This window comes from Canis lupus, chromosome 3 (assembly GCF_011100685.1).
Source record: "Canis lupus familiaris isolate Mischka breed German Shepherd chromosome 3, alternate assembly UU_Cfam_GSD_1.0, whole genome shotgun sequence".
Taxonomy (NCBI): domain Eukaryota; kingdom Metazoa; phylum Chordata; class Mammalia; order Carnivora; family Canidae; genus Canis; species Canis lupus.
The window spans coordinates 61,138,219-61,208,441 of record NC_049224.1 but is presented as its reverse complement, the minus strand read 5'-3'; the positions used below and the strand labels follow the sequence as shown (position 1 = coordinate 61,208,441).

Genomic DNA, 70,223 nt, shown 5'->3' with positions numbered 1-70,223 from the left:
CTGTGCGATCTCAGAGGTGGAGATGCTAACGACCGTGTGGACTGAATTTCTGTCCTTGTGCTGCTCAAGGTTCTTGTCAAGCTGAGGCTAAGAGCTGCTGCGGCAGAGTGGGGGGTGGGGGGGAATGAGGAGAATGGGGCAAACGGGGCAGGCAATGAATATTTAAAGCTCTGGGATTCCTGGGTGCAGACTTTCGTTCCCAGTGTGCTTCTTGCTGTGCTCCTCCCTGTAAAGCACACGGCTCGGCCCCGATGCCCTGACAGCGCAGCTCCAACTGGGCCCGGCCCCGGGGAAGCATGCGAGGTGGTAAAGGACCCAGGCCACGTGCTCCCTTGGGACCTGCCCCCGGGCACCAGGCTCCTTTCCACTTACTTTCCAGTGGCCACCACTGGTTGGAATGCTGGGTTCTCTCCCCCCCTGCACGTCTGACACCACGACCCCCAACCTTTGTTGTCGAGGTCCCCCAAAGAGCAGCATGCACAGACCCTCCCCCCAAAAGACACAAATGGGGGGCAGGTGGGGTCCTCATCCTTTGGCTTCTCAATCCACCGCACCCTCTGCTCCTGGTCCCCTGCACTCCCAAGGGGGGTGCTCACAGGGCCGCTGCCTCTGCCTCCTCAGCCCAGACCCCTATCTGTCCCCTGAAGGTGTCCACCGTCTCGGCTTCCTGGGCCTCGGAGAGCACTCTGTCACGTTCACATTTGCCATCTATGCCGATGCTGGAGACATGGATGTGCCAGGGCGCTTACAAAGGATACCTCCTTGGGCGGGACCTGGCTGGTGGGGGAGGCTGGGGGTTTACACTGGAAATCTCTCTCCTCTGCTCACTTTGCTGTTAACCTCAACTGCTCTAGAACATTCTGCCCAGGTACCTGACAACGCTCAGCTGGTACCAGCACGACCCTGAGCTTTCACAAGTGTTCCCCTTGACTTTAGCATTTTCCTCCCACGGCCACATTGCGGGGAAGGTGGCAGAGGCCAGGGGCCACTCCTTACCCCTGACCCCCACCACTGACCCTAGGGGCATCTGCAGTGCGGCACCAGGGCAGAGGTGACAGGCAGGAGGGCCAAGCTGCCCAGCCCTCCCGGGCCAGGCCTTGGTCCTGCAGACACAGCGGGATGAGGGTGGATGTAGGTGGTGGGCCTGGGACCCACACCGTGGACGTGTCAGGGCAAGGAGGAGCCCGACCCCCACTGCTGGCTTCTCCCCAGCTGCTGCCCTGTGATCCTAAATGCAGGGAGAGAACGGGCCCCCCGTGACAGGCTCACCGGCCGCGCCTTCTGGGCCGACAGCCGCTCTGTCCTGCTTAACACGGACGGGGTTGCTCATCCAGCACGCTGGCCTAGCCGAGCATTTCCCGCCTTCCACTGTGAGAGGAAGGGGCAATTAGAATGAAGAAATCAAATTCACAAGCAGAATTGCTTCCTTGGGTTTGACTCCCACCCTGGCCTGTCTCCTTCACAGCGTGTCTGGGGACCTGGGCTCATTCCCAGCCCAGGTAGGACACGGTGGGGCTCTGAGCAGAACCAAGGGTCAGCAAACAAGCCCTCGTGGAAGTGGGTTCTTGGTTCAGGAACAGTTGACCTGACCGAGCTCCTCCCCGGCCGGGCACAGCCCTGCTGCAGGTCCGGGTTCTCGGGTCCCTCTAGAAGCGTGTGTGCAGGGCCGACCACGGGTCTCCAGGCCGTAGCTGCTCGGATCATCCGGTTTCAGCACCGTGGTTCCAGGAGCTTGGATCCGAAGACCCCAGTACACAGCGCCATCTGCACGAAGCTGCGGCCCCCTGGGGCTCTGGGACTCTAGTTCCCACCATCCGCTTCCACCATGAGCTCTCTGATGGGGAGACGGTCCTCCGCGCACCCGCACCCCTTCCTGGGACCCAGTGCAAGTGTCCCAGAACAGTACCCAGATCTGAGTACAGGTTTTCTGGAATAAGGGGGAGCGTGGGCTCCTCACTGCACTGAGCCGCAGTGGGGACAGGCTCACCCCTTCCCTTGCCCCCGGAGGCGAGCCTCTGCGGCTGAGGGAGCCCCTTTGCAGAGCCGCATGTACGCCCTGGGACCTGGAGCTGACAGGCTGTGTGCCTTCCAGACCAGAGAAGAGCAGCTGCTGTTTCCAAGGAAACTTCTGCGCTTCTCCAGACATCAATGGGCCATTCTTCATCATCCTGTCTCCTCCCCAGGCTCACCGAGGACAGAGGCAGCGACACAGGAAGCGGGTGAGCATATTTCTGGAGGCTGGACTGCCCGCCTTCGACCCGACAGGGGTGCTTATTAGAGGGCGCTGCATCCTGACACAGCAGCCACGACTTGCCTTGGCGCTGTGCTGGCCAGGCTGCCTGGTCCCAGAGACCCTGCAGGAGCCAAGCCTCCTCCAAAGGTTGAATTTGCAATTCACAATTTACTAGCAAGGCAGAGAGTGTGACCCAGAAGGTAGCCTCCCCTCTGTGGGCTCTGTCACTTCCTCGCTGTGTGTCTCCAGGCAAGTTTCTGAACATCTCTGGGCCTCTGCTCCTCATCTGTGAAATTGGGATGATCACAGTGTCTACCTCAGAGGGTTGGTTTCCAGGCCAAATAAGTTAATGGATGTACACACCTGCCCCTGGTTTAGGACAAATTCTCAATAAACAGGAGCTGGCTACTGAGTGAGACATTCACTACCCATGGGAGGGGTGAGACATGGGGAGGCTTCCAGAGAACTCAGCAGGTGCACAGCACACGGGCAGGTGTGGTAAGTACCCCATGAAGGAGGGACACCTGCCCTCCTGGGAAGACACCTGCTCTCCATCTCCTCCCCCATCCCCATCCCTGAGTCGTGCTTCAGGCTCAGGCTTGACCAGCCTCCAGGGGCTCCAGGTGCCCTTGAGGAGGCACCAAACCTCTCCCCACAGGCGTCCCTGCATCCCCAGCTCCTTCACCGAGGAAAATGGAGACGATCTCATTTCTTAAGATATTTGCTTTCTCAAAAACCTCCAAAAGTATAATTTTGGGGGAAGGAATTTCACAGATCAAACATCTCATAGGCCTTTAGAGACTTCTCTTCAAGTAATGAGAAGCAGTTAGGAGCCTGGAGCAGAGGCCAAGGACCATCATCTGAGGAAGCCCGGCACCACCATCCCTGTGCCCCAGGGAGTTACGAGGGTCAGGTCTCCTGTCCTTCAGTCAGTGGTGGTGTCATCCCAAAGCCCTGGACCCCACGCACAGCAAAGCTGCTCTGATCAAAGCCAGTGGGGCTTTAAGACGCCCAAATCCTAATAAAATCTGCCCCACTCTTGGCCATGCAGACTGGGTGTCTGGAAACAAACCACCAACAGAGATGTGGGCTCAGGTTGTGCCTTCTGGGTTCAGATCCTGGCCCAGACTCCCAGGCGACTCCTCACACCCCGTGCTGGGGACATCAGGCCCTGCAGAGGACTCAGCATCAGACAGTACTTGAAGAACTCAGTAGGATGAGGAATCCGATGTTCAGACTGTGGTCTCTGGCCGTGTCCACACCTGGGGGTCTCATGGCTCAGACCTGTGGGTAACCACACCCATCATTTACCTGCTCTGGGCTAGGCTTTGCTTGGTGTGCTGTCATGGAGGGTGGCGAGGACCTGCAGCGCTCCTCGGGGAGGGGCCATCCCCTAGGATGTGGCCACCAGGACCTCTCAGCTGCAGGTGCCAGGACTAGACACAGCCTGAGATTCTGAAGGCTGGTGTCACTGGGTTCTGGGGACGGGACAGACCCAGGGAAGCTGGAGCTCAAGACTTAGAGACTAAGCAGCGGCTGCCCTTCTGTCCCAGCACTGGATGCTGTTCACTGCAGGACATGGCTGAGTGTCACTGTGTCTTCCCAGCTCAGCAGCCCCGTGGCTCTGGAGGATTCTGTTTGCACTCGGGCCAGTGACTGTTGAGGGGGAGGAGTTGTCACATGCCCAAGTGGGAACCGTGGGAGTGTGGGGCTCAGACCCCCAGAGGAAAGGAAAGACATGGGGAGAGGAGAAGAAAGAGAGGAGAGGCCACAAGCAAGACATGCCCGGGCGAGAGGGGATTTGGGGCCACTCTCAGAGCCTAAGCCACATTGGGTATGGGGGTGCACACAGAAGCCTCTGTGGTGTCCTCCATCAGAGGCCGGGGACTTCACCCAACGGTTCCGTGACACTTGACTGAATCCCCCTCACTCAGCTGAAGCAAAGTAGAAGGAGCACAGAGGATGATGTGCCCAGGTGCTTGGGGGAGCAACCCCAATTTACCAGAACCTCAGGCCCCGGGCGCCCCAGAGCTCACAGGAGCCATGGGCCAGGATTGGTGCCCTTGGGGACCCTCGGTCCCTGAGCATATGGGGCCCAGCGTGGGCAGGCCAGGCAGACCCCAGGCAGCTGGGAGGGGGAAGCAGATGGGCTGGGAGTTTGGGGGCAAGGGGGCGAGGCTGGTACAGGGACACCGTAGGCTCATCCCATGAGTGGCAGGCCGAGCAGTCGGCTTTGGCGTTGGGATGGACTTTGGGGTGTGGGGATGCGGTGGCAATGCTGCCAATGTTCACAGCCAGCCTGGTGACCCCACCCAGACCCGCCTCTCCTGGAGCCTGGTTTGGCTTGGAAGCGTAAGGACTCGTGGAGGTTTAGCAGGTCAGGATACTTAAACACTGTTGAGGGCTGGCCCCACCAGTGTGAGGCGCCTACTCTTCGCCACAGCCCTGGGATTCCCAGGAGACTCCCCATGACCACTGGGCAAACGAGTTTGCTTCTTCCTTTGCTCCAATCACATCACGCAGAAGTGCTCCTTCCCGACCATGACCTGTGATACCCACATTTTCCTGTGGCTTCCCATGACATCACTCTATGACATCACCACTCCTCTCTCAACGCTTCTGGGTTATAACACCCTTTCTGGGACACCTGGGTGGTGCAGCAGTTGAGCGTCTGCCTTCGGCTCAGTGTTATCCTGGGGTCCTGGGATCGAGTCCCTCATCGGGTTCCCCGCAGGGAGCCTGCTTCTCCCTCTGCCTGTGTCTCTGCCTCTCTCTCTCTGTGTGTCTCATGAATAAATAAATAAAATCTAAAAAAAATTAATAATAATAAACAAAAAAATACCCTTTCTGCAGGGTGGACCAGGGGCTCTGCAGGCCTGTCCCTCAGTGCCATCCTGGGCCTTCCCCCTCTCCAAAAATCCAGCACTGATTTGAGCTTCCACTTCTTGGGTGGCCAGCAGGGCTGCCCTGCTGGGGCTGGGGTGTGAGAGCAGTGCTGACCCTTGATAAAGCCACTCACCATGTTTCTTTGGAAGTGCAGAGACACAAACCAATTATACTGCTTCCTCCAAGGAGCCCTCCCAGATTCTCCAGGCAGGAGAGACATGCCCTGGCAGCTCCCACAGTACCTTCTGTGGTCCCTTAACTGGTAATCATGTGCCACTTGACGCTTCCCCACTGGGCTGAGAACTCCTCTAGGGTGGGGTCCCAGACTGTGGCCCAGGTGGGCTCTGCTCCCTTGAGCTTCGGCAAAGAGACCTCTCCCCATCCCAGTCCTCGGGCTCCTAATGTCCCAGGAGCTTGGCCAGCCTGACAGGGAAAGTGGGAGGAGACGTGCCCTCTGGATGGCATAGAAGGTCCTCACCAGGGAGCCCCACTTGCTCCTTAGCCCCTGCTTGGTGGTGCTCTTTGCCGTGAGAGCCCGTGATCCTGCATGCCTCTTGTGCGTGTGGACATCTTGTCTGAAAGCCCAGTGGCCACAGTGCAGAACTGTCAAATTCCAGCCGGGGGGCATGTTCCCCAAAGAGCCTTTCCGTGGGAGCTGGAGCGGTCTCCCCGTTTTCCCCAGCGCTGTAAGGATCAAAGGTGAAATGGGTGGTGGCCGCCATTAGTGACGGGGACAGAAGCTAATTCTGCTCATCACTAACCACCCTGCCTGTGAATCGTGTGACCCACCACTTGTGAACTTTGACCCCCACCAAGGATCAACACGGGCTGACACAGTGAGCACTAGCTCCCCGGGCAGTACACAGAGCACGGCGTGGGCATCTCACATCTGAGTCCCAGCCCAGGTCTGTGGGCCCAGGGTGGTTGCCTGCCTCCTGGTGACCTGGTCACCTCTACCAGGTCATTGAGAGAATGGACCCCTTCAGTGACTTTCAAACCTGCTTCAGGCACAGAAGTTGTTTCTCAAAATCCTCTGCAGTCATGATGTGGTCCAGGAGCTCAGAGCGCCGGGCCTGCCCTGCAGGGCAATCTCGGTTCCACCGAGCAGAGCCGGAGCCCGGCCTGAGGCCCCGCGGCCCAGCTTCAGCAGGAGCGTGCCTGGGAGCTGCCTGCCTGCTGCTGAGGGGGTCTGACGCCCGCCCACCTCGGAAGCCGCCCGCAGCTTAGACGCAACCGGCCGGCACTGGGTGTCAGGTGACACTGCGGCCAGCAGGCCCGGCTTTCCTCGACTGTGCTCCTCTCCTGTGGCTGCCATAACAGGTGTCACAAACTCAGCAGCTCTGGCGCTGCACATTTATCACGTCGCGGTTCCCCGTGGGCTCGGCCTCTAGACTCCGGGTGCAGCACCAGCTCCTCCCCGGTCTCCAGCCTGCTGGTCTACCCTGAAGATGTCAGCCTTGCCAGGCCCACGATCATGTGAGCCAATCCCTCAAAATAACTCTCCCTGCCCCTGTCCGTACACGGCTCCCGCTGGTCTGTTATATATGCGGCTGTGGCACCGAGGCCCCACGTCCTTGCGGACTGTCAGCCCGGCTCACTCGGCCTCTTAAGGCTGTGCCTGAACTCGGCACGTTGCCCGTCCACCTTCCCTCCAACAATGGCAGGCTTGATGGCTGGTTGATGGCAGGCTTTGTTCACAGGCCACCGTCGGGCCTGGCAGTGGGGTCAGGTCCCAGTAGGAGGGGAGCAATAGGAGCATGTGTTCCTCATGGAAAACCAAGGTGCTCTGCCCAGAAGGATGAGGGTTCCGGGTGGGTGCTGGCAGGGACAGGGACTCACACCAGCAGGATGATCCTGGGGCTTGAAGAAGGGGCTGCCTTCAGTGAGTGGACAGTGAGGCAGCCCTGGGATAGTCCCACGGGACTCAGGACCACCCAGGCCGGAAGGGCTGAGCAGAGAGCACTGCTGGGCCCTGGAGAGAAGGCTGTGGTTGTAGCTGAGGGACAGGGCAGCCCCATAGAAGCCACCGCCTCCTCCTCTCCATCCCATCCTCCTCTCTCTGGGAGCCTTCCTGTTGTCCAGATGCAACAAGAAGCCTGAGGACAGGGCCCCCTGGCAGCAGGCACCAGGCCGGAGGGCAGGTGGTGGGAAGGGTCTGCAGGGGCAGAGAACAGCCCTCACGCAGCCGAGCCCCTGCTCCCCAAGCGGCAGCTTAACGAGAACTGTTCACAGCCCGTGCGAAAGAAGCCATAAAACACGCCTGCAAGACACAAAGAGACCCAAAATAGGGAGGTCAGGACATTCCAGCATCATCAAGATGTCAGTTCTTTCTAATTTAAGGTATAAGTTTAATGTGATCCTAATAAAAATTCCAGTGAACATTTTTCTATGGAGCTAGCATTGATACTAAAGTTCATATGGAAAAATAAACATGCCAGAATAGCCAAGGAGAAGGGGAAGTGCTGTGTCGGGGCGGGGGTGTGTTTGACTGGCCCCAGCAGAGGATAAACTGCAGCAGGAGTGGCCTGGAGCTCGGGGTGGGGCTGGCCCAGTAGAGGGGGGCCTCCGAGAGGTAGCCCCAGGGCAGAGGAGGCGCCTCGGTCTCCAGCAGCAGCTGTGATCTTCCAAATAAAACCGTGCTGGGACAAGTACATAATCGTTTGGAAAAAGATAAAATGAGATCCATTTCTCACATGAAGATAAGAATAAACTCACAAAATCAGAGATTAAGTGCATAAGGTTTAAATATACAAATCCCGGAAGCAAACGAAGGTGAATCTTTCTACAAGCAGAGTGTAGGGAAGGGATTTCTGAACGTGAGTAAAAAGCCAGATCCAATGAAAGAAAGTCTCAACAAATTTGTCTGCAAAAACACAGCATTTGCAGTGGAAAAAGATAGGCAAAATTAAAAGATGAATAAACTAGGAGAAAATATTTGGAACTTGCTTTGTAAATAAAAGGGTAATACCTCTAACATGCAAAGAACTTTTAAAAGGTGAGAAAGAAAAACACAAAAATCATATAGAAACGTGAACAAAGTGCATGAGAAACGATTCCCAGAAAAGGGAATGTGAATGGTCCTTGGAAGCATGACGAGGGGTCCAACTTCACTCCTGCAAGAGATGCACAGTGAGGTCACTCGAGGTCTCGCGTCCCACCTGCTCACACTGCAGGAGGACCTGCGGGGGGACAGAGCATGGCAGGCACCGTGGTGGGGACCCAGAGTGGTAGCCTGCGGAAGAACGACTTCTAACAGATGGACAGGTGTTTGCCCCTCTGACCTGGAGATCCCACCTCCAGGGATTTACCTGGAAGATACACCTCCAGCAACATAAAATATTCGCTACCACATTGCTTGTCATTGCCAAACAGTGAGAGCTGTGTGTGCAAGTTGGCACCAGACTCAAAGGCAACAAAATAAAAAACAAACAGGCAGGACTGTCTCAGAGTAGAAGGCTCCTGAACAGCACAGGAAATCAACAAAATGAAAAGACAAGCTATGGATGCAGAAAAAACACTTGCAAATCATATATGTGATTACAGGTTAATGTCCAAGATATGTAAAGAACTCACACAGCTCATTAGCCAGGAGGGAAGGAAGGAAGGAAGGAAGGAAGGAAGGAAGGAAGGAAGGAAGGAAGGAAGGAAGGAAGGAAGGAAGGAAGGATCAATCCTTACAAAATGGATGGAGGAGCATGTGAGGGTGCTCTGGCTGTGGCATCTGTCACCCCTGTGATCGCCAGCGTTGATTCAACTGATCCAGCTGGCTTGGGGATGTCCCCGTCCTCCCTCACCGCTCCATGTGTGTCTCCCGTGAAGCTGCGTGCTTGGCCAGAGAGGATGACCTTCCCCGGTAGAGGACCATCCTTTGGTCAAGGATATACCAGTAGCTCCACTCCCCTGCTCTCAAGCTCTCAAGCTCCATTTGTAGGAGAGTGTATGATAGTCAAGCTTCCAAGACTCCAGACACATCCCAATGAGGCACTACATGTAGCAGTCCACCTTCCAAAAAAAAAAAAAAGAAAAAAAGAAAGAAAGAAAGAAAGAAAGAAAGAAAGAAAGAAAGAAAGAAAGAAAAGAAGGAAAGAAAGAAAAAAGGAGAGAGGAGTGAAACAGACATTTTTCTAAAGAAAACATACAGATGGCTAACAGACATGTGGAAAGATGCTCATCATCCATCATCACCGGGGAGAAGCACACCAAAACCACAGTGAGACACCACCTCACCGGTCAAGATGGTGATTGACAACAAGACAAGAGCAGGTGCTGGGCAGGAGTGGAGAGGGGACCCTCGCACACTGCTGGTGGGGTGGAAAATGGTGCAGCCACTCTGCAGAACAGGATGGAGGCTCTTGCAAACAAAGAAGATAGGATTTCTCTGTGATCCAGCAGTCGCACCGCTTGGTACATCTCCAAAGGGAATGAAAACAGGATGTCCCAGCGGGACCTGCGCCCCACGCTCGCTGCAGCAGGGTTCACAGCAGGTGGGACGTGGAAGCAACCTGAGTGGGCTGTTCGCACAACATAAACGGAGCAGGGGGCATTCTACTGAGTGACATAAGCCAAGGGGAGAGTGACTAGTCCTGCATGCTATCACTTATATGTGGAAACCGAAACAAAGCCAAACTCCTAGAAACAGGGCTTAGAAGGGCGGTGGCCGGTGCTGGCGGGCAGCAGTTGGCCAAAGGGCACGGACTTTCACCTGTAAGACGAATGAGGTCTGAGGACCTTGCTTGAAGAGTGACAACTGAGGGTGATGCCACCGTGTTGTAAAATTGAAATTTGCTAAGAAAGTAGAACTTAAATCTCACCCAAAAAAGAGATAAATACTAGATAAATATGTGAGGGGCCAGATGTGTTGGTTAAGTCAATGGGCAATCTTTCCACGGTGTGTCGGTGCATCAGATCATCACGATGTCCTCTTAAAATGTCTTATAGTTTGATTTGTCAGCAGACCTTGGCAAAGCTGAAGACCTGCTGCAAGCACCTGCATGTGGGGGAAGCAGCAGGCAAACTGCACACACGTGGGTGGGCACCACCGGGACAGCGCCGAGGCTGGGCTCCCAGAGTGGTGGGGTCTTGACTATATTTCACATAAAGAACAGACAGGGAAAAGAACTAGTGCAAATTCCTGTGGGGCTCAGTACTGATCTGTGTACCATCTGTCCTGCACACCGTCTGAGGGGAGGGGTGGGGAAAAGTGAACACACATTCAGAATAATGTTTTTCTCTCACAGTGAAATGGGCAAAGCAACTCTGAAGACACTGTGGGTATATTACAGGATTACAGTGAGATGACCTGTCCATGTTGTTGGAAGAAGGGATGCAAGCACAGCCCAGGCAGGGCAGGAAGAGCCCCTGTGGAGAGGGACCATGTGAAGTCATGATCTGAGATGTGCACATGTGAGGCTTTGTGTGTGTCTGTGTGTAGCACATACATGCGTGTGCATGTACACAGTCCCTGTGATCTGCTGAGGGCCTGAGGACCCTGTGCTGTGACTCTGGGCTCCAAGAGCTTAGTTTCTAATACATTTCCCACTGAAAGGAACCTGGGCTTCTTGGAGAAATGGTTGATATTAGGACTGGGCAGGAAAAGCACAAAATGAGGCTAGAACATCTTATTATACCAGAAAGTAAAGAAGTGCTAAAAAAAAATGTGGTGTGTCACAAAGACTCAGGGGCCAGCTTGATGAGGCTTCCCTAGCCAGAGTTCAGTGTGATCTGAGCACCAGAATAGTGAAGTGCAGCAGTGGGTTGTAGATGCTGCTGCTGATGGTGGGGGATGGATAGGTGGGTGAGCATGTAGATGGTACATTGTTAGATGGATACATACTTACATACATACATGGATAGAAAGATGGATGGCAGATGGGTAAATAGATGGAGGGATGGTGGATGAATGCATGGATGATGGAGAAATGGATGGTTGGATGGCAGAGGAATGGTGTCTGGAGGGTTGGATGGATGGATCAATGGTGGATGGATGGTGGGTGGATGGATGGATGGATGGTTGGATGAATGGGTGGTGGATGAATGGGTGAATGACAGATGGTAGATGGATGGATGGTGGATGGATGTTTGGATGGATGCGTGGATTGATGGTGGATGGATGGATGGATGGATGGTTCAATGGATGGATGGATGGATGGTGGATGAATGGTGAATGGTAGATGGATAAGTGGTGGATGAAAGGATGGAGGGATTGATGGATGGTGGATGGACAGATGGGTGGTTAGCAGAGGAGATGAGAGAGATGTGGCTACAGTAGGGTGATAGAAGCCAACTGATTAAAATGGAGGAAGTGCTGGGTTTGAAAAATCAACATTTTGTGGCTAACGATGGGATCAGCAAGAGTCATTAAAGGAGCTACATCTCGGGGGAAATTTTGGTGAGAAGCAGACTATTTCCGTGGTCTTAATGTGTCTCCCTACTAGACTGTTCATCAGTTGCAAGGAAATGAAGGGTAATTACATAGCAGACAACTCAGACAATTCCTTGACCAGCTCATCAAAAATAACACAACCAGTGAGAGGCCTCTCGTGCTCTGGAGGAGGAACCTGGAGAGAGATACATCATGTGTGTCATAGCAGCTGAGAATGTATACACCGAGTCCAATCATGAGGAAACATCAGAAAACCCAAAACAAGTACTGTTCTACTAAGAAAAGCAGTGTATTCTTCAAAAATGTCAGTGACATAAAAGACAAAAAAAAAAAAAAAAAAAAAAAGAAAGAAAAGAAAAAGAGAAAAAAAAAAGTCTATGGGAATGCTCCAGATGAAAGAAAGCCAAAGAGGCAAGACAAACAGATGATCACCTGACCCGAGTGTGGTCCTGGGCTGAAGAGGGAGGCTGTAAAGGGTGCCGTCAGGGCAGCTGGCAGACCGGGATTGCGAGGGCTGGACTGCAGACAGGGCCACCTTTCTGTGGCTCTGCAAGACCATAGCCCTGTCTCCAAGGGTGAGAGGCCATGATGCTTGCAGCTTGGTCTGAGATAGTTCAGAGAAATCACACCCCTCCATGTGGAGGGGGACAGGGGGAGGGAGGGAGGAAGAGGAGGAGGGAGACGAGGACGGAGACGAGGAGGGAGGGGAGAGAGAGAGAGAGAACAAATGATAAATGGGGTAAAATGTTAGCAATAATTGAATGCAGGTAAAAGGTATATGGTGTTCTCTGTACTATTTTTATTCCTGTAACTTTTCTGCAGTTTGAAATTATTTCCAAATGACATGTTAAAAGAAAAAAAAGGCAACCACCTGCTTTCCTGCCGCGTGTAAGTGAGGTTCTCGGATTTACACGCGTGTAAATCTCTGCTATTTGTAGCCAGCCCTCGCCCCCTGCCCAGCAGCCCTTCAGGAACCCTTCAGATAAATGATACCAGAACACCCCAGCATAAGAATAATACAATGTGTGTAGCAAAACAGTCATCATCTGCTATAATAACGGACCCCTGTGCGCACAGCACTTAGTTTATGGAGCATTTACCAGATCCTATTTGATGTGCACAGCGGTCCTGACATACCTGCAGAACGGGTAAGAGTCGTGTTATATAAATCACGCCTTAATAAAGTTGTCAAACAGTTATAAAAGGTGGGGGTGGTTAAGCTATTTATTTGGCTGGGCTGTGGTAAAGATGCCATGGGATCTGGCAGTTATAGGTTTGGGGATTCTAGAACAATTTCTGAAGCTGTGGTCCTTCAGAATCAGCCAGGGGCCTGGCCCTTTGTGGGATCCTGGGCTGGAGCTCGGAGCACACAGCTGGCATCGGAGAGGTGCTGTGCCCCGGTCGTGTCCACTATTGCCAGATTCCCCATGAGGAAGTGGGGTCGGGGCAGAGATCCCTCCCAGCTGGGTGCCACCCCGTAGGGCTCAGACCCATGGCATCCCTGGTGGAGGCTGTCACCGGGGGAGGGGACGGAGACCCGGCAGTGACATGGCAGAGACAGGATCCCATCCCCACCCTGTAGGACCCCAAATCCTGCTCAGAGGCACCACCAGGCCTGCCTTCACAATAGATGAAGGGCACGTATCTGCCCTTCATTTGCACCATGACCTTGCACCTTGCACCAGCAATGATGTTTTTTAGCAGAGAACCCCAGTTTTGGAAGACTTACATGTACCAAATGGTACTTTCTAGGTGATAAGCAACCATAGTCAAAATGAATGTGTTTTCCTTTTAAAAAGTGTAACCGAGGACAGAGGCGCAGTCCAATGCAGAGGGCCCCTTGTCTGTGGAAATGGGTACAGCAGAGAGGGGGCTCCCCGCCCCCTGTCACTCAATGCACATTCATGACAGTAAACCATTTGTAGACGTGCCCCTGGGTGGCTACCGAAAGTCAGCCCTTGGGGAGGACATGCACGTGCGCACGCAAGCACGTGCCCATGCACACACACACACACACACACACACACACACACACACTCTGACCCCATCGGGGTTGGGGGTGGGGGAGCTACCTGACAGGCAGCATCTGAACAGCACCTGGGGAGCAGTGAAGTCTCTGCGAACCCAGCCACACCACAGCTCTGGGCCTGCAGTGGGCCCTGGGCACGCTGCTGGTGACAGATGGGGTTTCCACTGGAGCTTTGGATACTGGGTCCCAGCCCCTGACCATCGCCTGGACACCAGGCAGGGGTCCTGCAGGCCACACCTGTCCATACACAGCAACAAATGCAGAAGCGCAAAGGAAGGTGGCATTACAAAGCCTCCAGACAGATGTGTGATGTGTGCTCCTTGCCACCATGTGCCACCAGGAGTCCCAGTTTCCTGGCACTGATGGTGGGCCCACAGCCTGGCGGGGCTCCTTCTGTGTGTCAGGCTCTGTGCCAGATGCCGGACATGCTCCAGTCCTGTGGCTGCTTCCAGCAGCCTGAGGAGGGACCGCCATGGTTTGAAGGTTTCTGTACCCCTAAATTCACATGTTGAAATCCTGGTTCCCAGTGCGACGGTGTTAGGAGGTGGCCCTTTAGGAGGTGCTTGGGTCATGAGGGTGGAGCTTCTGGATGGGCCAGTGCCTTATAATAGAGTCCGCAGAGAGCCCCCCAGACCTTCCATCTTGTGAGGACTCAGGGAGAAGATGCTAGTACCAGGAAGAGGGTCCTCACCAGAACCTGACCTCAGCATGAGGACACCTTGATGTTGGACCCCAATTCTCCAGAACTGTGAGTGCCAAGTGTCTGCAGCCAGAATGGACTGCGGTACCATGACCAAACGCAGGCACAGACGACCCACAAGGGCACGGGGAGTTCAAGTGGCTGCTCAAGGTCACATGGAGGCTACACCACCCAGAGCCGGGGCCACGGCCATAATTGCCTGGGCAGCCGGGATGTAGAAGGCTATTTGCCTGCCTCCCTCGGGGCTTGGGTTGTAGAAAGAGCCGGCAGGTCCAGCCTGACCCTTGGGGTTCCTGTCCCGCCTCTGGCTCTGATTGGGTGGCTGCATTGTTTTGTGCCGCAGTTTCTTCCATACAGAGGGGGCGACAGGGACCATCTTGAGGGGTGGCTGTGAAAATGAGATCATGCAGTTGAAAGGTCTGGGCCTCAGGGGGTTCCCCAAAACATGACTTCCCCAGAAGCCCACATGATGGTCCCAGCAGGAAGCAAAGGTTCCCCAGCTCCTGTGCCCTGCTAATTGAATAAATATTCATCTGTGTTGAGTATGGGAGTACAGTGGTTTCCATGGATACCCACTCCTAATGGCTTAATTAGACAAGGGCTTGGGTTTTCCAAGGCCTGCACGCACCCCAGCGCTGATGTGAGCACCCCCACCCCACAGGGCCAGTCCCTGCTGACTTCTCCCTGGAAACAGCAGAAAGAGGGTGGCCTGTGGGTCCTGGGCTGGAGTAGGAGCTCACAAATACAAATTGGTTCCCCCCATATGTGGCTTTGGTGACATCTGCGCTGAGCCCAAACCCAGCCCCGAGTCCCTGGGACCTAGCACCTGCCGGGTGCTGGACGCCATCTGCCCTGGCTGGTTTCCACCGTGCCCTCCCCACCGTTTGTCACATGCTCGGAGTGTGGGGTCCAGAACCCAGGCCCCCTGTGGCCACTGGTCAGGATGAGGAGGCTGCAGGAAAGCACAGGTGCATCGCCAGGAAGGTGGGCCTGGGGGAACACCTGGTCTGAACAGCCCATGAGTCTGCCCACCTGTGCTCAGGAAGCGGGTGTGGGCCACACCCCTCTGACCTCTAAACCTCACCCGAGTACTTGCCCTTGGCAGCATCCAACCGGAGAGGTGCTGGGAATGGTGTGCCCCCAGGGAGCTGGAGGGCAGGGGCCAAGGAGGCAGACCTGTGCTGAGTGGCCCACAGACCTTGTGGCCCTTGACCTGAGCCTGCGCTGGACCTGGAGATACCTGGGCCTCTGTTTGCCCCTCGGGGAATGAGAGGTTCAGGCTCTCTGGGGAACCTCCGGAGTATATGGGGCACACTGGCCGGGGAGCTCCGCCCAGCTGCAGGTGAGGCCTGGGGCAGCTGGCTGGGCAGGCAGCAAGGGCTAGGCTGGAAACCTGGATGCTCCCCAAGGTGGAGCACAGATGTGAGGAGAGAGCAGGCCCATCCTTGACCCCTCCCGACAGGCTGGCCCCTCGGGGTGCTGGTCTTCTTCCTAGATTCCAGTGCGTGTACTGTTTTCACTTAGACAGCATGGGGCTGGGACCCAGGATGCCCCGGTGCGCACACAGCCCCCGAGGGGAATGCTCCTCTGCAGAATTTCTAACAAAACTGAAGCAGCAATGAAGGGCTGTCGGGACAGCCTCAGAATCTGAGTAGGCAGTCAGGTGGGGTTCACCGCCTTGGTCTCAGCTAATCCTCAAGGTGCCCTACGGCGGGCTTGCTCAGCCAGGCCACCGGTGCACACAGGTGCAGGTGCAGGTATGGTGCCCGATAGGGTGGGGGTGAGAGCCGACCCTCTGTCGCTGGGAAGCCTGAAAGTGCCTTCAGTAGCCATATCCCGTCCCTCAGATTTGCCAGGAGCTTCCCTCGCCTCAGCTAGTGCAGGGTCAGGAAGCAGATGGTGCACTTGCAGGGTCATGGGAGGAGGTGATTGTGTGTGCAGGGGTGGGGGACGATGGGGGCCCATAGGGAGACCAGTGATGGGGCAGCTGGGGCAGCGCTGGGTCTGGGAATGTGCACAGAAGGTAGGGTTCTTCCCCCTGGGGCTCCTTGCTGGCTCGTTCGTCACTCACTCACTGATGCACGAATGGTCCTTCTGAAGGACTCCACTCACTGCTGAGCCTGAGATGCTGCAGGTGAAGCACCTGGTCTCTGCCCTGAGGATCCCTAAGCTCATGGAGAGGCACCCAGGAGAGAGTGAAGGGGTCTTGGCCGCCTTCAGGTGTCCTTAGGAGCCCCAGGAGGGCTTCCTGGAAGAGGCAGCTGAGCTGAATTTGATAGCTGAGGAAGAGGAGGAAGGATAGCTGTGGAGGGCAGAGCAGGAAGGGTGCACACCTGAGGAGGTATGCAAGTGGGGAGGCACAGGGGTTATTGGGGATGAGCAGAACGCTTGGTGGCTGGAAGGGAGCATGCGTAAGCCAGGAGCCAGCAGGCTTACAGGTGCCGAGCCACACAGCCAGGTGAGCTCTGGGTGGGGGCGTGGGCTCCCTCTTGCCTTGGCCACCGCAGGGAGCATCCCTCTGGGCCCTCAGAGAGGCTGGAGGTTCACCTGGCGAACAGCAGGCACACACGTCGATGGCAGGTCCAGCCTGGTCTGGCTCCAGGCAGCTCCCACCGTGCCAAGGCAGGGCGAGGATGGGACCGAGTGGCAGGGTGGCAGGGCCATCACTGGGGGAGGAGGTGACGCCCAGGTCTGCAGCCTGGGGCCGAGTGGTTCTGCACCCCTCCCGCCCCAGTCCCGGGGCCCGCCTGCAGGGGCGGGGCCGCGTCACGTCGCCCCCTCCTGGACACGGGCTCACTCTGCAGCCACGCGCAGTGAGGATGCCCGCAGGGTCCAGATGCACCTGCTTTCCCTCTTAAGCAGCCCTGGCGCTTCAGCCCCTAATCCACAGAAGTCCTGAAGCAAAGGGCAAGGCTGCCAGACTCCAGGGCCCCCCCGTGGGGTTTCCTGTTATTCTCGGCTGTTCTGGAATCGGGAAGTGAGCTTTCTCCGTGAGGAAAAGGAGGTCTTTGCTTCCTCCCGGGAGTCCTGCCTTTTTCTGCTGTGATTGAAACTGTATCTGCAAGGAGGCATCTCGTGTCTCCTCCTTCTGAGACTTGGGACCATAACACCTCCTTTTTACACAAACCTTCTGTGACAGTAGAACACGGTTTCCCAGGGCAGCTCCGACAACGTGGCAGTAAAAGTACTTTGGTTTTGAAACAGTCTGAGTGTAATCCCAGCACTGATGCTACAGGCCAGACTTCTTGTTCAGGCTCCAGGGAGGTGCCTTTATGCCCCTGTGTTCCTCCAGGACAATAGCTACGGCTATTACAGCTATTACAATCCCAGCTCACCTAGAGGACCCTGCCTCCTGGGGACTTCCAGAGCTGGGACAGTCCAAGCCAAGCCACTCAGTCAGGGTGTGGCAAAGGGCAAGGGTTATTAAGCATCAGATTAAGGCGAGAGCTGGGGGTTTAGGTGCTGGATGAAGAGAGACATGGAGACACCCTGGTGACCATGAGTGGTCAGCACAGCAAGGGGCTCGGGGTCAGATTCCAGCTGTGCCTTAACCTGCCCCACCCCCATCCTGACTCCACCCTGACCCCCTCCCCACCCCAATCCTGACCCACATCCTGACCCTAATCCTAATATCAAACTGACACCAGACCTAGTCTTGATCCAAACCATTTCTCAAATATTGACTCTAACACCCAAATTTACCACAACCCTCTCCAGCACAAATTCTGTTTATATACTGAACCCAATGCAAATCCCATCTAAAATCCAGTTAATTTCTAACTCACACTGACCCTCCATCCCAAGCAAATCCTAACCCCAACCCTATTCTCAACCCCACCCAACCCCCTGCAAAGCAGAGGAGGGCTTGCTGTCTCTGGAGGTGGCTGGTGCCCTGGCATCCTGGGTAGTTTCAGGCCCTAGGTATCCGCTTGTTTGCTGATGGGTCCCCAGGCCCCAGCCCCCACAGGTACTCCGCAGGTCACCTGGCGAACAGCAGGCACACACATCGATGGCGGGTCTGTGTCCTCCCTCAGCCGCACAAACTTAGGGAGGCCTCAACCTGTCCCAAGTGAATTTGATTCTCTGCATTTGCTAGATGAGACTGAAGGTCTAGGGGGAGGCGGCAGTGCCACAGCCAGGCTGTGGCAAGGTGGGAGGGGACTTGCTCATGCTGCGCCACGCTCAGACTGTGAAGGTTGGTGACAGGGCTTGCCTAGCTGGCCCGTCTCACTGTCCCAGTGAGCCCCAGATGAAGGTGCTGACAGCTTTGCATTCCACTTTGTACAGTGAGGCTTGGGCCATCAAGCTGGGGTGGGGGTTCCAGAGGCTCAGACAGGCATTAGAGTCCCATGTTAGCTTCTGTCTTCATGTGTCCTTCTCCACGCGTCTCTTCTTATAAGGTACCAGCAGTATTGAATTAGGGTCCTCCCCCTCTGCTGGTCCAGGATGACCTCAGTGTGCCTAAGAAAACCTGCCAGGGCCCAATAAGGTCACCCTCACAGGCCCTGGCCGGTTAGCACATAGACTGCTTTTGGGGAATACAATTCAACCCATAGCAACCACACAGCTATTTTCCTGTTTTAATTAGATGCTATCAATAAGCAATTATGGTATTTCACTTGAAAATCCAGATCTTTGTCCTGCTCCAGCCTGAGAACTTGCAGGGTGGAGCGAGAGCTAGCTATCCCCCCTCATGGGGGATTCTCCACGGGCTCACTGCAGCCCAGCCCCAGCGCTCCTGCCCTGTGGACACTAGAGTTTGGGACCTCCATCTGGCCCCATGTTCTTGGCTGGGTGGTGATGCCTCCAGGGGACACCTGGCAATTTCTGAGGACATTTTTGGTCATCACAACTGGGGATAAGATGTGGGCAGGGTTGGGGGGAGTTGCTCCTAGCATTAGTCAAAAGAGTCCAGGGATGCTGCTAAACGTGCTGCAATTCACAGGCTGGCACCCATGACACAGAGGTCCCCAGCCCCAAATGTCAACAGTTCCCAGGTTGGAGACCCTCCCTGCATTTATCTTGGCAGATGGCCACCCTGTTGAAGACTACATTTCCCAGGCCTCCCTTGCAGTAGGTATGGCCATGTGACCACATTCTGACCAATGAGATGTCAGCATGTGGACTGTATGCAACTTCCCGGTGAGGATGCCCTGCGTTTGGAGGACCGTGTGTCCTCCCATCCCAGCGGGCTGAGGGCTGAGGGCTGAGGGCTGAGGGCTGAGGGCTGAGGGCTGAGCGTGGGTGCATGGCAATGGCCCCCGCTGGCCCAGCCAACCCCAAGCTGGAGGTGGGAGCTGCCTGCTGGCACCAGCACCCTCCGCCGGTCAGGCAGTCGTGCTGGTCCTGCCGACCCTCGGGGGTTCATCACTCCAGCCCCTCTAGCCACCATGTTCTGGGCTGCTTTGTTACAGCAGCAGCCCCGGTACCCTGACTCACAGTCCTAAATCTCAGGCTGGCCCCATTCCCTCCTGAGACAAATTTCTGGTTTAAATCAGAGCCTTTCTGGGAAGGCAAAACTCAAGAATGAAACATAGCAGATATTGCTGAGCCCAAGCTCACAGTGTCCAGGTTCCAACATAAACATTCCAACACTCCTGCCAGCGGCACACACTGCTGGGCCTGCCTCCCTGCCTTCCAGAAACACTCGGGGATCAGGCTCCGCATAGGAAATCTTCACAGGGGAAACTTCACAGGGTCAGGCTGAATGGGAGCATTCTTCACTTTTTTTCCCCCCAAACACATCAAGGGCTCTTCTGCATTTTCTGAAAAATCTGAAAAAAAAAAAAAGCCAAACAAAACTAAAAATATCTCTGGACTCCCTCTAGCTCTGTAGCATATGCCTGCTGTGGTCCCAGTCATAGGTCATGGGCATGACTTTGCTTTCATGTAATTAACCATTTCTGGCAGACTTGCTCCCCAAATTCTATGTGGGGCCACTGTGATCCAGGGAGCAGGGACACGGGCTTCATGATGGAGGGGGGTCCCTTAGCGAGCGCCAACATCCATGGGGGCACATGCCCCATGTCCACGCACGGTGCTCCCTGCACACTCAGGAGAGCAGGTGGGGCCCAGAACCTTGGGTTACAGTGATGGATCGATCTGTCTCACTCTTCCCCACTCTGAGCCCCACACATACTTGGTGCTCAGCAAATTAGAGGCAGCACAGTGGAGCAGATAGAACCTGGCTTGCTGAGAAGTCAGCCTTGGGGCTGTCTGGGCCTCGCCTGTCTTAACTATAAAGCAAGAATCAAAATGCCTATCTTGTGGAGGTATTCATTCATTCATTCATTCATTCATTCATTCATTCATTCCCCCAAACACCTACAGGCTCTGTATTCATTTCCTCTTTGCTAGAACAAATGATCAGACACTTAGTAGCTTACAAGAACACACATTTATTATCTTGCAGTTCTGCAGGCCAGAAGCTTAAAATGGGTGGGCAGGACTGGTTCCTCAGGGAAGATCCAGTGGAGAACCCGTTTCCTGGTTCTTTTCCAGCATCTAGAGGCTTGTGGTCTCTTCCTCCAGTCCCCCACCCGCTTCTGATATCACAACTGCTCTGTGACCCACCTTGTCTCTGTCCTTCACTTAGCAGGACCCTCGTTACTACATTTAGGGATAACATGCCAGCTCACAGTCCTCAGCTGAATCCTACCCGAAGGATCTTTTTAGTGCTTCAGGTCACATGTCCCAGTTGGGGCAGTGAGGGCACAGGTGTGTGTGTATTTTGTCTATCACAGACTGGCACAGTGATTCTGAGGAGGCAGCAGGGGTTGTGGACAGCAAATCGATCAGGGTGCAATCAGCCCCGAGCTACAGAACCTCCTCACAAAGGGCTCAGACAGCAAGGCCACTTAGCATCCCCTCTGCAGGAAGCCTGACCAAGGATGGATCTCGGGTGGGTTCACTTGGAGGCTCCAGAGCAACAGCATGAAGGACCCTGGCTCCTCCCCCTCCAGTTACCATCCCTATGTCCAGCTCCTCAGGTCCCAAGAGCTGCCCGCTGTGAGCCTTGCACCCCTGCACTTGGGTGACCAAACAAGAAGAGAGGCAGCTGGCCTTCGTGTATATTTCTTGCTCATTATCAGGGAAGTGGTACTGGCTGAGACTGGCCATGTGGCCTCTCCTCCAGCCACTGGGAAAGGGAGATGGGTCCATCGTAATAGGCTCAGCGGCATCAGGACTCTTCCTCAGTGCCGGGAAGGTGTACCCCTTTCCTAGACACATCGCTGTTCCTCCACCAAAACGAACTGGGTGCATGGGTGTATTAGTTATCAAGGTTGTATAACAAATTACACAGATGGACCAGCTTAAAATGACACACATCTATTATTACCTTACAGTTTCTATAGGCCAGGAGTCCAGGTGCAGGCTGACTGGGTCCCCTGCTCAGTGTCCAAAGGCCAAGATGAAGGTATCGGCTGAGGCTGAGATTTCTGAGGCCCATGGTCCCCTCCAGGCTCACACAATTGTCAGTGGAACCCAGTTCCCTGAGGTCATGGTCCTTGTGTTCTGGTTGCTATTTGTCAGGGACTACTCCTGGCAACTAAAGGCCATCTTAGATCCTGTCTTTGTATCCCCTCTCATGACACTGCTTCATCTTGGAGGCCAGCAGAACCTCTCTGATACTTTCAAGGGGTTCACCTGATTAGGTCAGGCCCACCAAGGATAATCTTTAATTAATTCAGAGTCATCTTATCAGGGGCCTAACTAAGACAGTGACACTCTATCATATTCACAATCAAAACAGGGGATCACTCCAGGGCTTGGGTCATTGGGGGTCATCTGAGAATCCTGCCAACCTCAGTGGCCCAGGAAGCAGTGAGTGCTAGCTGCTGGGTACATGGCATGCCCACCCAGAAGACACTCCACTGCCTTCATTTTGGACAGACTGCTACCTCCTCATCCTCCAGTCTGGGCGGAGCCCTTACTTCTTCCAGAAAGTCTTCCCCGAGCCCCCAGACAGGCCAGAAAGCCCTCTTGGGCCCTGCTACTTGCTCCCTCCATCTTCTGGCACCTCCCAGCTGGTTACTGCCTGTGCCTCGTCCCCCATGCTGGGCCTGAGTAGCACCTTGCTCTCTGTAGCCCACAGGCACTGGCCACACTTGGCATGAAGCAGGTGCCCAGGAGATGCCTGCTGAACAGATGCTGAATTTCCAGGGGGTGACATGAGGGGCCACACCTGAAATCTGCCCCAGAGCGGGAATGGGGAGGGTCTTCTGGTGGGTGGGCAGACTGGCGGACAGGGTCACTCCAGGCCTCAAATTCTCCACCTTCCGGCCTCGGCTTGGTGGTCACTCCCAGGAGACCCCTTCCGAGGCCACCCACTATGGAAGCCAGTTATTGGGGCAGACTCAAGGCAAAAGCAAGTGGGGGCCAACAGCCTAACAGTGGGATGGAGGGGAGGGACCCTGTCCCAGGCTTGGACCCACATGCAAGACCTCTGGGCTTGACTATTCTCTCCTGCAGAATGGGACGGTCACACACGGTCCCACTACCCATGGACTGTTCAGGCCAGGCCTGGCCAGGGGGACATGCTCCCTCATGGTGGCTCCTATGAGTGCTGCCAACGGGCAGGGGCTCTGGGGGCCTGGGCAGGAGGTGGCCAGGGTGGACTCTGGATCATTAAGATTCAGAGATGCCAAGGGTCATGGTCCAGGGAACCCTGAGGGGGGCGGCTCCCGAAGCCCAGGCGGGGGCCGGTGGAGCCATGTCTTCCACCTGTTCAGGTGTGTGATGAGCAGAGGTGAGAGCAAGTGCTCCAGGCCCAGGGAGTAGCAACCGAGGCAGAAGAATGGTGGACACGGCAAGGGACCCTGCAGCAAGCAGGCCCTGAAGTAAGAGCCCCGCAGACACTGTCCCCCAGAGCTGGGACGTCAGCCCTCGGGGACGTGACTCTGTTGTTGCCATCTACAGGCTGAGCGAAAGGAAAGGCAGCTTGCTAAGGTTGCATGGGGACACCTGGTCAGCCCGACTCTAGAGGCCAGGCCTAGGAGGGTCTTGAATGCCAGGCTCAGGCATCTGGGCAGCAGCAAGCCTGGTAGGGAGGACCCTGTCAAGCCTGGAAGCAGATGGCAGAGGGGCAGGCCAGACGCAGGATGCCACGAGAGGACGGTGCGGCAGCCAGGATGCGCAGGGGACAGGAGTGAGCTTGACCTCCGGCAGGCCCTGGGCTGAGTGCGGTCCACAGCTGGTGCTGAAGAAAACACGCTGACCCACTGCTTTCATCTCTTACCCTCATTGCAAATCAAAGCCGGTCCCTGAAGCAGTTCTTTCTCTAGAAGGACTTGTGCCAGCTCTGAGAGAACTCAGCTGTGCCAAATCCATCAATGTGATCAATATTGCAATGGATTTGGTCTGCGGGTTAGTGCATGGAGAGCCAGGCCCCGGGCCAGCAGATCCAGGCCACGGTCTAAGGTCTAACAAGACAAAGCGCTTCTGGAATTCTTCAGGGAGGGGCAGGCAGAGAGGCAAGCCTCATTTTTCCCTGCTTGTCTTTAAAAATGAAATTTCAAATAAACACAGGGGGCGAAAATCCTCAGCTCGGCTGGAAGAAGGAAACAGGTCTTCTTGGTCTGGAGCCTGGGAAGCCAGGTCAGTCTCCCTCTCACTGCACCTGCTACAGAAGAGGAAGGAGCCTTGTTTCCCTGCCTCCAGGCCCTTGCCCCTCCCCACCGCTGCGGGCGCCCAGCAGAGGACCAGATGCAACACCCACTTCCAGGAGCTCACAGCCAAGTGGGGTCAGAGCTGGCACGGACCTTACAACTCTCCAGTCTAATATCCCCACCTTACAGATGGGAAGACTGAGGCCAGGAGGCTGCCAGGTAGCAAGCAAGTGATGAGCAGGAGCTCCTGTGCACATCCAGCATCAGCAACGTCCACAGAATGGAGGTAGAGAGGAACCACCAGGCGGTGGCTCAGGGGCCTGGCAGCTCCGGGGTGAGGCATCCCTATGCTCTGCCGGGCACCACCTGCGCTGAGCACACTCTAGATGTCCGGCCTGGCCAAGGAGCACGGAGGACATCGGGACCTCCATTGTATTCCTGACTCACCCTTTACCCCCAACTCCTCCACCAGCTTTGATTGAGCCCCTACAAGAGCCATAGTGGGGCCCTGCACCAGGCAGTGGGTGAGACATGGCCTGCTCTCAGGAACCCCCAGTCGAGAGGGACAGGGTCTGATGACGGCCTGCCCCTGCCGGGCGCACAGGCGACCAGCTAAGTAAGGAAGGGGCTTCTGCTCTAGCCTGGAAGATTAGGGAAGTCTGCTGGGGAATCGTGTAAACACATTTTGAAGGAAGAGAAGAGCCCTGGGGATAGACGAGGCCCAGGGCTGCCAGCCTGGAGAACAGCATGTGCCAAGGCCCAGAGTCCGCGGCAGGCAGTGACGAATGGGCTTGCAGCCTGGAGGGAGTGGGCTGAAGAGCCATCTGAACGAGCTGGGCGGAGGTGAGCAGGCTGAGGAAGCAGAGCCCAGCCGGAAACTAGGAAGAGCTACCGGCAATGGGGCGGCCGAACACATCCTCCCCACGGCCTGGGAGGGTGAGTAAGGCCTTGGGCACCTGTGCGTGTGTGTGTACATGCATGCCTATGTGGGGGGTGAGCACACACGCTTGCACGTGTGTTGATACATGTGAGTGCATGCACGTATGAGTGGCTATGTGCAGCAATGTGCACGGATACATGTATATGCACATGTGAGGCATACATAAATTTATGCACCTATATGCATATAACAAGTGTACATGATTTTATGCAGGTGTGAGGATCGGGGTCTATGAACATGTACGTGGATAGTAACTGTGTGTGCATGAATATCTGTGTGTGTAGTGTATGAAAGAACACACACAAGTATGTTCATGCCTGCCTGCCTATGGAAGCACATGCATGCATGTGTGCACATCACATGTGCACATAGATATTCATACGAAAGCCCTATATAATTTACATGGCTGCGTGTATGCACATATGTATGCAGCACGCATGGATGTGTGTCCATATGTATGTGGTTACACCAGCATATGTGTGCACAAAAATGTGTGTACATGCATGTGTGTGTACATGTACACATGGGTATGTCTGTGCAAATGAACAAGTGCATGCAGATATGTGTGTGCATGTGCACCTGAATACATGTGCACGTCTGTGTGTGTGCATGCATAGCTGCATTCAGGGAAGCAGGTCACGGAGACACACTCTCCTCCACCAGGACAGGCCACTGGTGGAACACAGAGCACTGCCCCCCAGGTGTGCACCTGGTAGGCATGCTTCCAGTTCCCTTCTCACAGCATTGGGGGCCAGGAGCCAATGTCCTACGGCTGTGTGGCCCTGGGGGGACCAACCATTCCTTCTGGGCTCCACTCACTCATCATGGGTGGGAGGAAGGGCCACCCTGCCTTGGCAGCTCCAAGAGGCTTCGCTGTTATAGGACTTTCCTTGTAAGATGTCCCACGCCCCTCCCCAGCGCCTTCCCCTGCCCCCTCCTTCAGGGCAGCCTGAAGCCTTAGAACACCCTCCCTGTCATCCCTCTGGGTCCTGCCAAGCCTGGGCTGGGCCATCAGCAACTCACGGGGACAGGCAGCCTCTTCAGGCACATGCTGTTTTGCTGGTTACAGGATAATCAGGAGCAGTTTGCCAAGCCTCATTTTCAATGTCTGGGGTAAGAGGCCTCTCTAGCTCCTTTTGGAACAGCTGCAGTCCCTGGGGCCTCCCTCCCTGCACGTAGGCAGGTCTGCGTTCATACAGCGCAGCCCCGGAGCCCAGCCAAGGCCTTCTCTGCCCCGAGGACTCTTCAGAGGACTCAGCCCTCCTCTCCCCCTCTGGGCCCTGATGCACAGGAGAGGTGCTGCTTCCTTCCTCTTCCTGGGTTGTGCCAGGGAGACGGTGCCAACGCTCCTGAGGTCAAAAGGCCAGCCAGGCGTCCCCAGGGGCCTGAGTCACTGGGCCATCCAGGCACTCCGGATGTCCCAGCCTGGCCTGGCGAGCCACTTCCTGGGCAGTGGGAAGTCCTGTCTGCTTCGGGCCCCAGGTACTGTGTCCTTCTTCCTCCAAATTCTTCGTGCTGGCCATCCTTGATTATGAACATGTGAGATGTCCAGTGCAGCCAGGACCCTGGATGTCCCAACAACCCCAGGCACCCTCCCCCACAAAGATGAGAACCCACATTGTCAGGAGGAGGCCCATGTGGCTGGCCAGCTGCTGGGGGGAGGGAGCTCCCTAAAACCTACATCTGACCCCTGCCACTTCCTTTTTTTTGGATCCTCCTCTGGCTCCCCCTGCCTCTAGGACAAAGCCCATCCCCCTACCCCAGAGGAAACAACCCATAGGGGCTTCTCACTTCCTAATAACTTGCCTCCATTCTCCAAAGGCAGCTCAGAGATCACCTCCTCCAGGAAGCATTCCTTGACAACTCCACTCCCAGCCTGAAGGATGAAGTCCAGGGCACTGACAGCATCCACTGCAGCATCACAGTGTGTGGTACCAACCATCCCAGGTGACAAAAGGCCCAGTACGGACCAGGGTGGGTGTATGCCAACCACGGAGGATGTGAATACAAGCACAATCCAGGCCTCCTTCCTGGACTAGGGGACCCTTTCCCAGGGATGGAGCCTTTCTACCTTCTCTGGGCCACATGCATCTCATATGCACTTATGGCTTTGCTCCCAAAAAGTGCACAAAAGCCCAGGACTGGCTAGGGTGGTTTGGCCCTTCTTGGGCAGTGTCACCATCCAGAAGCTGATTGCTGGCCTGGTCCTGGCCTGACCCCTCCTCCTCCGTGTAAGGGGGCTGATGAGGATGCTGGGCTCCCAGTGGGCATCTCTGCTATGACACCAGTGCTGTGCCACATAAGACCCTTTGAACCTTTCCAGAGCTCAGAGAAGACAAAAGGCAGCCCCAAAGCCACACACATTTCCAGGCTTTGCTACCGGGATGCTCTAATCCTCCCCTGTACACCTTCCTAGAACCCAGAGGCACCCCATCCCCAGGCCCCCAGCCACAGGCCCCTACCCTTCCATCTGGGGACACAGGGAAAGCTGCTGGCCTGCCTGGGTGCTTTTCTGGACTGCGGGGAGGAAAGGCCCTCCCCTCCTCCTGGCAAGAAATGTCAGGCCTGGGAACTCCAGCCTCCTCCCCAGGGTCTGTCTCCCACAGACCTCGAGCTGCCTGGAGGTGGGAACCAGCGTTCTGCACACGACGGAGCGACAGTGCACGTTTGCTTAATGAATGCAGAGGGACATAAGGCAGGGGTAAGCCGGGGGTGGGGGAGACACTCCAACGGCTTGCCCCTAAGCCCGCAGGAATAAGGCACCCACGCAAACCCGCCCATCATCCGGGAAATTCAGTCTGGGTGTTTGTCAGAGGCGGTGATTTTGAACATCCCCCCCCCCCCCCTCTTTAAAAGCAGGGGCACGGAGCATGGGAATTAAACTTCAATAATTGCCAACATGGATGCAGAGCCTGGGAGCCTGCCCAGGGCTTCCACTGGCACCGCCGTCATGATTCATGCTCCAGCAGCGCTTGGAAGTGGGCAGAGAAGGGAGCTGAGGCCGAGGGGCAGGGAGGTGGCTCTGCCCTGGAACCACCACCAGGGATCGCAGCCCGACCCGGACTCCGCAGGACCCCTGCGCACCCAGGCAGCATCGCGTCCTCCGCCAGGCAGCGAGCGGTTGGCTCTCCAATCAGGCGGCGGACCCCGAGCCGACCGGTGCTGCGCGCGAGTGTGCGCGCCCGCGTGTGCGTGCGCGTGTGCCCGGGGGAGGCTAGGAGGCTCTTGTCTTAGAAAGAGCAGGTTTCTGGAACTCACCGCCCAGGCCATCCAGCACTCAACCCCGTCCCGCAGACCGCAGTCGGCCCTGGAGGGGGCGCCCTCGCCGTGCGCGCGCGCCTCGCGCCACCGCCCTGGACTCCTCCCCGGCGCCGCGCGGGCAGGTTCGCCGAGGCGGCAGCGGGCTCCGGCTCCCGGGCCCGCTCCCCCCGGGCCGGCAGCGCTGGCCTGCCCGCCAGGCCGCCCCCGCCCGCCCGCGCCCCGCCCCGCGCGCCCGCCCCGCTGCGCAACTCTACCCAAGTTGGAAGCCGAGGCCGGGCGGCTGCACTCGCGCCGAGCGCACGGCGGCGGCGGCGGCGGCGGCGAAGGAGGAGGAGGCGGCGGCGGCGGCGGCGGCGGCGGCTGCAGCGCAGCTAAGACGAGCGAGGCAGGCGAGGCGGAGCCCGCACGGCCGAACGCGGACCGCGGGGGGCGCCCGCGCCCGGAGCAGCGGGAGAAGGACGCGCGCCGGCGCCGGCGCCCTGCCCGGGAAAGTAAAGTTGGAGCCCGGGGCTGCGCGCGGGCGCTGGGGCCCGGAGGAGCGGCGGCCCGCGCCCCGGTGCGCCCAGCCCTAGCCGGCCGGATGGGAGGCGGAGCGCCCGGGCCGCCGCCGCCGCCGCCTGCAGCCTGCGCCCCGGTCGGGCGCCGGGGCCGCGGGGCCGCTCGGGCACGCCCGCTCGGGCGCCGCATCACCCCGGGCTCGCGGCCGGGGCGCTCCCCGTGAGCCGGGCCGAGGGCGGGGCCGCGCGAGGACCCCGGGACCTGCCCCCCTCCCCCCCGCCGCCGCGTCGCCGCTCGCTCCGGGAGCCTCCTGCTCTGCACTTACGCGCGCGGCAGCTGCGGGGAGCCCGGCAGCCACGCTCTCCGGCGCGCCGCCCGCCCGCCGAGCCACCACGGCCGAGGGCCGGCTGCGGGGCGCCCCGGGAGCAGGCGGCGATGCGGGCGCCGACCCGGGCTGGGGGGCGCCCGAGCTGCCGCGGCTGCGCCCCGGCTCCGGGCGGGACCGCGTAGCTCGCGGGAGGACCATGGCGTCCCCGGCGCTGGCGGCGGCGCTGGCGGCGGCGGCGGCGGTGGCGGGCCCCAACGCGAGCGGCGCCGGCGAGGGGGGCAGCGGCGGGGCCGCCAACGCCTCGGGCGCCGCGCCGGGGGCCGCCTGGGGGCCGCCCCCGGGCCAGTACTCGGCGGGCGCCGTGGCGGGGCTGGCGGCCGTGGTGGGCTTCCTCATCGTCTTCACCGTGGTGGGCAACGTGCTGGTGGTGATCGCCGTGCTGACCAGCCGCGCACTGCGCGCCCCGCAGAACCTCTTCCTGGTGTCCCTGGCCTCGGCTGACATCCTGGTGGCCACGCTGGTCATGCCCTTCTCGCTGGCCAACGAGCTCATGGCCTACTGGTACTTCGGGCAGGTGTGGTGCGGCGTGTACCTGGCGCTCGACGTGCTCTTCTGCACCTCGTCCATCGTGCACCTGTGCGCCATCAGCCTGGACCGCTACTGGTCGGTGACGCAGGCCGTCGAGTACAACCTGAAGCGCACGCCGCGCCGCGTCAAGGCGACCATCGTGGCCGTGTGGCTCATCTCGGCCGTCATCTCCTTCCCGCCGCTCGTCTCGCTCTACCGCCAGCCCGACAGTGCCGCCTACCCGCAGTGCGGCCTCAACGACGAGACGTGGTACATCCTGTCCTCCTGCATCGGCTCCTTCTTCGCGCCCTGCCTCATCATGGGCCTGGTCTACGCGCGCATCTACCGCGTGGCCAAGCTGCGCACCCGCACGCTCAGCGAGAAGCGCGCGCCCGCGGGCCCCGACGGCGCGTCCCCGACCACGGAGAACGGGCTGGGCGCGGCGGCCGGCCTGGGCGAGAACGGGCACTGCGCGCCCCCGCGCCGCCCGTGCGCCGACGTGGACCCGGAGGACAGCAGCGCGGCGGCCGAGCGGCGGCGGCGGCGGGGCGCGCTGCGGCGGGGCGGGCGGCGGCGCGCGGGGGGCGCGGGGGGCGCGGGGGGCGCGGGGGCGGGCGCGGACGGGGACGGCCCGGGGCGGGGGCCGGGGCCGGGACCGGGGCCCGGGCCCCCCGACGCGGGCGCCCTGGCCGCCGCCAAGTCCCCGGGCCCCGGCGGGCGCCTGTCCCGCGCCAGCTCGCGCTCCGTCGAGTTCTTCCTGTCGCGCCGGCGCCGGGCGCGCAGCAGCGTGTGCCGCCGCAAGGTGGCCCAGGCGCGCGAGAAGCGCTTCACCTTCGTGCTGGCCGTGGTCATGGGCGTGTTCGTGCTCTGCTGGTTCCCCTTCTTCTTCAGCTACAGCCTGTACGGGATCTGCCGCGAGGCCTGCCAGGTGCCCGACCCGCTCTTCAAGTTTTTCTTCTGGATCGGCTACTGCAACAGCTCGCTCAACCCGGTCATCTACACCGTCTTTAACCAGGACTTCCGGCGGTCCTTTAAGCACATCCTCTTCCGACGGAGGAGAAGGGGCTTCAGGCAGTGAGCGGCAGCGGCAGCGGCGCCCCCGGCCCCGCGGAGACCGTGGACGGCTGGGGCCTGGGAAAGCTCGACCACCCCGCACCCCCAGGGGAAAACGGGGGCGGGGCAGCTGCCCCAGAGACCCGGATCGATCTGCCTCCAGGGCGCAGGGGAGCGCACGGGCAGGGCAGGAGGGTGGGCTGAGAATGAGCAGGGCACCCCCCGGGGGAGCGGGGAGGAGAGAGGGGCGACCCCTCTGCCTTCCCGTCTCAGCCAAGGGCTGCTTCCGGGCTTTAGCTTGGATAGGCTCTGGGGGAGCCTGCAGAGGTGCGGCTGGGGGGTCAGGGTCTTAGCAGAAGTGAGTGCAATCTCCCAAACTGGGGAGAAAGGAGCCCCCCCCAACACACACCACCACCACCCTACCCCCCTCTGAGCAAGGGCTGACTTCCCCAGGACCTAGTGGGGGCGGCTGTCTTGGAAGAGGAGAGATGCAGTGACAATCTTTGGTTACTGAAAGTATTTACATGTTTGCCAAAAATGACAGCCAAAACAACCAAACTATTTTCTAAATAAACCTTTGTAATCTAAGTATTGGGTGCAGCTGTCAGTCCTTAAGCCCGCATGGTGGGAGGATAGGGGGGTACCTTCCAGACCTCACCCTGCCTACCCTGCCCCTGGGGGTGGAAGGGGGACACTCCGGGTCTCCAGATTCCAACATCCCCTCGTGCAGGAGAAGGAGGGTGTCTTTTTTTTTTTTTTTTTAATGATACTAAAGGTAAAACTCTGTGCTGTAATTGGCTGAGAGAGAAAAGAAACCAAGCACCCCCCACACTGGGTCCCAGTTTAGATCCTGGAGGTCTGCCCTCCCTCCCTCATCCCTATCCCTGCTCCCCGCACCCCCACATCCAGTTCCTGGCCTGGGAGCCCCTCCCCCGTGGAGGGAGGCAGGGCTCCTTGGATCTGAGGCTCCAGTTCCACCTGCCTCCGGGGTAACTTCAGATCAGTCCCCCACCTCTGAACACTTTGTGGGTTTGCCACTTTGGAGGAATTGCCATGAATGAGAGCTGCCTCCAAGGGGGCCCCATCCACAGATGGGGTGAGGTCCAGGCCAAGACAAGCTTCCAGATCCTTATTCTATAGCAGAGACCTTTATCAATTTCTTGCTGTTTTTGGATATTGAGGGGCAAAAGCAATGGGACCACCTGCATTGGCTGGGGACGGGGCTGGGGCCTCACCTGTCCTCCCGAAACCCCACTGCCCATGCAGCCAAGCCTTGCCTTCTTGCTCAGCTCCCCCTGCCCCCAGGTGTCTGTACTCACTCCACACTGAGGAGGGGTGGCTAGAAGAAGCTGGCATTAAGTGTAGCAGTTCTCCCCCCAGAGTCTTCCAGTCCCTATCACAGAGTCTGGAAACCCCTGGCTGATGGGGGCTCCTTCTGCAGATCCCTGCTGTGGCCGTGCTGTCCTCCTGTTGCTCCCTCTCTGGTTCTCCTTGGCCTTCCATATGTACCCTCCTCCGCCCAGCTGAGCTCTTGCTTGGATCCCCATCCACCTGTCCTTGACCTAGGGTGGCCATGGGTGTGTCCTCTGAATGTCTCAGCCCCGGGTCCTGCCTTCATTCCAGAGTCACTGACCCCTGAATCAGGAGCCGGGTCGGGGCGGGGGGATGCTTAGCTGGCCTAACTTGTTGGGGCTGTCCCTTGGAGACCCCTCCTCTGCAGCTGCCCCATCCCATCACCCCAAATTAGGTTTCTCAGGACACCCTACCTGGGACGAGCTCTCCAGGACCATGCCCACCCTCAATCATGGCTCAGGGACAGGTGGGGGAGCTGAGACCCAGAGCAATGGAAGGATGGAGGGGGCAGTGGGAATGGCCGGTCAAAGCTGAGTGGGGCATCCCTGACCTGCTACCAGGCAGGGGCCTGACAGGCTGTCCATGTCATAGGCCGGGCTCTGTTGCAGCATTGCTGAGCTAGCTTGGACAAACCCCTGCCCTTCCTGGGCCTCAGCACCCCTTCTGTGAAGTGGTGGTTGGGGGGTGTGGGTTGTTGGAAGCTCAGGCCCTGCCGGGCTGGCCGATCCATGGCCCAACCTGTGAGCTGAGTGGGAGGTTGGCGGGCCTGGAGAGGTGACCTGCCCCTGGAGATGGCATGGCTGGCTCTGGTATTATTCCCTCAGAGCTGCAGGGCCTCCTCCGTGCGGTGGGGTATCGACACCCCCACACAGGGCTTCTGGGGGACGCACTCCTGAGCCTGCAACAGGAGCACGCGGCGTGGAACGCGGCCCACGGAAGGATGTCAGCACACCCTGCTCTGTTTGCTCCTAATTGCGAGAATTGCACCTTTGGAGGCTGCCGCTGGGCCTGCCGGCGCCTGGTGCTTCATGCCCCATTCAGCCAGCAGATGTTCACCACTTGATGGTGATTGCCGCCTGGAGAGGCCGTCCTTTCAGCTGGATAAACAGAGACGGAACCTGGCTTCTCACCCTGCCCTGCCGCAGGGACACGGGCCAGTTGGCTTGCTCCGAGTCTCGCTGTCTTCCTCCGTGCGGTGCAGCAGGGATGTCGCCATCTCCCTGAGGGTGCCCGCGAGTGCCAGCTGCTCCCAGTGGGGCCGGGAAGATGTCTTCGGGGGGATTTCTCTAATGTGCAGAGTGGGGGCCCAGACCTCTGGCCACCTGTCCGCCACTCGTCGGCAGGTCAGCCCACTGCGCCCTGTCCCTTCACACAGGGCTCTCTCGTCCGGGCATCTCCACATCTACACCGGGGTGCCAGGCTCACTGTCAACCCCATTCCGTGGCTGAGGTTAAGGAGCCCTGGGCCCCACAGGTGTGAGGGACAGGACACCCCAGGAACCCACAAATGTCCAGCTCCAGAGCCCATGCCCTGAGCACCTGGCTCTGGTGTCCCGTGACCACGGCTGTTCTCTTCTGGGCCTTGCCACCAGAGAAGCATTTAACACGGCCTCCTTTCTGCCCAATGCTTCCCCTTGGGCTCTTGGGAGATTGCAGACAAAAAAAAAAAAAATCCACAAAAAGATCAGGGACTGGGGGGCATTGGCCCGAACACTCTACCCAGGCCCAGCCCGGTGCAGATACAGTTCTAGCGAGCATACAGAGACATACATTGGTTTAAATTAATTCTTGAATTTTAATTCAATTGCTAAGCTTGTAGAGAAGGGGAAAAAGGAATAATCCAAGTAATCCATTACAGCTCAGTATGGAATTAAAAAAAAAATTACTCGAAGCAGGCAGAATTAATACTTTGGAAAAGCGACTCCACTCTTTGTGTTCTGCCCCCGGCTCCGGGGGTGGGGGCTGAGGGGTGGGAGAGAACGCGTTGCCGTGGCACTTGCTGGCGAGGAAACGGTCCTTCCTGGCTGTGCTGGCAGCCGGCTGTTTTTTATATCACATCCGTCGGCAGGACTCAAATATTCCAGAGCAGCCTGGGATCAAAACACATGCGCCTGCGGGCCCGTCTTGAGTCTGGTTGGGCAGCCGTGGCCAAGCCGAATGCTGTGCTCCTACCACCGCCAGCCGCCCCCACCCACACAGACCCCCTCGTGCGAGGGAGAGGCAGGAGGCAAACGGGCTGAAGATGCTCTGGGCCCCGCCAGGGCGCCCACAGGCCCCACGGCTCCGTGTGTGATCACATGGGCATCTGGCTACGTGTCAGCCTGTGGCTCTCTGTGGGCCGGGATGAGCAGCCTCCCTGCTTGCCAGGGGACACCTGAGGGGTGCCCTGTGGATGTGGGTGGGGGGCTCACGGGGATGGGATGGAGCGAGTCCCACGATAGGAGTCCGGATCCTCAGAGCTGAGGGTCTCCCACCCTGAGGCCCCTGTGTCCCTGCTCTGGGGCTGCTATGAGTATCCAGGGGACCTCAAGCTGCCTCCCCCACTGCTAAGGGTCATCCTCCATTTGACCCGCTGGATTGATGAGGGCCTCGCATGCTGGTGAGGTGGAGAAGCAGAGTGAGGGGTGTGGGGGTAGAAGCATCTGGTTTGCCAGAGAGGGACCCGAGCACTCATAGTGGGTCTGTTGGCTGCATGACCCCGACCCTATCTCCCACCAGCCATAAATAGGCTGCATGTCCTTTCCTGGCAGGGCCAGGGCAAGGGGGATTTGTGAAAGGGTCTGTGACCTGCAGGCGGGGTGCAGTGCCCTGCCTCTGAAGTCTGCCTGGGAAGCAGAGCCAACCGCCAACTCGGGGCCTAAAGAGAGCCCTGGGGACCAGAAACGTGTTTCTTTCTTGCCAAGAGGATTTGCGGCTGCTCCCAGTGAAAGCCCGGGGTACAATGAGATTATTATTGTCAAGATAAGGATCACCATGCAGGGCAGAGTGGGAATGCTGTACCAGAAAGCCCCGTTTAAGGGCATCCTGCTCTCCTGGTTGAGCACAAAATGTGGTCCGAGCTGCCTGGCAGTGATGGAGAGGAAGGAAACAGGATGCACGCTGGCTCTGCTGCCAGGTTGACGGGAGTCCCAGGAGACCCACAGGGCGGCTGTGCCCATGCTGGGTGCCATCCCCCAGGCCTCCCTGACACTGGGGAGCCTCCTCTAGAGGAGGGCTTCGAAGGCTGCAGAGACCTCAGGAGGGCATTCGAGCACCGTCTCTGTTGGGGCGGGGGCATAGTTGGCTGCAGGTGCACCAGACTGGGCTATTTCCTGTGTATTCCACCCACCGACAGCCCCGAGGCTGCCCCTCCCTGCGCCCAGCCCTAGCTGGCTGCGGGCAGGGACGGGGTGGGGGGTGGGGGGATATGGCTGTGGAGGACACAGTCACTGGGAGGCACCGGGGCGGCAGCAGCTGAGACTGGGCCCGCACAGCTGTGCTGCCTGGAGCCTGTACACCTGACGCCGGAAAGAGGCTTTGGGGCTGCAAAGCTGACCTGGTACAAGCCCCCGAAGGCGCTCCCAGCCGCCCCCCCACCCCAGGGCCCCAGGACAAGCCCACACTGCCATCAGCTCTCAGGCTGTCAGCTCCTCCACCCTCCACCCCTACCGGCTCCTCCCTTCAGACATCCTTTCCTGTGCTTTTCTTACTTACGCTTTGCCCTCCGCCAGGTGCACCTTTCCTGTCTTGACCTGAGTGGCCCTCACATGCCCCTCATGACTCAGACCAGGCTTCATCTCCAGAAAGCCCTTTGGAGCCACAGGCCCCCAAGGCTGGGCCAGGGGCTGCCTCCTCGACCCGGGGTGGGAAACCCAGCATGGGAGGGGGTACAGGGAGGGTCTCAAGCACACAGATGGTGTGTTGTCCCGGCCAGGTGGTTGGGCAGGGCCTCCCTTATCCACAAAGCCTGACCAAGATCATCCCTGGATCTCGACCCCAAGACCTGCCAGGGTGTGCCCGCTGTGCCAGGCTCTGTGTCCCAGGCCATTCGGGGAGCACTGTGGTGGACGCCCCACAACTGGCTCTCAGGGAGTCGGGGAGAAACGTGGAGCAAGAGGCAGGCGCTCCAGGCTGGGCTCTGGGCTGCGGGGGATTTTCCATTGCACGTGCGCCCTGGCTGCTGAAGCCGCATGTTCAAATGTTGGTGGGCGGGTCCCCCCCCCCAACCCGCCCGCCCTGCTCTTAATTAGCTCTTAACTGCAGCATCCACGGAAACAGAAGAACCTCGTGCAGCCCTCGTAGAGCTCTGGATGGAAGATGCCCAAAGGGTGGCCCAGGTCAAGAACCCCCTCCCCGCTTTACAGAGAGCACCAGAGAGGGGAGTCGTTAAGGATAATAATAAAAATGCACAGACAGGAGCGTGGGCCCAGCAGCAGGTGCCTGCCGAGTGCCTTCTGCATGCCGGCTTTGGGCAGGGCGCTCCCTCTGCTTCTCACGCTTCTGCCAAGCGGGGAAGGACGGTCCCGTTTCACAGGCAAGAAAACTGAGCTCCAGAGGGAATGAGTCAAGAGATGCTCCCTGGAAGCCACCCCGAGTCCCCACAGGCCACCCATAGTGGTGTTATTTAGTGCATGTTCTGGAGAGGAAAGAGGCTCCAGGTGTGGAAGCGACCCCCAGAGTCCTCTGTGTCATGGGCATAGGGTCGGGCTGCTTCTCTCTGCTCCTGCTCCACCAGGAGCAGCCCTGAGATTAAACGTTGAGCTGCTGAGATCAGACCCGGCCCAGGATTTACACATTTCTCACTCACATTGCTTCGTTATTTTTGATGTAATCCGCACTCCCAAACCTCAGCCTCTCTGTACAATGACAGGTCCCCGTCCATGCGCCATGCGGGTAGGGGCCGGCTCTGTTTTTATTTTGTCGTCGTAGAAACGATTCCGAAGGCTGGAGCCACTGTGAAAGGTCACCCCACCCAGGATATAGAAAGCCAAAATGTTTGTGAAAACAATTCCCTTATCCGTTTCCTGGAGTGCCCTGCCGTCGCAAATCAAATTTAAAGCAAAATGAGCCCTCTTTTAATTGGTTCAAATGAAGACGTTGTTCACAGCTGGCTGGTCGCTGCTGCTTTGCGAGGCCTGGAGCAGGAGGCGAAGCCAGGAGGTCCTCTCGGTGCGGACACCGCTCCGCTGCCGCAAGTCCCCGACAGCCTGGCCCTCGCCGCCAGGGTGGGGTGTGCCCACGGCTCGGCGCCTGTGCAACCTGCCAACACTGAACAAGTGACGGTGTCGGATGTGCCTGCAGCCGCAGGAAATGACAACTGACCCACGCTGCCTGAGCACCCTCGGGCCTGCCACTTCCAGGGTCTGGTCACATGGACACCTTTGCGGGGACCCCCATAACACAATGGGGGGCGTGGCCTCAAGGTGACCCCTTTGTCATCAGGCCCAGGGTGGGTTTCTCTGGGTTGCTAAGGCCGGGCGCTCAGTGTGATTTCGGACTTCCCAAGGCCTGGGCCGGGTGGAAAGGGAGCTGTGGGATCCCAGAACCTGTGTCCTTGTCTGCACCGTGGGCACGGGCAATGGTGCCACCCTTCCTGCCTCACACAGCCTCTGTGGGGACCCTGTGACAACTGTAGAATGCAGGAGACAGAGATTTGTGCTCAGCTGAGCTTCTCCCCGAGGGCAGGCTGGCCAGCTTTGGACCTGCAGGCTCTTCCATGACGGCCGCCACTGGGCTTTGGGGGCACAGGCCTTCGAGGGAGGGGAGGGGCTTCCGGAGTCCTGGGACACAGGGTTGGGGGGCCAGGGTCCCCCTGCTGATTTTCCAAACCATCAGAAAAGCCACAGAGGGGAGTACAGGGTGGGCTTGGAGGGGCAGCCTGCCCTGGTCCTGTGGCATCTGCATTTGGGGTATGAGGCCACAGCTGGAAGGCGAGTAGAAGAGCACAGGCTTCCTTGAGGCTGGAAGAGACCCACAGGTCCCATGTCCCAGCCCTGAGGCTGAGCTTCCCCTCCCCCTTACATACCTCTGGTGGTGGAGAGCTCACTCCTCCCCTGAGTCACTCTGGTCCTTGTGAGCACCAACTTGTCCATTTTATGTAGGAGGGACCTGCTTCCCTGAACTTTCAAGCCCAGGTGTCAGGATGCTTCCAGAGATGTCATTGAGGCCAGGTGAGAGCTCGCCAAACTCACCTACGTGTCTTTCCCTCCTTGCTTTCTTTACACATATGCCTATGCTCATGCTTTTCCTGGCACTGGGTTTGGGGAGTAGGAATGAAGCCTGCAGGGTTACCCCCATAAAGGCACCAGGGAGCACACAGCCTGCTAGGAGACCAGGAAGGGACATGACGCCGAGTGGAGCCAAGCTATCTGTCAGTGGCACTCACGCTGCTGGCAGTGGGAGTGGACAGTGACTAGGGTGGCCAGGAGGCCTGAGAAAGTCATAACCTGGAGTCACCTGGTATCAGAGATAGAGTCACCTGAGTGTCAGAGATGGGGTCACTTGACTCAGTGATGGGGTCACCTGGCATCAGAGAGGGGGTCCCCTGACTCAGTGGTGGGGTCACCAGTCCCCTCCAGGGTGGGCCTGCCTGCTGTCAAGCACCTGCTCAGGAGCCTTTCGGATTCTTTCACACCTTCTGCTGGGCTCTAGGACACAGTGGAAGGAAGGAAGGCTGCCCTGACCAGCACATGACTTTCCCACCTTCTGGGGGCCTCATGTCCTTTTCTGTAAAATGGGGACAGTGGTGTTGGCCACCAGAGCAGGCTCCAGAGGCATGGCTGTGCTCAGGGGCCGGGTCTGACTGGCGGCAAGGCCTGCTGCATCATTTGTGGGACCAGTACACAATGCCAGCATGGGGCTTGGAGTGGGTGGGGGTCCTGTTTCCCCTCCCCATGGGCCCGGGGCCCTGGCACAGGGTGGATGAGACACCCCGAGGGAATTGCAGCCTCTGTTTCTACCCCCCACCCCGCCGTGCCCGGCACTTCCTCTCTGCCTGCCCTGAGACACTGCAGTGCACCTGGCTTCTGGACCGTTCTGGAGTCTGCATTGTCCCACCGGACTTCACTGCAAAACACAACAGTGTCAGAGACAATGGCTAAGACGTTGGAAAGGCCACAGCACACTGACCCCTGGGCACAGCCACAGGGAGCCCCCCTAGTTCTGGGCCTGTAGGGCCGCACGGTCTTGCTGCCAAGAGCATTAACAAGGCTTTTCTCTGGAAGCAGCAGAAAATCCGGATCTGATGCTCATTCCAGAGGGATTGTGTCTCAAATGGCCCGTTGTGAGCTGCTGGCGGTGGTTCTGCTCGTGGCTCTCTGGCTAAGTTCACCAAGGGCTTCTGTTCATTCTTCCACTGCTTGGCTCAGCCCGTGGCCCCTCTCGCTGGGTCCAGAAGCGTTGACCCGACCCGAGCTGCCGTGGCCCGCTGGGAGGACACAGCGCTGGGAGACCCTGCAAGGATGAGATGCCCTGTGGTTATTACTGCTGTTAAGGCAAAAACAAAACACACATTGGTAATTACTTCTTTTAAAAACGTCTGTTGAGAGCTCACAGCCAACCTGGCACCGGGTGAGCACGCCCCTGCCCGCGCAGTCTGCAGCCTCCGGGGGGGCCGGGCGGTGGCCACAAACCACACCAGCAAATATCACATCACAGACTGTGGGCTGCTGTGTGCAGGTGGCCTGCCGCTGGGGTGAGTGCCGGGGCCAGGAGGGGTCTGAACGCGAGCAGCCTCCTCAGGGCACATGGGTTTGGGACACAGTCTCCTCTGTGGATGGAGCCGCTGGGAGCCTGGGCCCCGGGGTGGCTCTGTGAGCATCCTGGGGCCACGGCCTGGAGGCTCACTCAGCAGAAATGCATTTCCTCCCTGTCCTGGAGGCGTGGGCAGGGCCGGCTCCTCCAGAGGCCTCCCTCCTTGCTGGCTAGACACCGTCTTCTCTCCCTGTGTCCTCACGTGGCCGTCCCTCCGTGTGTGTCTGTGTCCTGATCCCCTCCTCTTGTAAGGACACTGGTCACATTGGATAAAACCCACAGGACCTCATTTTACTTAGATCACCTCTTTAAAGACCCTGTCTCCAAATATAGTCACATCCTAAGGTCCTGGGGAGGGGGGGAGGGTCACAACTTCAACATAGGAATGTGCCCTAGTCCATGTCTTGGCCCCACACATAGCTCTCCTGCTTCATTTTCCCAGTTGTAGCCCAAGGACTGGTCCGTGCTTTTCTCACAGGGGTCACAGAAAGTCCCAGGACAGTGTCTGGCACACAGTTGGCCCTCAGGGGAGGCTGGGCTCCATCTTTGTGCCCAGCCTGCAGGGTGGGGGGCTGGGAGCCGGCAAGCAATCCCAGGACTGGCAGCTAAAGTGAGCACGACCAGGTGGCCCCAAACTCCTGTTCCTGAGCTGACAGGAAACTGCTGGAAAGTGCCCATGGCCCTGGGCATGGGAGCAGTCCGTGAGATCCCTCCACCTGGGGTGCAGACCGGGAAGGGGGGGCAGGTACATGGGACCATGGGGTCATGGTGACCCTCTCACTCCTTCTGTGGCCCTGCTCTGTGTGGCCATGCAGCACGAGGCTGCCCCAGCCGTGTGGTGCTCACTGCCGATGGGGGAGATGCTTGCTCCTTGTGGAGCCAGGCTCCCAGCCCTTGAGTGGTTCTTTTCTTTTTAATGTTTATGACACCTTTATTTATAATAGCCAAAAACCTGGAAACAACCCAAAAGTCCACTGGTAGGTGGACGAGGACATTGTGGTGCACCCAAACAGCACAGAACCACTCGGCTGCACGGAGGACCTGCCGTGGACGCCGTGGAGATGTGAGTGTCCAGGTAGCACGGGCACGAGAGAAGCCGGACCCAAGGCTCCACCCTTGGGGGCTCCCCTCACATGACGCTCTGTTTACCAGACTTCCTACTTTCGAGCAGTCTCTGGCTCCCAGCACCGTTGAGCTGAGAGTACAGCCAGTTCCTGTGCACCTCCTTGGGTACTCTGTGACTCTCCAGCTGCAGGGGCTACCTGGGCAACCAACAGGTGGACGCTGTGGGGCTGGCAGCGGGCAGGGATCCTACTAGGCCGTGGCTGAGGGAATGCTGTAAACCATAAAGTGCCCACCCAGGATGAGGGTGATTTTCAGAGGCTCAGTGAACACTTAGTGGAGGTGGCTGGCTGGCCACCGGGCTTGCAGCCAGCTGGATACGCTGACCCCTGAGCACAGCCGGAGGGTTCTGGAAAGGCACCCTGGCCAGGTCGCTCAGAGCTGAGGCCTGTCCAGGTCATTTGCTGTAATGATGGGAAAGTACCAGCCTGGACTCGAGGGGCAGCAAGAGCCGGGCGCCCTTCTCAGGGGCAGGGAGTCTCCTCAGCTGGAGTTGGAGGCCCACACAGCAGCCAGAAGATGGGCCTTTTCTGGGGCCCCAGCAGCCACAGCGGCCTAAGTGAGGTCCCCGCCCCCGGTGGCTGAGGGTTGACCCCCTGGAAGCAGAGCCAGGAATGGCCTGTCCTCAGGGCCAGGGCTCATCTCCCCATCGTACGACTTCAGCCCCTCCCTCTGTCTCTCTGAACAAATCTCTCCAACAGCTGTGTCTACTCTGGTGCACCTGTGTAGACCTCACCACGACCTGTCCTCACAAACTCATTCAGGCCCCGAGGAGGCAAACTGTTGACACCAAAGCTGGGGTTTGACCAGTGACCCCAGGGCCCCATGCCGCCAGGGGCTGGCACTCTGAAGGAGCAGGTGCCACATCCCCTCCTTCCCCAGGTCTCCCAGCAAGGGCTTCTGCCTTGGGGGGCCAGTGTGGACTCTGAGGGAGGCAAGTCTCCCTCAGGGTCACACACCTCTCGCGGCTCTGGGTGGGGATCTCAGTCAATGCACAGTTCCTGGGTAGCTTCTGTGGACACAGACTCCAGGGAGAGCAAGAGCTCATGGGTGGAGGAGCCTGGCAACCCGATTTTTCCAGCGTGCTTGGGTTTCAGGCTGGTTCTGGCCCACCCCAGGGCAGCGGTGAACTTGTAGCTGGCTGCTTGCTAGAAAACACGACTTGGGTGGAAGCTCCGGCTCAGCAACTGTCTGCTACAGGCTTTGGCTATGCATTGGGCTGGGGGCCACCAGGGGAAAATTCCCTTCAAGCCAGCCTCAGACTAGGGTGGGGGAGGGGTTGGCACACCTGGTTCAGAGGTGACGTCACCAGGTCTATCTCTTTCTAGGCCCCCTCTGCTTGCCTGCTTTCTGAGAGTCTCCCCACTAAGGTGGCAGGACGGCCATCAGTGGTCTCCATGTGATGCCCCCTGCCCCTCAGCTCAGCAATCCCAAGAAGCAGGGGTCAGGTCAGGTCCTGTGGACAGCCTGGAAGGCAGGAGGGATCAGCCCCCTTGAGCGCAGGAACCGAGGGTGGGAATGGGAATGATTTTGTGCAGAGCAGCAGGCGCTCGGGCTAGGAGGGCGATGGACAGCCCGCAGGGGTAAGGCGGCCCGCGGGGGCCCTGCTTTGCCCACTGGCTCCCAGTAGCGAGCCCTGTGGCCTCTGGGCATCTGTAGGCTGCCTCCCCGCTGGGCCTGCACCACTGCTGCGTCCAGATGCCCTCCCCTGCAGAGTCCCTTCCCGACCCCCATGTGCTTCAAGAGGGCAAGGCTTTGCGCCCCTGGGACCATCATGCTTTTCCTCATGTGCTGAAGGGCCCAGCCCGCTTCTGCTTCATCTCTGCACCTGCTGTCCCGGGAGAAGTTTCTTCTCAGACCACACTGGTGAGTCCCCCCGGTCAGGGCTCTCCTCTGCCCAGGACCACCTCTGAGACCCCTCCTGGAGGGACCCCTCCCTGGGACTGGGCTTCTTGCTACTAGCTCCCAACTTTGATTCTTTTCTCCTTCATTGGAGCTGAGGCTTTGCTGGGCTTGAGGCTGGAGGTGATGCTACCAGAGGCTGGGCTCCCAGCCCTTGGCCTGGGAACCTCAGGATGACCCTGACAGGAGTCCCCCGGGCTGGGCTGCTAACCCCCAATGACCCGGGCTGAATGCTCGGCTCAGACAGTGGGCACAGTTCCCGGCGCGAGCATCCTGGCAGTGCCGCAGACCGGTGGCCGGCTCCTCCCGCCGGCTCCCACCGGGAGCAGACCCCCTGAGCGAGCTGCCCCGCAGGCCGACACCGGAGCGTCAGCCGCCCTGCCAGGCTCGCTGCTCAGACACGTGGCTTCTCCTTCTCTGCAGAAAATATCCAAACACTTCCCACTGCACAACGGTAAACCTGTCTTCCCTAATGAACAGCTTTCATTTAGGCTCGGGGAAGAAGGTGCGCGCCGGGGCTGGGTATCGGCAGGCGGCCACGTCGCAGGATCTCAGGCTTGGCATTCACGGCTCCTCTGGGACCCCACGCGACCAGCACAGCACTTCTTACTGTGGCAAAACACACATAACATAAAATTTACCATCGTCGCTATTTTGAAGTGCCCACTTCAGGGGTATTAAACACATTCTTGTGCAAGCATCACCAGCACCCACCCCTAGAACTCATTCACCTCAGAAAACCGAAAGTCTGTCTCCATAAAAGACTAGCTCTCCCCCCGCCCCCGGCCACCCCACCCAGCCCCTGGCACCCACCACGGCAGTTTGTCTTTATGATTTTGGCTTCTCTGAATCAGCAAATGACTTTTTGATGTTTTGAACCAGGAAGGAGAGTTTGAAGAAGTCAAGATTTATGCTGACCCGGATGTCACAGCTGTTCCTGCGATGTCCCCAGATGGTTCCCAGACCCTCTTGCACACCTGCAATGATCTCTGCCCACTATGTCCCAATGCAGCCCATTGCTGAGCCTCTGCAGGAGAAGGACACTCTGACATTCAGGCCGCCGAACTCCCGGCCCTGCCGTTCCTGATCTCACAGGGTTTACTGAGCATCTACTGCACCCGGGGCCCTGGCAGACACTGGAACAGACCCCTGCCCCCCGTGTCAGCTGGAGGGCTCTGCACCTGCTGTAGTGAGTGAGCAGCACCCCGCATGGGCATCTGCTCACTGTGGGCACCATCCCACAGCCCACTGGCCCCAGTACTCAGGAGGGTGCTGCATGCTGAGCCTGAAGTCCTGGCTCACTGGGGGGTCCTCCGAGGAGCACACACAGGGAGGAATTAGATGTGTGGTCTTAGCTGTCCAGGGTGTACTGTGGTGGAGGGTAAGTAGCAGGTGCGGCCAGGGAGAGCCTTCTGACTGGGATGCAGTCCTGACCCTGTGAGAGGGAAGGAGGACTGGGTGGGAGGAGCCCCAGGGCAGCGCAGCCCAGCCAGGGAGTCTGGGTGGCTGGTGGGGGCCTGAGTGAAGACCACCAGGAGGGGAGGTGCACTGGGTGCTCCCTGTGTGATTCCTGGCTCCTGGTCAGCGCTTTCTGTGTGTGGCTCCCAGGAATCAGCATCTCAGAGGGACCAGAGGGGCCCAGGGCAGCCCTTGTTCACTTCACGGAGGAAGCATGGGGCTCAGGAGAAGGGGGCCCAGCTGGAGCTGCCTCCTGCCCCTGGCCCTTCATGACTGCATGCGGGTCCGCGGCACTGCTGAGTGCTGAACCCACTGGGGGACAGTGAGGAGACACACCCGGCCCTGCAGGGATGAGGAGGCCCCTGGGGCCCCCAGCTGTGTGTTCAATGAGAAAGTGGTCCATTAACGAAACACACAGAGAACTGGCCCCAGGGCGGCCCCTCTGTGCAGCCCGGCCGGTGCCCTGGAAGGATGTGGTCGAGCAGCCCAGCAGGAGGAGCAGGGGCTCTGGGAGGACCCCAGGTTCTTGGGTGGATGGCACTGGCCAGGCTCATGACTGTGGGTTCAGCTGGGGTTGGGCTGAGTGATGTTTTGGGGCCCCTTGCCAGCAGCGTGCCAGCCTCTGCCCAGGCTCCCCTCACCGGCCCACCCTTGGCCCCCTGTCTTCATCTCCACCAGCCCCTTCTTGTCAGTGGGGTCTGGGCAGGTGAGAGTCCCACGACAGCATGCAGAGGCTTGATGGAGCAGCCGGGAGGTCCGGGTGCAGGCCTGTTCGGTCTAGGTCGGCTGTGTGGCCACCTGGCAGCTCAACAGGGAATGGGGGCCCCTGCTCTGTGGCAGAGCTTGTCCAGTCAGCTCATGGGTGCTGGCGGGGCTTGAGGGCTGAGGGCCGGGCATGCAAGGAGGGCCGAGTAGGGGACAGCCCTGCACCGAATGCTGGCCAGGAGGCCCCTGGGGTGGTTCCAGGGGGACAGCGTCACTCTTCTTGGGCGCCCCTGAAACAGCCACAAAAACTAGCAGTAAAAAGCCTTTTTGTTGCCTTTCCAGCCCAGACAAAATCAATGAATTCTGGAAACATGAGAACAGCTGACCTTTGGATTTCTAGCAAACCTTCAAAGCACAAGTTTGTTTTGGGCTCCAGCTCAGAGTTGGGGGCCAGTCCGGAGATGCTGGGATGGGCCCCGCTGCGGGGTCCAGCTGAGGCAGGGGGATGAGACCACAACCCTCGATGGCGCCAGGATTCCCGAAGTTGCAAGGCCAGATTTGCTCTCTTAATGAGCAGCGTGATTTTTGTCAAGGCTTTAGATGTGCCTCAGCTCCTCCTTCCTTGCTGGGTCTCCAACGGCTACCGACAGCATCACAGGCCTTATGGATGGGGAAGCTGAACCCTGTCCCCCGCCACCTCGTCCATTGGCTCCTGCCCTAGCTTCCAGCCTTGGCTGCCCCTGCTGGAATGTGGGTCAGTGTGGAGTTGGGTGGCATTGACTCCCGCCAGGGCACCCAACACAGTAATTGATTGATCTTCTACGACGCTCCAGGCCATGCTAGGCACTGGGAGCTAGTTGCTCTGGGAACGTAGCGTCATCAGGGGACACACAGACAGACACACAGAACAGGGTCCTGGGATGGCCTGGCCAGGGGGTGGAAGGAGCTCTTGGGAAAACCACGCACATCTAGTGACCCATTGGCCCGGGCTCTATAGAGGGCCCTCCATGGGCCTCTCGGTATCTGGAGACTAGTTCTTGATTTAATTTTATTTTCAGTAGACTCCACGCCCAACGTGGGGCTTGAACTCATGACCCTGAGATCAAGGATCACACACTCTACCTACTGAGCCAGCAGAACACCCCTGCAGACTGGTTCTCTTAGGGGCTCTGCTCAGGCTGACTACCAAAGACAGTGTTTGGCTTGAATTTTGGTAAATGTGTGAGCTGTTTCTGGAATATATGGAAGGGGAAGGTCTTCCAGAGGAAGCAGCTCAGAGGAGCCCTAGGAGTGACCCACCTGCTCCAGGATTCTGCAGCCCAGTGTGATGGGCACACTGAGGGCTGTGGGAGCCAAGCACCAAGCCTGGCCTTTGACCTATGGGTCCTGGAGGGACTTGATGCCACCTGCTAGTAGCTTCCAGATCAAGAGGAGGAGCAGGGAGGCTGGGACAAGGACCTCGTGGGGAACCTGCTCTGTTCTGTGATATCTGTGGTGTTGAGAGCCACATCAGGGGATGGGGGCTTTCTCCAGAGGGACATGGGACCCATTGGATAGGAGAGAGGGGACCCGATGTACATTTTAGATGGACAACCTGCTAGCTTCCATAGGGCGGATGGAGAAGGAGAGGCTGGGGGCAGGGCGGGTCACCAAGAGGGGCCCCAGGGGGTTGGGCAGGGACTGCATTTGAGAGCTGGAAACAGGGGCTTACCTGGTGCTACCCCATGTGTTTGGGATAAAGTGAGGTGCCAGCTCTGTGTCCCCACGGGGCCCAGCCCTGCCCCTCCTGGCTGGTGGCCTTCTGAGTGTGACTCAGCAGGAGGAGCATCCATGAGCAGAGTGGCCAGGCCTGGGCCCCACCTGCTACTCTAGGCACAGACTCTGGCCTTAAGCAGGGCCCCCCCAGTGCAGACTAGGAGGCCAGGGCTTACTGCACCCCAGAAGCACAGATGGAGGAGGGGTGAGGAGGGAGGAGAGGCAGCAATGATGGGGCTGGGTTCTTGTGTCTCCTGAGGAAGGGACCCAGGGTGGGGGTGGGGGTGGGGGTGGGGTACCAAGAGAGCATGCCTGTCAGTACCTGCAGCTAGAGGCCACAGGGAGCCCCATGGAGGACACGCTGTGAGGGGGCCACGATGTGAGGACACGCTGTGGGGGACATACTGTCACCCCCCACCCCCTAGCAGGCTTCTGGACCCAGTGGAGGTACCATGGAGGGAGGAAGGGGAGTGAGGGAAGGGCTGGGCCTCACATGCATGCACAGGAGCCATCAGTCACAGGACAGTGCCTGAGGCAGAGTGGTGGGTGAGGAGCCTGGGGAGCAAGCCCTGTGTGCAAACAAGTGCAAGTGCTTTGTCTCGGGGGTTCAACCTAAAGGAGACACAGAAGAGGGTCCCCCAGAAGGACTGTAAGTCAGTGGCCACACAAATCTGCTGACCAGTTGACCCTTGTGGGGTCAGCTCCCTGAGGCTGGCAGATAGGATGTGCTTGCTCATTGCCACCTGGAGGGGTCCCAGACCCTAGCTGCAAGGCCGGGGGACTTCCCACCACCTATAAAGTACCTGCTTGTGGATGGAGTAGCACCCAAACACATTGGCCAACTCCAGGAGATGAAAAGAGAAATCCTCAACCATGTCAACCACCCCTCACCTCCAAAATGGGTGTGAGGTGGCCTAGTGTCCACTGCAGCCGAGCCACTGGCCTGTGTAGACCTTGGGGTCTCAGAATAAGACTTTCTGAGAAGCACCATGAGTCTGACGCAGCCCTGCTTCCCCGGCACCACGCCCAGTGTCCTCTGAGCCGGTGGTTTGGGAGCAGCTCTTTCCTGGGTGTCCTGCCTCTCCGGTTTGAGGGACCCTAGGGTATGTGCAGGCCGGCAGTTTGGATAATAGATCAGATGCAGCCTGAATGCAAATGCGTGTCTGCACGGGGTGCGTGAGGCATGACGCATGTGCATGCATGTGGGCCTGTCATGTGTGTGTGCCCATGTGCCCTCAGGGCATGCAAGTGGGTGTGAGTACACATTTTGCCATGTACTTGTAAATAAAGCATTTCCTCAGGTTATATATCCAGAGACAAGATGCAGGCTGCATTATAAGTTTCTCCTTCCTCCAAAAGACCAAAACAAATAACACTTCTCTCCGGCAGACTGCAGAGTGCCTGCACGGGCAGAGCAGGGCCCGGATCGCTACGGGGATCTCATTAATTTCCCCGGCACGAGAAGGTGAGCTGCCCCTCTACCCTCTACCACGGCCTCTCCTGGCTTTCCTTGAGTTTCAGACTTGAGGCCGGGCATCCACAGGCATGTGGGTGGGGGTGGGGGTGGGGCTCTGTTCTTGCCACCCCACCCCCACTCATTCTCTCTCCCTCCCAGATCTTCTTCCACAGCTCTTGCGTATTGAAATGTTGGGTTTTGTTTGTGGTGTGCAGACAGGCAGCAGCAGATCAGCTCCTCTCCTGAGATAGGCTGGGCCTCCTGGGAGGTGAACAGACCCAGAGAATGCTGTTCCCTTTGTCCCTAGGCTTTCACAGCAGTAAGCACAGGTTACAATTAATGCCGTGCAGCTGTGGCAGGAGAGGATTCAGGCCGGACGTGTGCAATAGGTCCCCAGTCTCACACCGAGCACTGCATTTGGGGTCTATGGGAAAGATGACTGCGATCAACTAGTGATGTCTGCCAAGGGCAGGAATGGGAAGTGGAAGCTCCAGTGCTCGGTGTCAGCAAGGCTGTGCTGGGCATCATGGGCATGGCTGTGAGGGGCGGGGGCTGCCCTGGTGACTGGAGACGTCTCAGAGTCCCCACTGACTGGGGCCTTCTTGTGTCCTGTGCCTCTGTGCCTTGAGACTGTGGCTCACTCCACCTGCAATGCCATCCCTCGCTCCAGTGGCCACCACCTCCCTTACCCTGTCCCAGGCAGACTCTGGCCCCCTGGCCTCCTGCTGGACTGTCTGCATTGAGTCTGCCCCACGCCCTGGCCAGGGCCCTGTTGGTATATCTGGTGCCCTGAGTTCTCCAAGGAGTCTGGCGCCAAGCGGAGGCTGAGCTGGTGGGATGAATGGAATGGAGTACGGTGTTCTCAGACCCTTCTACCCCCATTAGTGAGGCAGAAGTGTTTCTGGGCTGGACTCAGCCTGGAAGTGGGAGAGGGGCCTCTGTACTGTCCCCACCAAGCCATACAGGCTTTTAGCTTCCAAGGAACAGGAGGAGAGCTTGGCTTATCTCCAAGTCCACATAAGTCCCTTTCACCCCAAATCAACCTTTCCAGGATTATCAACATATCCTTTTTGCCCCAACCTTGCCATGCCCTGTGCCTGGCAAAGCAGAACTATGCCGCCTTCCTGGGCACCATTTCCAGGTTTGGATGCAGCACTGGGTACATCTCCAAGTCCAGAGAACACATCTGTGCAACCCTGGCCAAAAAGCAACCAGTGCTGTGCATGAATCCTTACCCAGGCACCCTGACATGGGGAGCATGGTGGCACCCCCTTGCCTGCTAGTCTCCTCCAAGTCATGTGAAAGGGGGCCTAAGGCAACCCCAGATAGTCCTCTTATATGTGTGTGTGTGTGCGGGGTGCCTGGATGGAGAGCAGACTGGCTTTGCATTCCCCAGCTGGCCATGTATCAAGAATATGCCTGGGACAGCTGGACCAAGTTATCGCAAATTGCTGGGTTATTTCGAACCATTTTTAAAAATGATGTCAGACAAAGTAGATTTCTGAAGAAGAATGTTAACAGGGATGAAAAGAGGAATCATGATTATAAGTCATTTCATAATGATTTAGGGGCTCATTCAACAAAACAATATTATAGTCCTAAATGTGTATGTGCCTAATAACAAAGCTTGAAAATAAAGCAAAAACTGATAGAACTAAACGGAGAAACAGAAAACCCGCAAAATGATCTGAGATTTCAACACCCCCTTTCTCAATAATGGATAGAACAAGTACACAGAAAATCAGCAGAGATACAGAAGCCTTGAACAACACCAGCAACCAACTTGACCAGACTGACACTTCTAGATACTCCATGCAGCAACAGGAGAACATGCATTCTTCTCAAGTATCAGAGAACAATGACCATGATAGATTGTATTCTGGATCATTAAACAAGTGCCAGGACTTTAAAATTATACAAAGTATGTTCTCCAATCACAGTGGAATTAAATCAGACATTAATAACAGAAAAATATCTGAAGCATCCCAAAAAGTTTGGAAGCCAAATAATACATTTCTAAATAACCCATGGGTTGAAGAAAAAATTAAGAAGGGGAATTAGAAGGTGTTTTGAATGGAATGAATATTAAAAAAAACCACCATATTAAAACTTGTGGGATATTGCTAAAGCAGCAATTGGAGAGAAATTTATACATTCATGTCTAGATAAGAAAAGCAAAACAGTCTCCAGTCAGTGATCTCAGATCTTGCCTTATGAAACTAGGAAAAGAAGAGCAAATTAACCCAAATTGGGCAGGGGAAAATAAATAGTGAAGATCAGAGCAGAAATCAACAAAATAGAAAAAGAACAGCAGTAGAGAAAATAGAAAAATCAATACAACCAAAACTGTTTGGGGCAGCCCGGGTGGTTCAGTGGTTTAGCACTGCCTTCAGCCCAGGGCGTAATCCTGGAGACCCGGGATCGAGTCCCACATCAAGATCCCTGCCTGGAGCCTGCTTCTCCCTCTGCCTGTGTCTCTGCCTCTCTCTCTCTCTCTCTCTCTGTTTCTCATGAATAAATAAATAAAATCTTGAAAAAAACCCAAAACTGTTTCTTTGTGAAGACCAGTAAAATTGATAAGCCTCCAGTGGATTGATCAGGAGAAGAAGTGAAAAACAGATTGGCAATTTCAGAAATGAAATAGGTGAGTCACCATGGATCCTGCAGATGTTGAAAGGATAATACCAGGCAATTTTATGAACAACATTACCTTTGACTTGTACGTGAAATGGACACAGTCATTAAAAGATACAACTGCCAAAGCTCACTCCAGAAGAAATAAAGAGCCTAAGTAGTTCTTTTCCCAGTAAGGCAATTGGCTTTGTAATACCTTCCCACCCACAAAAAAACTGCAGGCCCAGATGGCTTCACTAATGTCTGAATTGTACCAAATATTCAACGAAAAAAATTCCACACAAACTCTTCAAGGAATGAAAGAGGAAAGAACACTTCTAAATTAACCCTTTGAGGCCAGTATTACCCTGATACCAAAATCAGACAAAACCAGTACAAGAAAAGATAACTCTTGATTAATATCTCATTAACATAGCCATAAAAATATTCTAACAACCTTTTAGCAAATTCAGTCCAGTGATACATAAATAGTATAATATGTCATGACTGTGTGGGTTTTATTTCAGGAGTGCAAGGTTGGTTTAACACACATAAAAGTCAACCAACATAAGTCACTATATTAATAGCTTACGAAAGGAAAAATCCATGATCATCTTAGACGATCTTAGATGCAGAAAAGGCATTTGATAAAATCCAACATCATTTTGCTGATTAAAAAAGACTCTCAGTAAATTAGGGATTGGGGGGATTTCCTCAAGCCAGGGAAGGGCACTTGTGTAAAGCCTGAGCTAACCTCATGCTTTCTGGTGGAAGACTGAGTGCTTCCCCCAAAGAGTAGGAAGAGGGCAAGGGTGAGCCCTCATTACCAAAAAGTTTTAATAAGACTACAGTTTTATTTCTGCAATTACCATTATTGTTTAGGGCAAACTGGCCACTGGAGTCCCCTTTCTGCCTGCCTGGCCTCTGTAGCTGGCCCTCATGCCCAGCTCTGGCTCTAGGCTTAGTAATCTTCCTCAGCTCACCAGACTCCTGATTTGCCTCAGATGAGCAGCATCTCACTCTGGGTTCCTCTATTAAATTGATTCAGTATTTCTAAATATTTCAGAGTTGCTTCTGCAACTAGGTTGTGTTGCAGACAAGTGATCCCAGATTACTAATTTTGCAATTCCTTGGGATGCATTGAACCCGTAGGCAGACTGCCTGTAGTCTGTGAGGCTAGGGTCATTCTCCTGGGCTTTGGGACGCATGAGGCATCCTGATGGTGGCATGGAAAGGCTATCGGACAGGGACAGTAGGGTGAGAGGGGGACAGGGGGATCATGGACTGCTGATGGCCAGAATGTGAAGGAAAGTCCTGGCAGAGGCTCAGAGTAGGATGCGTCTCTCACCAGGGGGCTTGGATGGTAGTCCTGGAAGGGGTGGCATTCACATTGACCTGCAAGTGTCTTGTGGGAAGCTTCATGTGGGAAGGACACTCTGAGAGGAAGGCAGTTTAAGGGTGGAACATATGGCCTAGCCCCACAGAGGGAAAAGCATGCCCAAGGCTGGTCCTGCCCTGGACTGGGGGAGCAGAGAGTCACTCACTAGGGTTGTCCAAGCTGGAAGAGGGGCAGCTTTCTTCACCGAGGGTGAACTTTGTATGGTGGAGCCCAGTCTTCAGTGTTCAAACATGGCTGTTCTTATTACTGTTCAAATACTCACTGCCCACCCATACGTCCCACTCCACTGAACTCAGGAGTGGAGGTGTGGCCTACCCTGGCAGGTGAAAGGTGGGTGTAAGTGATGCATCACACTTGGGAGCAGAAGTTCAAGGCTGTCTGTGTGGCTCTTTCTCTCAGTAATACCCAGAATGATGGCTGCCCACCAGCCTGGGAGCTGGAACGAGGAGGCCAGACCAGATATTAACTTGAGCAGGAGATAAACTTCTATTAGTACCGGCCACTGGGGTGGGGATTGTTTGTTACTGCAGCACAGCTGGGCCGAAGCTGACTGAGTCACCAGGCTACGGGCACAGAGCACTGTGTGCTATGCCTCCATCAGGGTGAGCGGGAGCAGTGAAAGCTTTCTTATACATAAAGCACAGAGTAAACGCTGCTCACAAAAGCTTGCTATTCTCTATATCAAGATCTCTGTCTCAATTTGCCAAGTGGGTCACCCCAGTCCAGGTACCTTTCTGCAAACTAACTTTCCAAATTGGCGTTCCATAGAACACTCTTTAGTGTATCATAGATGTGCCATGAAAAATGTATCTGTGTCCAATAATTTGGAAAATTCTAAGTTAAACCCAATTAAATTTAATTGCCTGGCTTCTTATAGCCCATAATAGGCTAATGAATGCACCTTTGAACTTTTGAGAGATTATTTCCCCAAATGTGTCGTTAGGAACTTGTACATGTGTGTGTACACATGTGTCACATTGATTCGCACGCCCAGGACTGTGCTCTGTGGGACATGTTTGGGAAAGGTTGGCTTTCCAGCAATAAGCCATTTCTTGTGGAGGGTCCTTTCATCATCTCTGAGGATGGCAGGAGCATCTGGGGAGGATCTGGCCAGCACAGGAGCTTGGAAGGGTATGGTATGCACAAACAGCAGGTGCAGCTCGGAGGTACATGACATTGAAGGGTGAGATTCCAGGTGAAGTCCTCCTGACACTTGGGACCAGGCAGGTCCACAGCAGCCTTGGAGGAGAGGTCGAGCCTGCTCACTGGGATGGGTTCCCGCCTCTGGGTGCCGGTCCAACTTCTGCTGCCCAGCACCAGAGGCTGATGGACTCAGAGGACTGGTTTGTTCCCTTGCTCTTGGCAAGTGGCTCAGGCAGCGGCTAATTGGATCTGTGAATTTGGTGCGGCTGTTTACAGAAAGCTTTTAGACCCCAGGACAGGGTGGAAATTGGATTTCAGGCTCCTGGCTTGGAGATGCTCCCTGATTCCTGACTCTCATCCTGCCTGTGTGTGGGGGGCTCGGGCAGCTGCCTCCGTTCGGGGCAGATTATAAATCATGCATCCATTTAATACCTGGCTCAGCCAGATGGATGCCAGGGGCTCTAGTGGCCCAGTGCCTCTCGTCTCTAGACAAGACTGTTTTGCTCACATGAGCCGTGGGGCTCTGGGTTGGCTAGAGCCTGGTGGTCCTCAGAGAATTTCCCCCCGGTATGATCACTAGGTCTGGGTCATGCATATAGGTCTGTGGGACCCTGTGGCAGGGACGTCTGGGGATTGGGTTACCAGACAGGACCCTTGGAAGAATGATGGATGGTTTCATGGATTACCTAGACATTTCTCTTTATACAAATGCATGATGGCCCCTGGGTAGTTAGTCTTAGAAACAATATTTTCAATGTGCCAGTTAGAGTTTTGGAGACATTTGAACTCCAAATGAGACTCTTGGACTGTGATTGTGTGTCTTCTCTCTTCTCTCCTGCTCTGAACTGAGAAGCCACCTCCTTCAGGAAGCCCTCAGTGATTTATCTCTCTTCTCCAACCCATCACCATCTGGGCCACTCACAAACTCAGATGCAAGTTGTCCAGGGGTGCCTTTGTCTCCTCCAGTGTGAGTCTCCTGGGGGTCATTGGAACCCTGTGTGGACTTCTTCCTGCTCTCTGCAAACCCTCCCTGAGTCCAGAGAGGCAGAAAGAGGGGTGTCCAGGGAGACCAGGGACTTGAACAAGTGAAGAAAGGAGAGGAAAACTGGACTTCACCACTTGCCTGAAGGTCAGGCTTGCTACGCGCTCTCCAGCTTCCATGAGAGGCTTCCAGCAAGGTATACACTTCTGTGCTTTGAAAGAGGGTAAACTGAGGTCCAGGAGGGAAGATATTAGGCCAGTGTTATGCAGCTATAGCAGGATGAGCCCCCTGCCCCTGGGACCTCCCAGGCCCTCTGCTCTGCTCCCGCTGGGCCACCATTGCTCGGTTCACAGGTGCCTTTGTATAGAGGACCAGCTGCTGGTCACAGCGTCCCCTCTCCAGGTGCGAGCTCGGAGTGAGCAGGGGGCAGGGGCACAGAGGGGGGACCGGACCCCATGACTTGCACGGGGGGGGGGGCCCACCCCCACCCCCACCTCTACTCGCTCGGGCACAGCCAGTTACACGCACGTGCACGGAGCTGGGGGATTGCGTGCCGCTGGCGTTAGCTCTGCTTTGTAAGCAGAGCTTCAAATAATCGAATCTAGGGGCAAGCCCCCTTCCCGCCCCGACTCCAGGCTTCTCTGCAGACTGAACTTCAAGCAGCCCCTCACTGTGCAAAAAGCACGAGTGAAAGGGTGTCAGAAACCCGTGCAGGCTGGGCACATGAAAGACAGGTAGCAGCTGCCAGGCACCTACTGTGCGCCCGGTGCTCGGGCAGGAGCCTGGAGGCACCTAAGGGTGTCACCATGTTAGAGGGGAAGCATGTTAGGAACACCAGGGATCGTACCTGATTAATCGCCTCTCAGATTCAGCTGTGAGGTGATGGGAGCTCAAATACTGGCAGGATCGCGGGAGTGGCCACTTGGTTCCCCAGCAGCGTCCTCCCTGCTTCACGCCGGCTAGAGGCTCCACTGAGAGAGTGGCGTTAGAGCATCCGTGCGTTCAGCCGTTCATCTGTTCCACGGTGGACCCTGCCCTGCGGGGGGACCGGCGGGGGTCTGGGCCACCAGGGCTCCTGCCCACTCCCCTCCAGTGGAGCAGTGGTGGTCGACCACCTGCGTGGTCGGTGCTCGTGACCGTACAGCAGTGCCTGACGATGCCGATCCCGAAACATGGGACATGAGTTCATGACGGGGGAGACTTCTAGAAACACACACAGCAAAGATCAGAAACAATCTTTCCAAAAGCTGGGCAGTGGTGGTTAGACCACAGGTTCTTTCCTCCATCTCCTCCCTCCAGGCACTTCTGGGGAGGTATGGTGGGTCTGTCTGCAGGGAGACGTGGGATAAGGATGGGAGGCAGTCGCGGGAAGATGGCCACGAGCTGAGGGAGCAGGTGCCAGCCCCAGAGGAAGGGGGACAGTAGGTGTCTCGAGCCCCCCAAGATTCTCAGGAATGGGGGTGCTCTGGCTGCCCCCGGAGGCTCCATGTGGATGCTGGAGGGTCTGGCGTCTTTACACTGAGGCTGGGTCAGCCCTGACCTCCCCACTTTTTAATTTATTGCACGTTTATATTTAATGTATTACATATAATAGTCAATATAATATTAACAGAAGATACAATATGCCAAAACCAAAAGTTCCCTTCATTCTTTGACTTTTAAGAAATGAAACCAGTCTCATGGGCCCCGGGGACTCTCATGGGCCAAACTGTGCCCACAGCCCCAGGGAGAGCCCGGCCCTGCCTTCGAGCTGAATGAACTGCCTTCCCAAGGAGGAGCCTGTGGGGCCAGGGGGCCAGGAGGCTGTCGCAGGACTGGGCGGCCGGTCTCTGAACGGAAGGGCCTCCTGGCCGGGGACCACCCGCCAACGACCTCGCTCATGCACTGGAGCCTGTAGGCATTAGTCTCTGCGAGATGAGCCGATTCAAATAAGGATTGGGGCATCAAAGGTGCCTGCCTCCCGACACTGCGCACGGAGGGCGAATAATGTCATTCTTTCTCTGGAGGTGACAACTCAAAACTGTGGTTTAGTAATTACTGACACGTGACTGCTTCATCCTTAGAAGGATCCCGCAGATAGCTTATATCATCATGTGGGATTTTCAGTGGGACAAGAAAAAGCTGGGGCCCGCAGGGCATAGCCCCTGGGCCAAGTGCCCGGGGCAGGGTCCCACAGACAGCCCCAGCATCACTGCTCATCCTAACAACACTATCCTTTAGAGACACAGAGACAGGCCCAGAGAGGGTGAGTCACCTGCTCAGAGACCCACAGCAAAGATGGCCATCTGAGGATTCAAGCCTAAGACTGTCTTACCCCAAACCCTGCGCTTTAGTCTTTGAATTCTGATTTAGCTGGAACAAGAGGGGGCTGTCCAGGAGGGCACTCCTTCCCACCTGGAGGGAGACCCCGCTCAGCCCCGGGGCCCTGAGCTCCTGACCGGACCTGGAGTGCGCCAGACTTGGCAGAGAGACTACAGGACGCCCAGTCAGATGAACAACGATGGCATCTTGCCTGCCTCTGCAACGTCAGGAAATGCTGGTACTCAGAGGAAAGGATGTTCCTTGTTTCTCTGAGGGTCGGCTGGGCGACCCTTGTCTGGATCGGGCGACCCTGGCAGGAGCCAGAGCAGAGTGAGCTGTCCCGGGGTGCCTGACAGTCCCAGGGGCCGAGGGCCCGCGTGTTCAGGTGCATCGTCCCCGAGGCTCTGTGCGCCCCACCCCTGGGCTGGCTGGTGCCACCGGGGTCCCTGAGCCTGTCCATGGGCTGCCAGTGGGGATAGAGAGCCGCTCCCTCCAGGGGTGCCGAGCCAGCCTCGGGGTCTGTCGGAATGTGCCTCTCCTTTCCATGCCCCCACGGCAGGAAGTGGGCGCCTGTTGCATCCCGGAGCTGGGCCTCGGGACTGGGCAGCCCGGCCGGGGTGGGGGGCGGGGGACCCTGGCTTGTTGTGCGGTCCTGGAGCTGTCGATCCCTGGGGTCCCGGAGCCCTGGGGAAACCGCCCTCCCCCGCCAGCAGAGCTGCTGGCGCATCTTAGAGGCGCACCTGCGGTTGCTTTGTGCTTTACATAAAACACAGCTCTGGGGGTGGGGGGCGCTGAGGGACTCCACAGCCAGGGAAACAAATGGGACACAGCAGCAAGGGGGGGCTTTCCAGCACTTAGTTCCACAAAACAGACGCCCACAGACAGCCGTAGAGTAGCAGCAGCTCCCCTCACATTCTTCCGGGGCGCCTGCGCAGCGGGCCCCCTCCCACAGGTGCCGGCTCCGGTTCCGGGGGCAGGGGGCAGAGGGACAGGGGGGCAGGGAGGGCCCTTCTCCCCCCCTTCTCGAGACCCGCACACTGTAGCTGTTTGCAAGCCAGATTCCATCTCCCACTTGACTTTCCAGGAAAAAGAAGGCACATGCAGTAAGCGCAGTCGGCTCGCTCAGGACTGACCAACCGAGGTTCCTGTAATCCCTGTAAGACCTCCCCAGGGATACCTCCCACCCCAAGCCTGGAAACTCAGTTTTCCTTTCCTCTGTGTGTGTGTGTTTTAAGTAATTCATTCCATGACAAGAGACATGTGAGCACCGTCCTGCACAGACACGTGAGCACCTCCTGTCTTGGCGGCTTCCGCTCCCCGTGCCTGTGGTGGGGTGTTCCGCCGCAGGACCTGGTGCATCTGACGACGCTGGTGTTGTCCACGAATGTGCTCCACGTGGTCTTTGCAAGGGTGATTTTTTTTGAAAGATCTTATTTATTTATTCATGAGAGACATACAGAGAGAGGCAGAGACACAGGCAGAGGAAGAAGTAGGCTCCCTACAGGGAGCTCGATGTGGGACTCAATCCCAGGATCCTGGGATCATGTCCTGGGCCGAAGGCAGATGCTTAACCACTGAGCCACCCAGGCGTCCCAGCAAGGTGACTACTGAAGGCTGCCTGGCTCCCAGGGCTCCTGTCTGGGCTCTTGCACCTGCTGCACTGCCCCAGTGCCCTGGCAGAGGATGCTAAGTCTGGACCCACCATGCCCCCACCCCTACCCCTGCGTCCTCCCAGCTGGGGATCCAGAGCCCACCCAGCAGGCTGATGCTGGGAACACAGGGGCCGGGCGCCTGGCTTGGTGGAGCCAATGACAGCACAGGGTGGCAGGAGCAGATTCCAGGGGCAGGTGACAGGGGAGGGTCTCATCTCAGTACCCCCCACCCCCACCTGAGACTGGGAGGTGCAGCAGGATGGGAAGACCTGAGTTCAAGTGCAGGTGCCCTGGCTTCCTTCTGGGATAACCATGGCCATGATGATGACAGAAAGAGCAGAGAAGCAGCCCCCTACCTGCGGGTCTCCTGGATGCTGGAGCCTTCTATGGGCCCCAAGGCAGGTGCTCTTGGGGTGCCCACAGGAGCCTTGACCCTTCTGGGCAGGGTTCTAGGCCCACATCCCCTCATCTGCGGGTGGCCCCAGGGAAGATCCCAGGAGGTCTTGTGTGCTCCCCTGGCCCCTGACTTAGGGGTGGGGGGGGCTAAGCTGGTGACTGGGGTGCAGAGTAAGCAGCAGGAGCTCCAAGGACATGTGGCCCCATTCCCCAAAGGGCCCCCAGGTAGGGCTCCATACTCTGAGGTCACTGTCTTGAAACTCCTGACAATCTGATCTTAGAGTTGGTGTCTTGTGTATGGAGGACCAGGGGACATTGGAGCATGCACAGGCCTTAGCTCACGGGGTCCTGCCTCCCATCACCTCCGGGCCCAGACTGGACTTGCAGGGATGGCATCTGGACTGCTCACCTCTCTGCCCTGCCCTGTGACCTCCTGCCATCCACCCTAGAAGGGCCCCGGGGTTTGGCTGTTGGAAGCAAGGGGCGGAGCTCCGGGGTCTGCTCTCACCCCCATAGCCCTGGGCCCGGTGCTGAGGGGTCATATTGAACCCCAGATATGAAACCCACCACTGGTCAAGACAGAGAACAAAGATTTCTTCCTGCCTTCTGAACAAGGAGCCCTGCTCAGGGGGGTGGCCATGTCCCCGTGGGGCTCCCTCCTCCCACTGCCCTCCTGGGAAGGGTCCTCGAAGGAGCCCCTGACTCAGGCCTGCTCCCAGGAACCCTGACCCAAGACAGCCTCCCGCTGCCCTCCAGGTGTGTCTCCTGTGAGGCCTCTCCTGGGATGCCGCAGCACCCATGCCTGTCCTCTGCCCCCCTGCCCCCCACCTCGGCCAGCCAACTCCAGCCCACTCTTCCAGTCCACTTGGATGACACCTCCCTGGAACTCCTGGACCCTCTCCTGATCTGGCCTGCACCTCACAGCAGGTCAATGTTCTCCTGGGCTCCACGATGTGGCCTCCTGTTCCTCTCTCCTGAGAAATGTGCATGAGCTGACCTGTGTCCCAAACACACATGCTGAGGTGCTCCCCTAGAATGTGGCTGGAGGTGGGGGTGGGGCCTTGAAAGATGTAGTTAGGGTCCAATGAGGTCACTGGGGGTGCCCTGACCCAACATGTCCTTATAGGACCAGGGGATCAGGACCCAGACACACAGAGGACAACCATGTGAGGACACAGGAGGGGACAGTGTCCACACTCCATGGAGGGAGGACTCTGGGGAACTGCCTGCCACAACTGATCCCAGATTCCTAGCCTCCAGAAGCCGAGGAACTACACTTCTGTTGTTAAAGCCACTGGTCTGGTCCTTCTCTTGGTGGCTGAGCCAACCAGTGGAGTCGGGCAGCTTGGCTTCTCTGCCTCTGGCAGATGCCCTGAGAGCCATCACCGCAGAGCCGGCGTTGGCCTTCACGCGATCCTCCCATTAGAACTCCCTCCTCCCTTCTGTCCAGCTGCCCGCAGGACCACCTTGGCCAACGGAGTGTGGTGGCAGGGACTCCAAAGGGTTTGCAAGCTGGGTCATAAGAAGCCATGTAGCTTGTGCGGGGTGTCCTGGAGTGCTCACTCTGGGAGGCCAGTGGCACCCGAGAAGAGCCCCTGCCACATGGAGAAGCCGCGTGGAGGCTCTGTGATCAGCAGCCCCAGCGAAACTGCCAGCCAATTGCCAGCATCGGCTGCCAGCCGCAGGAGTGGCGATCTGGACATCCAGCCCGGTCGAGCCTTCAGACGACAGCAGCCCGCCCGACATCCTACAGCAGCCATGTGTGAGACCTGAAGGAGAACCTCCCAGCTGAGCCCCATCAAACCACAGAGCCACCAAACATAGTGAGATATCGCTGTTTTAAGCCACTAAATTTTGGCGTGGGTTGTTATAAGAGCAGCACACAACCAGAATATCCTTAAGTGCTCCTGGCTCTGCCGTTGGGGCCACACAGCCCTGTGACAGCTCTTTAGGAGTCTGCAGGCAGTGGCCGGATCCACAGAGTTCTTTCCCTCAGAAACAGCCCCGATTCTTACATGCCCCCCTCCAAGGATCCAGCTTCAGGTCCCCTTTACAAGCCACTCCTTGCTAATAAACCTACTCTAATCTGCCAATCATCACCCAAAGGGACTCACAGCAGGCTTCCATACTACAAAGAATGGTGCCATTAGCCCAGGACGCAGCAGAGCCATCACCCCCTTTATTCCCAATCCTCTGCTCCTATTAATGTGATCGAAGAATAAATTTTATTTTAATTAACATTATACCATCTTCAGCTCAAATGAAGCCTATGCCATTTATACCCTGTAGATCCCTTTTAATGGGGCAGGTTGACCAAGGCAGTTTCCACATTTTAGGGGAGGGACTGCAGGAGATCTGCTGACCCCTCACATACAAAGGTCACCAACAAAGACTTCCAGGAGCCTCAGGAACTGGAGCAGAACATTTCCCTCTGCCAGCCGGGCGGCACTAGGGAGTGAGTAGGAGGACAGGAGAATTATGCTTTTAAAAATCCCCCCCCCCAAATAAAACCCAATGCAATCAGAGACAGTACAATTTGTCATACATATGTGATATATTTTTTTAAAACAATTTCAGGTTTTAAAGAATTAGCTGATTTTTCTGTCACCCACCTCAAAAAAACCAGAGGCAAAAAATATACATATTCCATCATTTAAAAATCCAAAATACCTTCTCTTCCAGGGTTTGAAGCAGCCCTCCCCAAATCAAATGTGGGTTTTCCGAGATTGTCTCCTTCACGTGACTGTTCCCCAACCTGAGGAATAGATTGTCAGTCACACGCTATTTAGGGAACAAAAGCTCCTGTGAAACATGCACGGAAGCTCTGCGCGCCGGCAGCGCCAGGAGCACAAAACCTCGCCCGGGGAAGCGGCCTGCTCGGGCTCCTGGCACCGGGGGATTGCCCGCTAAGCCGACTGACCCCTCGGCCCCTGCAGGCACCGACAGGCCTTTGCAAGTTTGAGGAAAATGAGAGAAGGACGTTTATCATCACTATCAGGGCTCCCACCCCCTTTGATGGCTTCCAATCCCATGTTGGAATCGCAAAACCTCCAGCCACTTAGTCAAACAAAAAAAGGACGTGTTTTTACGTGGGTAAAGGCACGTGGGTTTAATCTCAGGGTTTTGATCCCGAGGTTTGGCACGGATTTGAGCGGTTTTCGTGGACACGGTGTCCGCATGAGAACTATGAATGTGACCACACAAGTGGCGTCCCTCGGTGTCCTAACGCATTATATAAGCGCGTTTATATAAATGCTTTCCTGGGCTGGATAAATAGTGCTTTTCTGTTTAAATTTAATCTGGGTCCTTGAGAATTAATTTTACTGATCTTTCTGTAACCCATGAGACTTGTCCTTGATGAAAATTTCAAACGTGAAATGAAATGTCGCCGAGCTCATTTGTCCCCAGCACTCGCTGGTGGCATTGGGCCCGGAGGAAACCCCGCGAAGCATCTGTAAGCACTGGCAGCAGAATCACCCCACAGTTGTTTGCTGAGTGTATCCTGCGTGCCGCAGGATGCCAGAGGGCCCAATACCTACACCCCGGAGCTTCCATTCCAGTGGGAGAGACTGACAACTGAAGGGAAAACTCACAAGAGGCAAGAGGGTTAGAGAAAGAGAGAGAGAGAGAGAGAGAGAGAGAGAGAGTGTGTGTGTGTGTGTGTGTTGGGTGGGGGATGTTATTCTCTACATGAGATCAGAGGAGGTTCTTTTCCCTTCCCAGAGGGTACCTTTGTCACTGGAGTAGAGGGAAGTGATGGTGTGAGCTATGATGACATCAGAGGAGAGTTCCTGACTGGGAAGAGCATGTGCAAAGGCCCTGGGGCAGAAGCATGCTGGTGCAGGCAAGCAATATAGCAAGGAGGTGTAGACATGGGGAGAAGAAGGAGCAGGAGGCCGAGTCTGGTGGAATCCTGTAGACGGTGTTGGCACTTTGGATTCGACTGTGGGTGGGATGGGCCTTCATTGGGATATGCTGAGCAGAGGAGTGACAATTTCCTGCCTTGTGTCTCAGAGGGTCCCTCTGGTGCTGCCTATCAAGGATGGCCGTGGAGGACACGTGGAGGGCAGGGACAAGGAGACCGGGGGCACGGTGGTGGGGGCTTGGAGCGGCCTGGGGAAAGCCGAGGCAGTGGGCTCTAGCTACGTGCAGAAGGCAGAGCCCATAGGACTTGCCTGCAGCCTGGAGGTGGTGACAGTGTGCAGACCCATGGCCCCGGCTATGGAAGGACATGGGTGCCCCCAGCTGACATGGGAGGACCACAAGGAGCAGGTTCTGAGTTGACAATTAGGAGTGGTGTCTGGGTGTCTTAGGTGATGGCTGTGTGCCCACGGCACGGAGGTGGCCAGCGGCATAGGCCTGGTGAGAGCCCCGTGTCCTGGGGAGGGAGGGGAGCTGCAGGGCACAGACTTGTGACACAAGACTGTGGGACAGGCCTGTGTGGACCAGCCTGGCGGGGGATCAGCAGCCACAGGGCAAACGTCTCGACCTCTCTCGGCCTCTGCCTCCCCAGCTGGACACAGGGTAGAGGGGGTGCACGTGTCTCACAGATGCATGAGAGAGGGGTGAGTCAGCCTGGGTCAGAGCACGCTTGGGCCTGGCGGGCAGAGTCCAGGGGCTGACAGCCAGGAGCAGGGGTGTGACCCAGCTGGCGCCCAGGCCAAGACCCTGGGGCCTCGGTGACCAGGAGCCCTGGAGAGGGTCTGGTGGGGGAGTGACAAGGCTGGCAGGTGTCACTCTTCACACCAGGCATGCACCACGTGCCCAGTACACGGTGCCGACTGAGTCAGGGTAACATGTCCACTGCTCTCATGAGACTTGGTCCTGCCCACCCTTGTCCCTGTCCTGCCCGTCATCTCTTGCATGTTTTGCTTGTGGAATTTTACAGGGATCTGGGGGCCTCATCATCTCATGTGACCCTCACATCGAGGGTCACCAAGCACAAGTGGGACATAGAAATGATCTGCCCTGAATTTGGAATGGGGGCTCAGAGAGGTTAAGTAACTTTCCCAAGGCCACAAGGCAAGCAAATATGACAACAGTACCTGATGCTTCTCTGACTGGAGGGCCCTTGGGGTGCAGAATGGGTCCTGGGACCAGCACTGGCCTGGGAGCCGACGGCCCCGACCCCGGCAGTACCCTCTCCTCACCTGTGCAGGGGGCTGGAGGAGGCTGACTTTCCAGGGAGCTCTGGAGCTCAGCGAACCTGCCACAGAGCTGGGAGCCCGGCAGGCGAGGCCCCTCGCACGGGCACCAACCCACCCACCCACCCACTGCACCCGGTGCTTCCTGGCCTACGTTGGCTCTCACCTCCTTGCTCTGGCGGGAAGGTGGGGTCCTGGGGGCAGTGCCCACAGGGTCATCGAGAGGATCGCCGAACACGTGTGGGCATGAGAACCGGGTGCTCCAGGGCCTGTGTGGACTGACTCCCGACATGCCAATGACGAAGGACCAGGCCCCCGGGGCAGGACCCAAGTCCATGCCCACTGCTGGCTCCCGCTGGAGTGCCGTCTGTCCCCTCCCACAGTGCCTCCTCCAGAGGGCCTCCCTGATTGCCCCCAGCACCCTGAGGGGGTGGGCGCCTGGGGGGCACTGGCTCCGGGGACGATGATGAGAGAAGGGGGCTGGCTCAGGGACTATTGCTGAGCTGGGGTACGGCTCCTGGCCCACGCGGTCCTCCCTGCCCAGTGATGGAGCAGCCCCGAGCTCACTCCGTCCTCTGCCCCCATCTCCAGAGCCCGTGCCGCACAATCCCTGCCCTGTGAGGCCTGTGGCCAGGTGCACGACTGGCACTCAAGCCTGCGTGGAGGGGCCGAGTTGGGAGACGCAGGTTCCTGCCCCGGCTCCATTACTTTGCCACTGCAGCCCTCGCAGGGTCCTGGCCCCCCGGAGACTCTGCTTCTCCATCTGGAAATGGGGGGCCATTTAAGGGATAAAGCGAGCAGTGCCCAGAACACACTGGGCACCGGGCGGGCTGTCTGGATGTGCTCCACAGGCGGGCTTGCCAGTGGTGCTTCGGAAGCATTCCCTGGACACCAGTCCTGTGCCAGCGCTGGCTGGACCTCCCATCCAGGGCCCACGGCCCAGGGTCTCACGGTGCCGGCAGGAAGGTGGGTGACCTCACTCTTGGTCGGCACAGCATCCCTGAGGTGCGTGGAGGCTGGGGGCCTGGCAGGGGTGCCTCTCACGGGGTGTCCCAGGTCAGAGAGGGGAGGATGCACAAGGGGCGGCCAGTGGGGACCAGAGCTGGTCAGTCCAGGCCAGAGGGAGAGCATTTCCAGAGGCTGGCAGCCCAGCCACTGCGGCCACGCCGGTGCAGAGGGGCAGAGGCGGGACACGCAGTGGGGACCAGGTTATCACAGGGTTCCTGGGAGCAGAAGGTGGGGGAGGAGTCAGAGGGGAGAGGCAGACATGACCAGAGCCGAGGTCAGGGTCGTGCAGAGAAGGGGCTGCAAGCCCAGGAACACGCACACCTCCAGAGGCCAGAGAAAGCCAGAAGCTGGATCCTTCCCTGCACATCCCCCACCCCCGGAGGAACCCGCCCTGCCGACATGTGGATTTTAGATTTTTGACCCCATGATGGCAAATGATTAAATTTCTGTTCAATGCCACAGATTCAAGGGAATTGTTACAGCAGCCAGGAGGGACCTGGGAAGCCAGGGGTGGCGGAGCTTGGGGCAGGGGTATCTCGGATGCCAGCCGAGAACCGCCAAAGGAGGAGAATTCAGTCACTTTCCCCTTGTCCACAGCACCAGTGTTCCGAATGAAAATAAGACAATTTCCTTGAAGCAGCAAAAGGGATGAGAAATGGGGACCCAGCTCCCCGTGCCATCTGGCTCGGCCTCTGGATGACACACCCCACCGTATGGTGCTGCCTGCCGTGGGCCCGGCCCGTGTAGGGTGCAGTGGGGACCTCTTGTGGGATCCCCTGGCTGGGCAGGGGTGTCCCACGCTCATGCTCACCTCTGGGAGAACTTGGACACTCATCAGATACTCAGCGGTGGAGACAGCGGAGCCCGCAGAGGCCTCGTACGTGCTTGTTACTGCTCTGATGATTGCACGGTTCACCACGCTTATTGCGGAAACAGATCTCTAAACATGCAGGTGGGATCGGGTGGGGGCAGCGTCACCTGGGCGTCCTCCATGGTCCCCGACTCCTCCTCCCAAACCACTTGGACAAGTGGCTGGCCGCTGGGGTGTGCTGAGCCCATCCTCAGCCCCATGGAGCTCCCCCTGCCCCCCGACCATCACCCATTCAGCACCCTCAGTGTGGTTTGTCACCCCGAAACACTTCTCCTCTGGGTGCCCAGGACCCCCAGCCAGGGCTCCCTCCCCTCCCTCGCTGGGTCCCCCACCGCTGCTCCCTAAATGTCTCCCTGCTGTTCCTCCTCCCGTCCCCAGCTCTGGTTACACCCCCAGCCTTGGGATTGTCTACTCTCGCCCAGCAGCAGGGTTTCAGAACTCCCAAACCACATCTCCACATGGGGCACCGTCTTAACCCGGGGCCGTGTCCACCGCCCCACCCCAACATTCGGCCCCCAGAAGCGGCTCAGACCCCTGCCAGCCCCTTGATGGTCCTACCTGAGCTGATGGCCATCCTGGGATCGTTCAGGCCACGGGGCGATGCTGGCTGCCCAGACACGGGGTGATAGCTGGCAGCATGAGTGGGGTGGGTGCTGGGCTGGGTAGGCTTAGCTCGTTCCCAGGACTCCCTGCGGCCGGGCGCACTTGAATACTTTTGGGGGCTGCCCACGTTGGGGCTGGCCCTGCTGTGTGGTGCTTGGCCCCAGGGCATGGGGGGTGGTGCTTAGTGGGCTCCCAAGTGGGAGAGCCTGAGGGGAGGGGTCTGGGGTGTGGACGTAATCAGCTGATCTAGACGGGGAGCTGACCGGCCTCTGGCTGGGGCTCAAACCGGGTCAAGACAGCATCTGAAAAACGCACGTTCCAGGCTGGCCTGGGCCTCTCGCTGCCCCAGCCCCACCCACCTGCACCCCTGTGCACCATCGCCGCCAGCTGCATGCACAGAACCTACCAGAACGCCACTGCTGCCCACCGGCCCCATTTCCCCACAGTGCAGTGGCTTCTGCTATCTCCTCACCTCCGACTAACCTGGGCCTCCCCTGCCCGGCTCCCGGCCTCACCCCTGCAGAGACAGTTCTCCCCTCGTCCCTTCCGGGGGCTCGCAGGTCTGCCTGCTGCACCCCACATGCTGCCTTACCTTCTTCTCTGGCTCACATCCCTCTGTGTCCCCTGTGCTCATCCCTCCTGCTCCTGGTTTGTCTCGGTGCCTCCTCCCCTGCACGACGAGCTCTGCAGAGCCTCCACAGCACCATGTCCTTGCTCGCAGTGGCCAGGAAGGACAAGACAACGGCTCCTATGGCCATTGCCGGGGGTCTGGGCCCTTTTATTAGGTTTAAGACTTCAGCCCTCCTGGGGCGAGCTTCCTGAGCTCTCCCTGCCGTGTCTGGCATGTTGGGGACACGGACCTAGCAGCCCAGAAGCCCGGGTTCGAATCCTCCCATGGCCACATCCAGCTGCAGGATGCTGGGGACCTCACTTCCCTCCGATATGCCTCGGTTTCCCTGTCTATACTATGATCTGTTTCATGGTACCCTTCTCGTCCACATTGCACTGTGCTGGCTCCTACTCCAGCCAGCTCCCTGTCACTGGCCCCCAGGAGTGCTGCCTGGCGTCGAACAAACAAATAAGTCCGTGCTGGCCTCCCTGGGGTGACGGGCATCGCCCTCCTCACAGGGGAGGTGGCTTCAGAGAAAGGCCCTCACCCCACGGCGGCCAGTTCTGTTTGCCTTCCTCTGCTGCTCCTCTGTCCCCCTGTGCTTCCCACAGCACGCTCACTGCAGCCCTGGCCTGGACACGGTCCCCTTCCCCGTGTTTGGGGGCCGGCCTCACTCCGCCTTTGAGCCGGTGCTCGAGCGAGTGGGGAGCTGGCCAGGGAAGCCCACGTCCCACCCAAGGAAGGTTATGGACGTCGGAGCGGTTGCTGCAGAAGTGGACCCCGGCAGGGGGAGTGTGGCCTTTGACCTGCGGGCAGCGGGAGGGAAGGCCTGTGGCCGGCAGAGTGGAGGACGGGCAGGGACGGAGGCTTGACCCCTGGGCCTGGTGCAGGACGGCTGACCACTGTTGAGCCGCGTTCCCAGGAGCAGTGACAGGCTCCGGTGGGGACCTCCTGGCATCAACCGGCCCCCAGGCCTCCGGCACCCACCCTCGAGCTGTGCACTGTCCCTCTTTCACTGGGAGGAGGGGGGCTTCCGCCTGCCTCTCTGATGGGGCCTGGCGCCCCCATTTCTGTAGGCCTGCTTGGCCTCCTCTGCACCATCTCGGGCTCCGGGAATGCTGCAGAAGGTGTGCCTACCCAGACCTGGCCCTGCCCCAGGAACGGAGCGCTGGCTCCAGGCAGCAGCCGCACTTCCCCAGGAGCCAACCCCAACGTGAGACTCACTGGAGCAGCGATGGGCAGCGTGGGAAGAGAAGCCCCACGCGTCTTCGTCAGCACCGGCCCGGCGCTCTTGCCAGCAGACGAAGCCTGGAATCTGTGACCCAAACAGCAAAGGCTCGCGTCCAACCAGGGTGGCGGCGGCGCTCAGCTGCGTGGCCAGTCATGCTGGGGGCAGCCCAGTGAGCCCCACGCACCACAACCACCCACGGGCCCCGGGGACAGCTAGTCATGTGCCCCGCATCACATCCTCCTGCGCACCCAGGAAGCGGGGAGGACTGGACGCTGCCAGCACAGGGTTCTCTGCCACACATTCTAGTAGCTTCTCTCCAGGTTGCTGGGGGTGGCTCAGTGGAGGTTCAATCCAGCCTAAACATGGGGGACAGGACTGGAACCCTATTGTATTACCTCTGTGCTCTGACCCCCCAGGAGAGCGTGGCTGGGAGACCCCTCAGGAATACCGACTCCAGCCCACTGCATCACAGGCAGGGAAACTGAGACCCAGAGAGGTCAGGCATCGGGGCAGAGGTCTGGTGGCCGGGGCGCACAGCACACCGTGGTCCTCCGGCAGCATCTGTCAGTGAGCAGAGGGATAAGGGGATCACAGGACAGGGAGGATGACCCGCCCTCCCCAGAAGACCCTCTCTTACACCTGTCACTCCCCTTCCTGGAGTCTGTGCATACCTTGCTGCTGCTAGTAAGGAACATGGTGTACAGGCACCTCCCGCGGGGTCCTGGGGCACTGGGACCTCCCCGGGACTGCAGGGCCTTTGGGATAACCTACCCTCTGCCGTCGGGCTGGACTGACCCCAGATGAGTTCTACTGAGTGAGAGGAAGGCCTCTCTCACTCGGGCTGTGCTGCTCTGGGCCCGTGGCAGAGGCCCCGGGTTCAAGGCTCTGGCACAAAACCACGGCACAAGCACGCCTGTGAAGGGGTGAGGGGTAGCCAGTGCCGGGGGGGCGGCGGTGGGAGCACACACCCCTCCCGGGGGCAGCCGCTCCCCCATCCCACCCGTGGCGGCCTCTGAGCCAGCGTGTCCAGGAGGTGGGTCTTCTGAAGTTTTCTCCAGAGGACCCCAGAAATCTAAACTTGCTAAATATAAAATTATTCTATTTTTAAATGGGAAAAAATTGAAAACACTGGGAAGGCCAACAGTGTGTCACTCAAAACACCATCTGGTGAGGACGATCTCTCCTCTGGTTCAGAGACTTGCGGGGATGGAGGCACCCGGAACCCACTGGGGACCCCAGGGTGGCTGCCCGGGGTCGGGAGGGACTCCTGCCCTCCTGTCCTACACCAGAGGAATCCCCTCTGTGTCCGTCCACTGGGGCCACCATGATAAAACCCCAGACTGGGGAGCCTATTCCTCACAGTTCTTGAGCCCAGGATCCGGCTCCTACTAAGCCGTGTGGCCCATGGCACCTGCGCCCTGTGGCCTGTGCCCAGCTCAGCCCTGCGTTCCTGCTGACTGACCACTGGATGGCCCTTCCTGTCTCGGCCTCTGGAAATCCCAGCATTTTCCAAGGCTCCCCAATTTGCCAAAGAAACCCGCCTTCCCCGTGACCCTGTCCCTGCTTCCTGTGGTCAGGACCACACTCGGCCTCCTCTGACGATGTCACTACTATGGAAAGCTGGACGTGGTGGGGGCAAGTGGGAAGCACCTTCATCCTGTCTCTTCCCCCGACACACGCACACAAATGTGTGCTCACGGACAGGCACACAGGTGCGTGCCCATACACACACACACACATACATGGTCTGCACATGCAGGTGCACACACACATGCACACGCGCCCCTGGGCCCTGTTCTTCCTGTTCTTCCCGGGCTGATGGCTCCCCATCTGACTTGGTGGGTCTAAGGTGAGAACCAGAGGCCTCTGGCCCAGCTACCTCCCTGTCCCCAGCCCAGGCCTGAGGTGTCCCCTGGACGCACAGCTGGACGCGTATCACAAAGAGATCAGCTCCCCTCTGCTGGCTCCACCTGCAAGCCGCTGGGAGCTCTGTGTGCCCTAGGCCTGGAGCTCAGTGCAGGGGGGGTGGAGGGGATGGCATTGGAAAGGCCCCCATCAACATGTGGGCCCCTCAGCACCCCATTTCTGGCCGTCCATCTCCAGCTGCCTTGCCCTTCCAGGTCCCCATTTAGGGGACCCCCATCTGGGACTTCTGCAAATCCTCACGTGGCCCCCAGGGCCCTGTACCCCAGATCCTGCTCACTCCTCCATGAATGCTTCTCAGGGCTGATTTCCCCTCCCTCCTTCAGCCCCGCCTGCCGCACCACCGTGGATGCTGCCCTGGGTGCCTTCTGCTGGCTGCCC

General features: G+C 57.8%; 1 protein-coding gene and 1 long non-coding RNA gene across 2 annotated transcripts; both read left to right on the top strand.

Annotated features, from left to right (window-relative positions):
- Positions 1-24,354: 24,354 nt before the first annotated feature.
- LOC119871228 lies at positions 24,355-28,128 on the top strand. The gene is made up of 3 exons (XR_005357166.1): positions 24,355-24,774; positions 26,600-27,479; positions 27,635-28,128. It is a non-coding gene; the product is annotated as an uncharacterized LOC119871228 (long non-coding RNA).
- Positions 28,129-29,061: 933 nt separating this feature from the next.
- Positions 29,062-31,073, top strand: ADRA2C (adrenoceptor alpha 2C). The gene has a single exon (XM_038533165.1). It carries the CDS (start codon positions 29,062-29,064, stop codon positions 30,508-30,510), a length of 1,449 nt encoding a protein of 482 aa, XP_038389093.1. The 3' UTR covers positions 30,511-31,073.
- Positions 31,074-70,223: the final 39,150 nt, after the last annotated feature.

Coding starts and splice junctions, on each gene's coding strand:
- ADRA2C (XM_038533165.1), top strand. CDS start 29,062: ATGGCGTCCCCGGCGCTGGCGGCGGCGCTGGCGGCGGCGGCGGCGGTG.